At 43.1% G+C, this 71,758-nt stretch overlaps 2 protein-coding genes across 5 annotated transcripts; both read right to left on the reverse strand.

The window, feature by feature from the left end:
* Positions 1-40: 40 nt before the first annotated feature.
* On the reverse strand, positions 41-1,960 carry HOXB8 (homeobox B8). 2 transcript variants are annotated; one of them, XM_063138037.1, is made up of 2 exons: positions 1,484-1,960; positions 41-565 (listed from the first exon to the last, which is right to left on the reverse strand). In XM_063138037.1, exons 1-2 carry the CDS (start codon positions 1,902-1,904, stop codon positions 261-263), a joined length of 726 nt encoding a protein of 241 aa, XP_062994107.1. In that variant the 5' UTR covers positions 1,905-1,960; the 3' UTR covers positions 41-260. The 2 variants fall into 2 exon arrangements, with proteins under 2 accessions (XP_062994107.1, XP_062994106.1); XM_063138036.1 differs by having other exon boundaries at positions 41-568.
* Positions 1,961-11,406: 9,446 nt separating this feature from the next.
* Positions 11,407-57,464, reverse strand: HOXB9 (homeobox B9). Of its 3 annotated transcripts, XM_063138032.1 has the most exons (3): positions 15,278-15,848; positions 13,693-13,791; positions 11,407-11,912 (listed from the first exon to the last, which is right to left on the reverse strand). In XM_063138032.1, the coding sequence occupies exons 1-3, from the start codon at positions 15,786-15,788 to the stop codon at positions 11,677-11,679; spliced, it is 846 nt and encodes a 281-aa protein (XP_062994102.1). In that variant the 5' UTR covers positions 15,789-15,848; the 3' UTR covers positions 11,407-11,676. The 3 variants fall into 3 exon arrangements, with proteins under 3 accessions (XP_062994102.1, XP_062994105.1, XP_062994104.1); XM_063138035.1 differs by lacking the exons at positions 13,693-13,791; positions 15,278-15,848 and adding an exon at positions 56,936-57,464; XM_063138034.1 differs by lacking the exon at positions 13,693-13,791.
* Between the last annotated feature and the right edge of the window lie 14,294 nt (positions 57,465-71,758).

Raw genomic sequence — 71,758 nt, forward strand, 5'->3', positions numbered from 1 at the left:
AACAAGGCTAAAAAGACCCCAAGATCTCTCTCTCTGTTTTTTTTAAATATATATATAGTTCGTTGTAGGTATCAAAGGACAATCAGAAGAAGAAGACGCTCACAGCTATATTGTTTTACAGCAATAAAAGGGGAGCTCCCCCTCCCCTAAGCAGCGTTTCGGGGGGCCCCCAACCACTTCTCACTTTAACTGCCATTAATGGAAGGACGAGGGTGGGGTGGGGGGTGTCTTTGAGGCTTGCCTGTCCAGTCTCCCAGCGCCTACTTCTTCTCCCCGGTCTGTGCTTCTCCGCCCTCTTCCACCTCCTGCGCCCTTTCCATTTTCTGTTTCTCCAATTCTTCCTGTTCACATTTGCTGCTCGGGAATTTATCCTTGTTGTTTTCCTTTTTCCACTTCATCCTCCTGTTCTGAAACCAGATTTTCACTTGCCTTTCGGTCAGTCCCAGCGCGTGCGACACCTCGATTCTCCGCTTGCGGGTCAGGTAAGGATTAAAAAGGAATTCCTTCTCCAGTTCCAGGGTCTGGTAGCGGCTGTACGTCTGCCTGCCTCTCCTCCGTCCAGCGGCTGCTAGGGTGTTGCAGGAGGGAGGTGGGAGGGAGAGAGAAGGAGGTTGGGAAGACACATGAAACAGCTTCGGGAACTGAGAGAACCAGTGAGGAGGGACGCACACAGGCACACACACACGCGCACACATACACACACACACACGCACAAAGGCAGGGACGGAACTGCCCTTCTCTAATGTTACAAAGGGAAGGGTAATTAACCAGGGATGGGTGGAGGGCGAGAGGGACGAAGACGACCCCATCTGCGCTCAATCTCTCTCCCCCCCCCCCCCGCGTCCAACTTGCAATACTTCCCCTGCTTCCTTGAAAGGAAACACCCCCACCCCCCATTCCAACCTATCTCCCGGTCCTGTCATTTTTCTGGCGAAAATTATTCTTGGTTGGGTGTCCCCCCACCCCACCCCTCTCCCCGGCAAGAACGCCCTCCCCAGTCCTGAAAATTGCCACCGACGTCTCATGCCCCCCCCATCAGATCTCCAGAGGGTTAAAAAAAGAAAAGAAAAGACAAGGAGGAAGAGATAATAACTAGAGCGGGGAGGGGGCAGGAGGAGGAGGAGGAGGTTAAGGAGAGACACAAAAAAAGGGTCTTGAAGGTTGTAAAAGTACCATAAACTTTAAGGGAAGCTTCTCCCATTGAAAGGTGCGGGGGGGGGGGGGAAGTCCAGTCCTTCCCATTCAGGAGAAAAAGGCTTCCTTTCAGGGTAATTAAGCGATAAAGCAATTGAGAGGTGCAAAAGTTTACGCTCATAAAACAGTAAAAAAGTAACTGAGGGTTGTGGTGGTGGGGGGGGAGGGAGGGGGGAAAGATAGTGGAAGAGGTGGGAGAAAGGAGGGCGAACTTGTTTTATGGGTTCAGGAAATGCCTTTCGCGGCAGCGGCGGCTGGGCGGCCGGCCCTTTCTAAGCTCCCTCCTCACCTTGCGGTCTCATCCAGGGGAAGAGCTGCGTGGGAGACGGGCTCTGCTCCGAGTTGTCCGCGTCTTCCCCCAGCCCGGTGGAGGCGAGCTTGCAGTCGGGATATTGCACCAGGTCGGACTCCTGGGCGCTAAAGAGGCTTTGTCTTTGCAACGGGTCATAGCCGTAGAAGTTGCCCGGGTCGCCGTGGCACGCTACGGCGCAGGGATTCTGTTGGTAAGGGGTGCTGGAGAGAGAAGAGGCCCCGTGGTAGAACTCCTGGATCTGGGTGGGGTGCTGGAAGGTGCCCCCGGTGCTTGGCCCGTACACCACCGTCGGTCTCCCGCCGAGCTCCTGGGCGAACCCACAGTCGTAGAAGTTGGGGCGCAAGGAGTCCCCGGTTTTGTACTTAGAGAAGAGGGAGTTGACAAAATAGGAGCTCATTGTAATACAAAACAGGTTACTTTAAATAGAGCAAGGTATAAGTACAAGGACAGGGGGGTTATCAAAAGCCAGCGGAGAATAGCCACAAAATCAGATGAAGGCGACGAGATGCGAACCCAGGAGTCTTTGTGAATGCCCGGAGTATATACAGATATACATAGATTAAAAGAAAGGAAAAAAAAATCCCAAGGATTGAGTCAAAACTCTTTGCCACAGTACATGGTACCAGATTCCTGCTTTTTATTGTTGTTGATGTTGTGATTGTTGTTGTTGCTGTTGTTGTTGTTATTATTATTATTATTCCTTTCTCTCTAGCTCTCTGTCTTTCTCTCTCTCTCTCTCTCTTCTCCTTTTTCTTCTTTTTTCCCCCTCCTTCTTCTGTAACCCCCCTTTTAAAAAAAAAATCGGCACTTAAAAAGAGTTCTCGCTTTACATTTCCAAGGAGAGGTGCCAGTTCATAAACAGTTTTCCGTGATTTACTTCGGAGCAAATGAGTTTGTTCATATTTCGCAGTGTCTTTTCTGGATCATTTGCATCTATTATGGAACCCTCATCCTATTGGTTTCCACGTACTCCACACGGACTCTGAACAGCCTGCGAGCAGAAAGGAGAGTGAGTGTGAGACAGAGGAGAGAGAGAGAGAGAGAGAGAGAGAGAGAGAGAGAGAGTGGGGGAGAGCGAGCGAGCGAGCCAGCGCAAGAGAGCGAGGGAGAGAGGGAGGGAGGTGTAGGGTGGGGTAAATATAGAGATTAAATATGCTAAACTATCTACGTTAATGAGATATCTCTCGCCTCTCGACAAATCATCTACCTAAAGCCCACCCCAAAGATTGATATTTGGGGAGGGTTGAAAAATTAAAGAGAGGCTTTGCTCCCATCGTTAATTTCCATTTTTTATTATTATTTTTTTATATATTTTAACGAGGCAGTTTTAGCCTTTGGAAAATGTCAGGGTTGCTTTGGAAAACTGTAAAAAGAGGCCGGATTTAATTGCTACCCGTTTTTTTCTAAAAGCCTCCTATAAATGTAATTGGTATTTTAATACCAAGTTATCAAATCGTACGGCGTCCTGTAGCCTCAACATATTTTAAAACAAACGAGGTAGTCAGATTTAACATTTTAATGATCAATTTCCTTATTATTGATAAAGGTTTAACTATCAGCACGAAAAAGAAAGAAATGGCCCATTTGTAACGCCCCCCTCAAAAGAGGGGGGGCAGTAAACTGTTTAACAAACTATAAAGCGCAATAAAATAAAATAAAAAACATACACACACCACAACAACTAAATAAATAAATAAATAAATAAAAACACACCCGGAGATGTTCTTGCTGGTTATATCGCACTACATAAAAAGCTGTTAAAGGGTTTTTACGACTTTTTTTTTTCCTCTACTGCTATAAAAACCCAGGCTTCGATTGGCGCCTAAACTCCATTATCGCAAGATGTTGGGGTGTCAATACTGAATTAAAATGATTATAGTTTTTCATATATAACATTGACTTTTCGGCTCTGCCCCCCCTTCTCTTCCTCCTCCCCGCTCCTCTCCTTCCACATAGGAGAAGATGCGATGTCGTGTCTCTTTATCACCTCCGAAACGCCACATTTATGGCTATTATTAACTGAGCATTCAGAGGCACCCATTCTCAGCACCATCACCAACACCCCCAGCAAACTTCGAGCCACAAGGTGCTTTTAACGCTGGAAAGAGGTGGGGGTGTGTGAAAGGGGGGAGGCTGTGGGTGGAAAGGGGGGGTGCTTTTCTGCTTTACTGACGTTTGTTAAAGTTGGCTTTCAGCGTTTAACATGCTAACTCGACAATTTTCCTTGATATAAGCACACAGGGGGTAAATTCTAGGAGCCCTTTAACGCAGTCAGCAACTATTATGAAGATGTTTCCTCAAATCATGAGACTTTGGAGCTATCTCCTGATGCCTCCCCGCCCCCGCAAACCTCAGTCTAACCATCGTCACCCCGACAAATAGGAGGGCCCCCGTAAACTCTCCCCCCCCTCCAGAAACACATCGAGTGCCTTCCTGAAATACAATTAAACAGAAAATGCACTTTTTGGGGCCTCCGAACCTACTTTCACTTGCCCTGGGTCCACTCCATCCCCCCGCCCCCAATCGCCTCCCAAGCCACATTCTGGTTACACCTCAAAGACGAGTTCAAACATGCTCTCGGCTCTCCAAACCGAAAGGTTTCCAAAACATCACTTTCCCCCTCCTTGTAACCCAAAATTTCAAGATCTATGACTTCAAAGAGTAATTCCTACGTTGGTACCTACGTAAACTGGAAGGGAGAAAGAAGGAAAGAAGGAATGAAAGAAAGAAGAAAACCGTTCTAAGATTATCCAGGCTAATTTCTTTTAAAAGTAAGAGCTATTCTGTTTTATTTTGTAATGGATGAATTTTATCCCAGCCCTTAATCTCCAGCAATTAAAGGAATTTTAACTGCTTCAGATGCCTTAAATGAGAAAGGTTTTTTTCCTTTAAAAATAAGATTTTATTTTTATAATCTCTTTTACTGCCCCCTAAGTAGAATAAATGCGCGTGGTTCCTTCTTTTAATGTTTGATTATTACTACCCATAAATCCACCAAATTTCAGAACAAAAAAGGAGATGGGCTCCTCCCTGCCCTCCCCTATTTTAAACGATTTACTGCACAACCCAATACATGCTTACTCAGAAGTAAGTCCTACTCTGTCCAATAGGGCTTACTTCCTCCTAAGTGCATTTAGGATTGCAGGCTGCAGTCCCAAAGTTTCGAATACTTATCTAGGATGATTTCAGAAAGTGATTTCACCACCACCACTACAGTGTGGATATGTGTGTCTATATAAATTTGCAAATCAGTTCTGAATTACTTGGGATTAGCTAATAGACTTTGGGTGTTTTTTTGTTTTTTTAAATGAGCATTAAAATATAGGCACTTTTTAAGATACATAAATGTTGCATCCATATATATGTCTATTAACCTAGAAATACCTACCTACCAACATGTGTATATTGGTGTGTGTGTGTGTGTGTGTGTGTGTGTGTGTGTGTGTGTGTGTGTGAGAGAGAGAGAGAGAGAGAGAGAGAGAGAGAGGCGAAAGAGGAGAGCTAAGTTTGTCTTGGAAGTTAACATTTTTACCAAGTGCAGTACAGTTTAGTGCATGATGTCCTACAAAGCGCCGCCAATGGATCAAGGAATAGTCACTGGCACTAAATCTTCGACATACTGTACCAGAGACCTCTGATGAAAGGAAAATGTTTCTATTATAAAGGGGGCGAAAACCACGAGAGAAAGTGGGATCATAATTTACAAATACCCAGTGGAGGAAAGATTTATTAGGAAATCTTTCCCTAAAATACATCACTTGGTAAACTGTAACTTCGCATTACTTTATAGCTCCATGAGTATTTGGTTGCTGGGCTTTTTAATTTTTTTTTCCAAGGGGGTTTTCTATTAATTTGCACAAAGTACTTCTGGTTAAAGGATTGCAGTTTCTGTAACACTAAGAGTTGCTGAAATTTGCCTTTCTGGTGGAATTGGTGACCGGCAACTGAGATGGGGGTGGTCAGTTTCTTGTTCTCTTCCCCCCCCCTTTTTGGTTTTGTACTGCTGTAAAATAGGTTTTGTTCCTTTTAACAAAATTGTGTGTCGAATGTCATGCATCTGATATTCCTTCTCCCCGAAAGGTTGTAAGCTTTCGATAGAACTCCGTTATTAAAATGGGATCACGTTGCTAATGTGCCCTTTCCTCTCTCGTTGTGTTGTTCTTTTTGTTCAGCCGTTGATGTATTTTATATTAAATAATGCCCGTTGCTTATCATTTCAAGGTGGGGGGATTGAAAAAGGGTTTCCAAAAAAGCGAATTTCTGTCAGCAAACCTTCCTGTTGCGAGCTTCTTGGACCAAAGAAATCATTTCAGAGGGTAAATTCATCTTAGGTTTTTTTTTTATTCCTTTTTGGACATCACCCCACTCCTATTCTTAATTATATATTTTCAAACACACCACACACCAAAAATATGTGTCATTAGCCAGGTTCACAAAAAGCTGGGCAAGGGTATTAAGAAAAGCAGTGGTTCAACAACCCTACAAGCTCTTTAGCAGTACTTACGGTGATTCCTTTAAATTGTCTACATTGTATAATGTTCCAGAATGATCCCCATCAAACTATAATGGGACACACGTGGTATGGACAACATGTGCACTCGCCCAAAACCTGTGACCCACCCATCCTTTTTGGCAAAATGACTCCTAGATTTTGAAAACTGCAATATAAACATCATAACCTTTTGACAACACCAAACACACGGAGGAGCGAAATTACATCCCCAAGATTGTATTGCTGTGTTATTAAACGAGTGTTCGCTTGCTTGATGTATCACACAGACACACACAATTTCATCCAAGCACGAGATGTTCATTACACAAACACAGCAGGATTCCACCCCCTTTGCACAAGGTCTTCTACAGCCTCCTTTCATTGAAATGGGGCTTGCGCAAGAGAACTTCCTGCCCCATTTGTGAAGCATTTTTTAAAAAACACCCATTTTCCGATACTCATCGTCAAATGAACTAGAATGCATCTACCTTCTAAGAAGAAACCGGGGAGCTTGCCATAATTGAACCTATATTTTATGTCGGGGGATTTATTCACAATGGGTTTGAGCAACAATTCCGTTTATTGTTCCTAATGAAATCAAGGTGTTGTGGACTCAAGAGGGAAAGAAACCGAAGGAGATGCTTGTCGGGGAGTTCTAAGGTGGAGTAATAGCACCATCTAACGATCATTCTCAGTAAGACACCCTTAAAAACACACATGCGCGCGCGCGCACGCACACATCTATAGGGCCAATAAACAAAGATGGGTTAGGTGAGGAAGATTTGCTGTGCGCGCCCTCTCTTTCTTTCTCTTTGTGTGCGTTTTAAAGCATTGTTGCATACAATAAATCATTAATGAAATTATCAGATTGCGCAGATGATTGTGAGTGGGAAGGGAGTGCCCGTCTCCCTTCTCAGAAGTCTCTCGATTTGTTGCACCGCACTACTTGCCATCCGGTCGTTTCCGAGGCAGTAAAAGAGAGAGAATGGGGGGGTGGGGGGGACACGCTGGGATTTCGCTGTTGAAAAACCACCATTGTTTCAAAGCTCGAGACTAAACAATTGAAGTATTCTGCTCTGGCAGGGGGAAAGCTTAGGTTGTAAATAGATTTTAAAAGACTGGAGAAAAGCTTTGCAAACCCAGACGTCTGGTCAGAACTTTGGGGTGGGTGTCTATATCTGGTGGCTTATGAGTTTGTGTGTGTGTGTGTGTGTGTGTGTGTGTGGTGTTGTTGTTGCTGTGAGTTTATGGTCCAGGATGCTGGCAGCTTGGAAGTGATAAGAAGCACTAGACAAAGGGTGAAGCAATCCAGAACGGTGCATGTTCTCAGAATCCACTACAAGGGGAATAAATTAACAAAGGCTTTCCTCTTTCTTTCTTTCTTTCTTTCTTTTATTCATTCATTCTTTCGTTTTTCTTTCTTTCAAACTTTTTTTTAAGTGTTCCTTATCACTGGGTGAACTAGACAAAAATGCATGCCCTATCTCTTCCTCCTCCTTCTCCCAAGTCCCCTCTCGCCTCCTTTCTCAGGACATTCTAGTAATTTAGGGGCTTCTGAAAGTTTTCTACTCTTGTTTGCTTTACAGTTGCTTAGTTCCTTAACCTTCAGAAATTTATACCCTATAAAGTTTTATGGCGGTCATATTCTTTTATTGCAGCCTACTGAGTAGAGTTTTCTTCTCTCTTTTATGACAAGCTACTCTTCCACTTCTACTCCAGTAAGATCCAACCATCATTTCCCTCTCTTTCCAGGGTTTGCCAAATAAATAAACAAACATTTTATTTATTAATTAATTTATTGAATCATCATCATCATCATCATGAAAATACCCTGTGATGCTTTCTTTCCTTCCTTCTTTCTTTCTTTCTTTTTCTCAACCTGACTCAATTTTACATTTCAAAGATAATGTTGAAGAAAATCATACTTGCTTCCTTTTTTGCCTGCTGGTTGCATTTTGAGCATAGGTAATAGGAAAGTAGCAAAACAACAATATACTAATATCCTTTTCCAGTATCTAATGGTTCTGTTTGAAGCATGGAACACAAATAACTTTACGGACACAGATGTACAAGAAAGGTTGGTAGACATTTTAAGGAATTCTGCAAAATATGCCTATTGGGATCTCTATTATGTATTTTTCTTTTCTTCTTTTTTAATTTTTTTTTTAAGAGACAAGTTGGGGTATCTACTGGATCTTCATCCTCTTGGGCAATGAAAAAGAACCTTCACCATACCATCACTGGATTGGATGCAAAAGCCTCCCTTACTGTATTCTCTAACTCACATACACCCTCATTCATCCATCTATTCATTCTTCTTTTGGGCTTAAAAGTAATAATAATGACACTTTTCGCCACAAATTGAAAGACAGAGAATCACTTTATTTCTATTTTGCTGAATGGGTTTAGACATACAGCCGGTTTAACACAGAGAAGGAAACAAAAATACACTGAAAATGAATTCTTATTTGCTTTTCTATGTGACATTAAAAAAGAACCTCTGACTAAACAAAAACCATTTTTTTTTTTAAAAAAAAAATCCTGATCTTTATAACACACCTTAAAAAGCCACTAAAGAAAACAAACAAACAAACAAACAAACACAATGGCAAATATTTCAGAAGTTGTAGAAGAAGCAGTATAACACAATGAGATATAGGTAGGGGTTCCCCACAAAATCGATTTTTATTCGGAGGCATCAAACAACTGTGGAAAATACGTTTTGACCCTATAATACAGAAGAAACAATAAAGGGTTTTCAACATATTCTTTCCTCTTAAGACGGAATTTTCTCTAACGAAATATACTAGTTTCTGTTATTAATCCATGCTTTAGCAAAAATGCAGTTTTAAAAACATCTCTTGTCTTTACTAATAAGGTCTTGGAATGAGTCTGTGACTAAACCGAGTGAATATGCTAATACAAGTATGGAGACCAGTTCCTTTACAAAATGTAGATGGTAGCCTTGAAAGGCTTTCGGCAATATACTCCGTGTTTCCAGTTCGTTTTGAGATTCATTTGAGGAACCAGAGAATGGAGAAACACAGACACACCACAGAATTCTACCAAACCTCATCAGGCACAATAGACACCTTAATGATGATAATACTATTTTAAAACAAAACAACACCTCCGATTTTATTTTTACTAGTAGAAAAATAAAATGGGATGCTTCCTTGGAAATTCCATTATGAAATCGGAATTGTAAGACCATGTGAAGTTTGATTTACTTAAGCCACTGGGACACGCTAAAGTTAACATTTTAAGTTATAAGAAGCAATTCGCCTACCGTTTGCCTTGTAGGGGATTACTTCTGCAACCCCCCACCCCGCAGAAGAAAACCTATTTAGTATTCGAGCATTCCAAGGGTTTTGAGGAAAGTGATTTTTAAAAACTCGTTAAACCCTCCTTTTAAAAATGCAGAGTATTTTTTGACACTGAACTAAACCCTTAACAGATTTATTTGCTCCCCGTCTTCGGAAAATCCTTCAAACTATTTCGAAAGATTAAAATATGCCTATCAAATTTCTAAAGAACAACTGCTTGTCAGCAGGCAAAATGGTATAAAAACTCTATACAACACTCTATGAAATTAGATTTCTCTGCTGGGACTGTTTTGTCTAGAAAGATCCTGAAAGATAGACATTAATTTCCTCCCTCCCTTCCTCCCAGCCCACCCTCTCTCTCTCTCTCTCTCTCTCTCTCTCACTCTCTCTCTCGTTTCCCATCCCCTTTGTTATGTTATGAAAACTTTTCACCACATAATGGTGTTATTTCTAGATGCGGTAATTCTGAAATGGAAGAAGGCAAAACTGTGGGGAAATGGATTTATGTATGTATATTCCTTGCAAGTTCTGGAACTAAGAGGTATATAGACCCCATTTTATATTCCTAAGAGCCACAGAAAACAAGCGGAACATTCACGAAAGCACAACCACGAACACATTTTCTCTATAAAAGCAGAAAACAAAACAAAAAAACCCACACACGCCACATAATCACCTTGTACTAAAGTTACTTACCTATCTACTTCCCCCTCCCCAAGCCCCACCAAAGAGAGGGAAACTAATTTAAACCGTCAAAAAGGAAACAGAATCCCATGTAGGGTGAGTTTACGGGGGCAGGACTGTTAGAGATGAGAACCCCCTTCTTTCGAGTATGAAATGGGAATTCTTTTTGTAAACAATGAGGATGTATATCTATTACGTTAAAAAAGAGGAAAAAGAGCCCCAAAAGTCATCATGACCTTTTTATGCCACTCAAAATTCATTTTCATGTGAACATGAAAGATGGATATGTCTTCCAGGAGCAATGGGGTGCAAAAGAAAAACATCCCTAGAACATTCAAGTATTACAACTTCTCAGCAGAAACCTGATTGGAAAAGGGGGGGGGAAATCCAGAGACCCCATACCACACTTGGCACTTGAATGGTTTTCTGAATATTCATTTTACAATAAATTATAAATAGCAGGATATTCGGGACACACAGCTTTCTCTTCACTTTTAGAAAGATGGGGTGCTGTTCCCCCAAGCCCCTGCACCACAATTCCAATATTTCTGCTGTCTGACTTATCTATTGCCCCTTGAAAATTGGAACCAGCTTGACTGGACAGTATAAGCACATGCTCACCCACCCCAGAAGTTCTCCTGCGCAAGCCCATTGGGTTGTATCCAATGTTAGTCCTCTTAGACAACACCCATTCAAATGAATGGAACTTACGTTCGACTAACCCATTGATTGCAACCTATTGAAAAGAATGAGAGGCCGGGCAATTGATGGTGCCCTCTGTGTCTTTTGATGGTTTCTCTCACAACCTTCGTCTGTGAAAGTGACATTGCTGTACAGGCAACCTTTTGTTTACGAAGCCATTCCTTTGCGGCAGGTGAATCTGTGTTTACGAAGGGACCGGGGATGACACGCGCATGGGAACTTCTTCTGGCCCTCAAGAAAGTGAAGGAAGTCCCCGAAAAGTTTCCCCCTGATATTTCCACCAGGTTCTCCACTTAAAGAGAGTTATGCCATGCACTTCTCCTCCTTAAGAAGAGGGATGTGATATGGAGAAAGTATTGGAGCACAATCCACCTGAAACTGTCCAAGGTTGTCGCTCAGCTCCTGGATGCTTTCAAAGCGACTGGCTCAGATGAAGATTCAAGTGGGATGTGACCTTTGTTTGGGACAACAGGGTTTTTGTTTTTGTTTTATTGGTAGGGGCAGTTAAAGTTGCAATCCTATGCACACTTACCTGGGAGTAAGCTCCATTGAACTTAGTGGGACTTACTTCTGAGTCGATATGTATAGGATTGCGCTGTAAGTGGCTCAGTGGAGTCCATCCAAAGGAACCACTTGAGTTGATACTGTCCTGTCAGTTATCTTGCTATAAGTAACACGTAGGCCCGCCCAAATCAAAAACAAAAAGTACCCCAAATTCGTGTTACCTCGCCAATATCTTTAAAAAGTGAAAAAGCCCCAATGGAAACAAACAGGTGCAATCGTCATGTGCTCTCCTTGTGAGCAAAGCAAGCGATCTGTTTCTGGTTTGGCTCGATTTTGTTGCCATCTCAAGCACCACTGGAGAAGTCATTGCCCATAAATACAACATCAGTTTCGAGTCGGGGCCAAAACTGGGGGAGAGAACAGGCTGGGTTGGGTGGGTGGGAGGGAAGGACAGGGAATCATCATTCTTTGCCCTGCTCCTTGTTCATTTTCTTCATCTTCATCCTTCGATTCTGAAACCAGATTTTGACTTGTCTTTCGCTCAGGTTGAGGAGCCTGGCCACTTCGTGTCTACGGTCCCTGGTGAGGTACATATTGAATAGAAACTCCTTCTCCAGTTCCAAGGTCTGGTACTTGGTGTAGGGGCATCGTTTCTTCCTGGAGGAGCGAGCATGCAACCAGTTGGCTGCCGGGTTACCTGAAAGAGAAGCAGCGGAGACCCGTGAGACAGCGCCACCCAAACGCCCTGGCTTCTCAGAAGGACTTGTGGACAACTTTCGAACTGGTGGGACAGGATGAGCTCATAGGAAGCGGGCACCCACCACGCTTGGCGGAGTGGAGTGGAAAGCCACACGAACAAGCAGTTGTACAAAGCTTCCCTACTCCCATATTAATGTTTATGTGCAAGTATGCAAACATGGATGGCGTAGAAACGGATGCGAGGACCAAAGGGTACCGTAGGCACTTTCCTACGCTGGGAGATGGCTGGGGATACTGGTAAATTATACAGCTATTGGAAAGAAGGGTCTATTTTCATACTAATGCCATGGGAAGCTAGGTCTTTCACAGGCATGTTAAGAGGAGGGGTGGGTGTATTATTGCCTTAGGAGCCGAGTGTCCTACATACGAACTAATTCATACAAAAAGTATGAATAATTTAGCACTCCCTCCTCTGCTGCTTCTGCATCTTTTTCTTTTAAAAAATAAATAAAAATAAATCGTGACACACTATTTTCTACGCTACCAAGGAGGAAAGACATCGGCTATTACTTGTTGCCCAGAAAAGGCGTTTACATCACGGTCCTCCGAACACCAGGGGGGTAAAATATCATGAGGCACCATTCACAGGGAAATTCTCCTGCGCAAGCCACCGAGGAGCCACCGAGCGGACTGTGTGTTGCGACTCTAGATATTATTTCACCCCAGATGGCGATTTGAGAAACAGCGACTAATGCTGAGCCCCTCTGCAGAGGGCAGAGCAAAAAGCAAGACTGTGGTTGGAGTCCACTTCTGCGCAGCGCTAGTCATAGTCATAGGTCTACTCGTTAGTAAAGAAGGATCACTGTGATCGCGTCTTTGACGTCGAAAGATTACAGGCTATTTGCGCAGCGGGAATAACAGCTGGGCTAGTCCGGCGGGCCTGTATTGATTCTTTCTCTTTCACAAAAAGTGAAATGTTGTTAAAAGGGAAAGAAAGAAAACGCGGAAGTGTTCGAGTGGAAAGCCAAAGTTCTGTTTGACTTCCTGGCCGCCTGCTGAAATTAAAAGCAGCTCCTCAAGTTTGGGTTCCTATTAAGTGGAACAGGAGATATACCAATGACATTTCCTTCGGAGTAAAATGAAAAGCATTCTGTTTTTGTTTTCGTGTGTGTGTGTGTGTGTGTGTGTGTGTGTGTGTGTGTGTGTGTTTAGGAGAGGTTTCTTACAAATCCTACCAGCCGCTTCCTCAACAGAAGTGACTGGCTCTCATAGGCAGAATTAAATATTAAAGAAGAGGCATGCTGTTAATAATTAATACTGCTACCTATCTTTTAATGGCATTTGGATGAAATCTCCACCAATGACCCTCTTTTTTGAGTGTGCTTGTGTGTGTGTGTGTGTTCGTGCCTGTATGTGATTTCTTGGCACTTCAAGGAAACGTGACGTCTGCCGCAGGAAAACAAGTTTATCTTTCATTTCGCACTATTCCCCAAACAGGAAACTAAAATGAGAAATATTGGACTGGCATACTACTCTTTAAAAGAACACAAAACACGCACACACACGCGCGCGCACACACACACAGAGATAGATACAAATATAGCAATTCTTGCAGGGTGTGGATTCTGGGGAGCAAATGCCTTCCTTACGGCAAACCAGCTTAGGAACGGGAAGGAATGCACAGACCGCAGCTACTGGGTCTGGGACGGACACACGCACCCCGCCGCACCCCTCTTTTTCTCCATTTTAGCGTTCTCTCCATACATGAGCAAACATACCTTCTAAGCTAGAATGCACAGGACGCCCATTGGCACCCTGGTCCTCTGGAATCGAGCGGTTTTCTTGGGCAAGATTTTTATCTATCTTCAATCCCGGGGCTGGGAAGAAAGATGGGGGAGGGAGGAGGGTAGAGGGGGGGGCACATAAGCTTTTTTTTTTTTTTTTTTTTTAAAAAAAAACCTTCCAGTTCTTCTCAGTGGTTCTCCTCAGTCGCTGATCAAGATTTTCTGCCAATACCCCAACACAAAACGCATTATTTTCGCCCTCTCCCTTTATGCGAGGCTGTTGGTGAAAGACTACGGAGACAAACAGAATGGCACAAACGCCCAGCACTAAACACTGATTCTCGACCTTGTTTCGGATTCGGGTCTCGAATTAAAAGATACATATAATTAAAAAGAGAGGGTGGGAAGACAGATAAATTGAGAAGGGATGGGGTTAGAAATCAACATGGTTAGATCTTTTTCTCACACTTCTGAGGGAGCCATGCCCCCCCCCCTTGGTGAAATTACTTACATTGCGATTTTAAAACCCTCAAGTAACACTTTTCACACCACCAAAATACTGAACTAGGCTCTTCGGTTGTTTGAAACATCCCACACTGGGCATATGCAATTGAGAAAGGAATTAAACCACATCGCCTTTACCTTGCAGAATAAAGAGGAAGAGGCAAAGATGATTCTTATTATATTTTATTGCGCCTCCATTTCCCCCCCCCATCCTTTTCACTTATATTTTTCCTCTTAGGTGGGGTAGGGGAGATAATAGCCGCCACCAGGTTGCAAAAAGAAGCACACGATTAAGTTTAAGAGTTTGCCAGTCTGTTCCCCATAGCAAATAAAAAAACCCAATTAAGCTCGTTTCCCCTTTTTTTTACTGTTTGTTGCGGGGGGGGGATACGCGGCGGCTTTGGCTCTGAAATATTCATACGCACGTCGGGTGCATTTCATAAACAAACAACAATCAACAATCAGGAAGAGAGAGAGAGAGAGAGAGAGAGAGAGAGAGAGAGAGAGAGAGAGAGAGTGACAGAAGAAAATGCAAGGCAGGGAACCGGGGGTCTTTCAAGGTAAACAAGGGCACAGAACAACAAAGCCCCCTCCTCACTTCTCCACGTGAACTTCTTCCCGTCCCTTTTAAAAAACAAATATCTTCTCCAGGTCCCGTCCCTTCCACCCACCCACCCACCCAGACACAGACAGACCGGCAGACAGACACACAGACACCCCCAGTCTTTTATCGTCGCCTTTCCACACCGCTAATTTTTATATAAAGAAGAAAAGACCAACAGAGTAAGTTGGGCTTCTTCAAGCCACTGGGTGAGGAAGGTCAAAACTCCTCCCTCCCCGTCTTTAACATGACATTTCACCAAAGTTCTTAAAAATCGAAATAAACACAGCAAACTATGCCACCCCCACCCCCACCCCAATCCTAGATTAGCACCACCGGAGTTTTTTGGGGAAAGGGGGAGATTTCTCTTTTAAGACCTGTTTTTTTTTTAAGCTCTCCTCGCCCATTGTGCCGTTTTATGACACCCCCTCTTAGGTTTTTATGCTGTTTACTTCCTCACTTTTTATAACTTACTTTGATCTGGCCTGCTTTTGTCCTCGCTTCCTTCACAAACTTTATTGTCCTCGAAGCTGGGCCTTTGATTGGAAGCGATCCCTTCCCTTCCAGCAGAAGTTTCTAAATGGTACTCCTGTGTCCCCTGTTTACGGATCTCCCCGGGGTGTCCCAGCAGCGGCTCTGTTTTAACTGGTCCCTGCCCAGCTATGTTTTCTGTTCTGGGCACTGGGTCCAGCCAGCTCCGTAGATACCTGCTATCGGAGGTAGGGATGTTTTGATGCTGGATGTAGGGATGGTAGACCGAAGGAAGGGTTGCGGCTGTGTGTGGCGTCAGAGGCGTCCAGGAAGCGCTGAAAACGGAGGATTTGGGCTGGAAACTACAAGAGGGGAACTCGAGGTGCTCACTGTGGCTAGTTGGCCTGGAGTTTGAATACTGCCCGGAAGAGAATTTGGCGGCAGGAGAGTCTTCGCTGTCATGACTTATAATGGAGTCGACATAATAATTGCTAAGAGTTCCAGAAATGGACATTCTTGGACATCATACGAGCCCCGCGGTTCAATGAAGGGGAAAGCAAGCAAGCAGGCAATAAAAAAAGGGGAGCGAGAGAAGAGTAGATCTCTACTTAAGCTGGCTCTACAGATATTAGGGTTGGGGTGTTGGGGGGGCCAGCTGTAAAAAAAAAACCACACACACACACACACACACATACACACACACCGGGCGACACTCTCGCTTAACCCCCTTCCCTCCTCCAGCGTCAACTTCCTAGCCAAGAAAAAGTACAGTCGGGACTGCCGGGTTGGGAGCTTCCAGCAAAATGATTGGTCAAACTTTTTTCGTGAGGCTGATAAAGCGTCAGGGCAGGCGTAAATCAATCGTGGCGGAGGGGGTTGCGCTGGGCTGTCAAACCGCCCTCTCGCTGCATTCCATATCAAGGATGGATTGTGTTATGTTGATGCAATGTTGCAAAACGTCGGAGTTCAGAAAGCGCGGAACGTACAGTGCGAGGGGGGGCAGGGAGGGGAGGGTACGTGGGTGTGTGTGTGTGTGTGTGTATCCTGCGGTGTGAGTGTGGGGGGTATAGATCCCTCTCCCCCCATTTTTTTTTTTTTTTTGGCTTCAGAAACATGAAAGAGAAATGCTGAGTTTTGCCCTCTCTTTGCCTTCAATAATCCTCTTCTGGGGAATTCTCTCCCTCCCTCTGCACACATTCCCCCCCCCCTCCACTCTCTCATCCCACCATCAAATCTATAAACTGCCATTCTAGACTAGCTCACTCTCCTTCGATAGCCAAGGCTACTTATCGGAGGGGAAATACAATTTTTAAAAAAACTAAGCTTCCTTTCTTCTAAAGTTTTCTAAAAGAAAGGGAGAGAGTGATTGATACCTTGCAAGGTCGCAATGGAAAGCTTTTAGGTGTATGCTTTTAAAAAAATATTATCATTATGATCATAATCATCATCATTGCGGCGGATGGGTAGGTTTGGGCTGTAAGCAAACTTTTAGTGTCGGACGATTTCCTCATCTTGTTGTCCCCCCTCCCTTCTTAAACATTAACTGTCAAGGGTTTGTATATAGTAACATCTGTGCGTATTTTTCATTAAGCGCTGCCGCGCGTGTATGTACGGGCATGGATCTGCATGTAGGTTATGTACGCCTGAGTGAAATCTATCGCCTATAGTGAAAAGCCATAGGAACTACATGATAAGCATGAAGTACTGAATACCACAGTAATTATATGATAAACATATAATTAAAAGACACGCTCTCTACATCTTTCCTCCTCCTCCTCTCTTCCCACCACTCGCTGAATATATATATATATATATATATATATATATATATATATATATATATATATATATATGGCATGTATACATATGTCATATGCGCAGACATGTACATGCAGTGAGATGATAGGTTTCCAAGTGCAATATGTTTCTTTTGTCTACATGAGTGTGTGTTATCTGATCTCTAAGTAGGTAGGTAGGTAGGTAGGTAGGTAGGTACGTAGGTATTCTGTTGGCTCCGGACTGCAGGAGCCCGGTTTGTTTTGAAAGCCATGGAGAGGCGGGCGTTGCGTTGCGTTGCGGGGGGACGAGGCTGCATTGCTGAAATCAACATTCTCGCTCGCTCGCCCCCTCCCCTCCCCGCCATATACACGCACTTTAATTTTACTACCCTTGTAAAATGTCCAATCCGGTCCTGATCCTCTTTGTTTCCTTACAGAAGGCGTTAGACTTGAGACGGTTAAATAGTTGAATAAAACTTACATTAGCTTTCTTTGATTTTTATAGCCTTGAATTTACTGCCTGTGGAAAAGGAGGGTGTTGTGTGCTTTTTTTTTTTAAAGGAAAGAAGCAGGGAGGGGGTGTCTTGAACGTTTCACAGCACGTCCTACGCCATCCCCTCTTCCTCGGCAACCTTTTTGATGCTCCAGATCCAATCCAGTTAAGCCCAAACCCTTTTGGGTTTCAATGAATGATCCCTCCATACATCTTACAGTGCACTTGCTCCAGAGGAGCCCTATTCACCTCAATGGCTGTGAAGTATAGACTGAAAATCCGGATCCTAAACAGTTTATGTCCACTCCCCCAGCACCACCACAGTGGAATTTAAGTATATTTAGGGCTGCAGGCGGTGTCAAGAGGATTAAACTGATTTATACCAATGTGCTGCGGCTTAACTGCTTTGCAGATCGCATTCTCTCTCTTTGCAGATCGCATTCAAGTAGTTCACACAACGGTCTGTCGTAAATTCGTATTTTGCAACGTGGTGGATTCCGTTTTCTTTCCTGTGGAGCAGGAAGTGTTCGAGGGATGTTCGACCCTCAACTCTTCCAGCGCTTCTAAAATAAGAGTGAGGGACCCTAAGTGCCCTCAGCAAGCCTTCTCCCATGTACTTGCTTCTGAACGCTGCACTGAAATTTCCAATCTTGGTGGAGGGAAAATGCATTCTGGAACCGGACTTCTCACTGAGTAAACTATTCAGCTTTATAGAACGATGTTCATGCCATGAAGAAAATAAGCCCAACGACAGCAATGGCAGCAGAAGCAAAAGAAAATTGTCCTTTCCTTCACATATTGACCTCTCAAGGGTGAGAAAGGTAGTGCATGTGTATAAGTGTGTGGCACACAAATATATTATGTAGCTAGGGAACAAGGCAGAGATGAGAAGTATGACGGAGTATATTGATAAATTAAAAAGGGACAGGAATACAGATATTAGATAGATAGATAGATAGATAGATAGATAGATAGATAGAGATATGGAAGGGCAGAAGGAAGTTGACTGGTTCTTCCTTTTCTGGGCACAGGTTTAAAACACCACCACTAGTAGTAATAGTAGTTGTAAGAATAATAATACAAAGCAGAGGGAGTGATTGCAATCCAGAGAGTAATTAGCTAGAAGTAAGTTGCTTTGAAATCAGTGAAACCTGCTTCTGAGTAATTATGTTAGGAATATTTCGAAAGAAAAGGTAGGTCCTCTGTGTGTGTGTGCGTGTGTGTAGGAAATAAGATAACATGGAAAATAGGTCAGTTGAATTAGTGAATGGGGTATACATTCATATGGATAAAGAGATGCTTAGACAGACATTAATTCTTTTTCTCTTGGCAATATTACCTGAAGTCAATAACTAAAACCTTTCTCCATTTCACTCACTTCTAGATTGGCTTTTTTTTTTTTTAGAAGCATCACTAGAGAACACAAGAAAGAAAGAAAATTTAACACATTTTACTGCCAGGTCCTAGATGTATATTATTCTTCAGTAAGAATGAGTTCAATGGGATTTAACTCCAAGTAAGTCTGCATAAAATTGAAGCCTTAAGCACCTCCCGTCAAACTTAGATACTTTTTATCCCATTGGTTTCAATTGGAGAGTTATTCTAGTGCTTATCTCTTACACTGACATCAATAGGACTTGCAACACAATCCTGTATATGTCTACTCAAAAGTAAGTTCAATGGAGCTCATTCTCAGGAAACTGTGTATGGGATAGCAGTCTCAAAAGTGTTTACATTTTGCTGGACTGTGCTCCTCATTTAGTAATAATATTAATAATAATATGCAAAGTGAATCATGCTGGTACTTGGCGTAAAATGTTGGAGTCTGCTGGAGAATTATTATATGCTTTAAGGATATCCAAATTCTACTTGCTTTTAACCACATGTTTGGAATTCCAAGCTTTTCCTGTCTACACCATCACTGTCCAGCGTTATTGATCTGACTTGACTTCATTTACTTCTAGAGTAATCTTTGCAAAAAAACAGAAATCCTTTAAATAATATTCAGGTGAAAATGTGCCCAGTATGCCAAATATTTCTTCTAAACCATGTCCCACTGATATCAGCGTACAGTATATATAATGTGTGATTTCCCCAGATTCTTTTTCTTTCTTTCTTTCTTTTTTCTCATAAAAATTCAGCAAGAGTTAGGGAGCGTGTTTTCAGGATGAAAAAGCCCCCCAGTATAATTAAAACTGAAAAAAATGCATGAAAACAAATCATGCAGTTTTATGGTATTCCTAAAATCATTGATGTTTTAAAAATCAGTCTGATTTGGACGCACCCTCCAGATCATTAGGCATCAAAATATAAGAGAGATGATTTAAAGACATCGTGGATGGGGGAAGACAAGCTTGTTGATTGGCGGGGATTTAGATATGTGATGGATAAACAGACATTTGTGGTGGTGGCTGGGGAGGGGGTTAAAAAAATTAAGTAGCTATGAAATTTACTGAACATTAATTGAAAGGAAACACCTGTTCAGTGTTGTGCAAGATAAATTGTCCATGTTTTACCTGTAATGAATATATTCTTAAAAAATCCTCAGGCACCTCCCATAAATAATTATGAGGCATGTCACCAGCCAAGTATATAATTTTCTGGAGTATATAAATTCATACCAAAATGACTTCAGGAGAGTTACCCTGAAGTAGAACCCAGGGCTTTGAGGGATTCCCCAGTGAAGTAAACCACACAAGAAGACATGTTAAAGTCATTTGCCTTCTCATGCACTGGAGTTCTATCCAGGGATGAATTAATTTTAATTTCTTCTCCTCTTAAAAAAAAAAAAAAAGCATTACCATGTAGGTCATCCCTTCACATCATTTTGCTCGTTGCTCAATACCAGGTCGCTTCCAGTGTTCTATCTTTGAGGTAGGTAATTACTTTTCTACATAGGAGTGTATTTCCTTAAAGGAACCAGGCAACTTTTTTTAAAAAAAAGAAGTTTTTTTTTAAATATCTATCTATCAGAAAGTGACCAATGCTTGGAGAACAGTTTTCCTTTTTGGAGAACTAGTCTGCCAAAAAGTGAAAGTCCCCCCCCCCCAATTTACTAACCACTACAGAGGGGTTTCATGAGAGTACAGATATTTTACTAAATAGCCCTCCAAACTTCCCAGATAAACTGGAGAACTCAGAATCAATGGGGCAGCCATTTGAAGTCAATGGAACCTGAATGCCTTGATTTGGTTTGTAGTGTAGAGTAGACATATTCTAGTCAGTTAACTGGAGTATGTTAGAGAAACCCTGTTAGCATAGGTAGTAGAGTTCAAAGTTAAAAAGAGATACTCTATTTTATTAATTTTATAACAGTGCAATCCTATGCTTGCCTGCTCAGGAGTAAGATGTTGTGAGGCTTTATTCGCATGTAAGTGTCCATAGGATTGTTGCCTACATAGCTTTAAAGACCTGAGTTGTATCTACAAAATAAATGGGATGTCTATAGCTAACAAAGTAGATGGCTTTTTTCCATTGTTATTTTTTTCTGCTTAAAGTAGAGTACCCAAAAGTGGGAAGTAGTGAGCTGTTCAAAAATATCTTCATTGTTTTTGACTGGTAGGGAAAAATGTTCAAAACGCATTTCTTACGGAAATTTACAGCTGCCAAGTCAAGCGTTCAGATTCTATTTGATGTTTTGCATGCTGAAAACAACTCATTTCAAAATACCAAGTACGTTTATTTAACGTACTGTTGTAAGTCTTTTGAAAAGTATTTCCCTCTCCCCCATTCCATAAAAATAAAATAAAAATAAAAATATTTTTGTTGAATCATAATCTCTGGGGTAGAAACTCTGTGTGGCCCATTTTTCACTGGGGAAACTGTTTCACTTGACAGGTTTGAATCCATATATAGTGTACGTACAGGCAAACAGCCTATATATTTTCTTTTCTTTTTTTAAAGATCTCAATCATAGGAGGCGCAAGAAGTAGGGCTAGGAGGGTAACACACAGATACCCACATATAAATAGCACACCATCCCTTTACCCACATATTTGTTTATTACTTTCTGAAATCTAACATGTGGGTCAAAGCTGGGAACCTGTCTGAGTACACGCTGGTTCCCTGAGAATTCTTTCCTGGTGCTACCACTGGCTTAAAGCCTCTTGCTCTAGAACAGACCCGGTGTCCAGTTCTGGAATGCTTTTATTTTAGGGAGGTAGCTGGAGATCCGAACATTGCACTTCTGGGCTTTTGCAGCGGGCTCCACAACCGAATTAAGTTGCTTTAAGCATCTTTTAATACAGCAGACAGTACAGAAATTCTGGGCTGAAATAAGGGGATTAACCGGAACGACTTTAACCGGAAGCAAACACTTCAATCCAAATACATCTGATTGGAACTGAAGTCCCTTGAATAACAGTAGAGTTGACTTTCAAGTGAATGCAAACTTAAGACCCTCTAAAAACCCCATTGAGTAGTCCGCTAGGCTAGCCAAGGGCTACTTTGGATCGACTGGGTGGCGAATTGTGAAGCCCACGGAAGTCAAGTGAACCGCCAATGTTTTGAACAGAGGCAACAGTTTCGTTGTAGGCATGGGTGTCCTTGAAGCTCTGCTGAAATTAACGGGACTTCTTTCCTAGGAAACGAGTATAGGATCTCAGCCTAACAGTGACCTCCTAAAGACGCTAATTTGGGATTATGTTCCATTCAGCTCACTTCGCTCACTCCAAAGTAGAGGTACTTAAATTAAGGGCGTGAGTCCACCTAATTTGTGTAGAACCGGGTTGTTGCTCATGCTGTTTAAAAAGGATTCATGGTAATAAATGTTACTAAGTTAGGAGTCTTACTCAGTTCCTTCTCTCAGGATCCTACCAACTCCTAGGGTTTGCTGTTGTTCATTTAAAAACAACACACATACACACGACTCTCCTCCCTTAAAAATCAGGAAACAGAACCCCAAGAGAAACATACAGAGGGTGGGGGGATCCTCAGACTTTAGAAATGAACCCTTTGCGCTGGCCAGTGTTATGAAAGGAACTTCAGTTCTGAAGATGGTGAGGGAGGGGGGATAAGGGAGGGAAGCCTTGCAGTTGAAAGCTCCATTTTATTTAAAATAAAATATATTTTTGTAACCTTTTTTAAAATGATGAAATCCACCTTTCTCCATTTCCTGTGCTAACTCAAGGTTTTCAGTGCTACCGTTTAGTGTGTGTGTGTGTGTATGTTTGTGTTGATTTTTTTTGTTAAGTTTTTTTTTTTTAGTAAATGGAGGGAAGGAGGGAGGAAGCCAGAGAGGGAGAGAGAAAATTCCTTCTCTGAAAGGAAGCAAAACAATTTACACATGTGGGCAAGCTCCAGGAGCTGAAACTAGACCTAAGTTTCAAAACACAATTCCAAGCAAGGTTTATAATCTTAGCAGCTAATAAAGCAGTTAGAGATCTCTTGTAAAGTTACATAAAACACAAAGGTAACTGCGCTGGTCCATGAGAACAACATCAACAATCTCCTATTAAGTCTAAACTGGGTCTAAACTGGCCACAGCAACAGGACTAATTTTTGGCTTTTCTGTTCTTCCACCATTCCCCTGTGTGTGTGTGTGTGCTTGCACACCATGTTTTGTGGCATTTTCGTTGGCCCTAAGAAAGGCATTTGCCCAACTTGTAAAGTTAGAGGCCTTTGTGAGTTTCAAGACCCTAGTAAGGAAAACCCAGGCAATGGAAAAGGGGAACACACCCATTTAAGCTGCAAACTCTATCCCCACTTACCTGGGAGTAAGCTCCACTGACCTTAATAGAACTTACTTCTGAATAAACAAGCATTTAGGACTGCACTGTCAATTTTGGTTGTATGAGAACCAATACTACATTCACCCTATAGATTTAGATTCTCATAGAGTATCTCCAAAATGAGACAAGGACAAAATAACCACATCCAAAGCAGAACCAATCCTTGAAATAGCCACACCACCGAACAACTTCACTCCAAAACTTCTGGTAATACAGTTGCTGTACAGTATATAGCTATGCTGGATGGAATCTGCCATTGGCTCTGAAGGTTGGGAGGCTAATCTCACTTATTTAAGAGTCAATTCAGTGGAAGCCAGTGGGACCAACTATCAAGAAAATCGGGGGAACATTGGAGGTGAATGAGAGTGTTCCTTCAATCAAGCAAAATTGCCATCATTGTAGACTGAATGGACTTTTTGGAGAATAATGGATGTAATTTAAGATATTGATTGCCACCTCACTCTAATGTTGTGTCTAAGTTTACTACTAAGTTCTAATAAGTAACGAATAGCTAATGTACACACATACAGCTAAGCAAATTTACTCCCAAGTAAGTATCGTTATCTCCAGTGGAACATTCAAGTGGGCAATGCATAATCTACTCACACCCCGTTTAGAGCACAATCCATCTAGAACTTCCATGCAAGCCCCTTATCTGTCCGTAAGGATGACATCACTTATAGTGTAAATAGTGGTTAGACTTTTCTCCTAGTGAATGAGCTTTAGATAAGGGTGCCAATATCTCTAAAGCAACATCGCTACTACTTCTACTACTATTCGGTCTCATCAGTTCAGCTGGATTGTAGCTTGAGGAGCGAATTCACTCAAAGTTAATGGAAGCTTCCTTAGGGTCACAGTTCTATGGCTGTGATCCTATACCCACGTATGGGAGGGAAGCCCCACCGATCTCAATGCAACTCATTTCAGAGCAGACAGAACGTGAAGGTAAAATTGGGGCAGGGTATTTGGCCTTGTAGTCTGAAGGAGCGGAAGTGTATGTGCGGGTGGGATGGGGGGTAGGTGAGTGGGTGATGGATCAGAAAAAATGTCTCTTCAGTTGTATATGAACGAGAATTTCCAAACATTGTCTAAAGTTTTATTATGCGAGGAGCCGGATTAACAGGCCATGATCTCTCTCTCTCTCTCTCTCTCTCTCTCTCTCTCTCTCTCTCTCTCTCTCTCTCACACACACACACACACACACACACACGAGTATTACAGTTGGATTTCTGAATGAAGCATCACTTCCATATAAACTGTGAGCAGGAAGCTTTGCTTTTAAAAGGGGGGCGGAGAGGAGGCAGAGGAACAGGCAGAGAGAGTGCTTTTTTCACATTTGTACCACATCTGTAGGAATAAGTGACATCCTCCATGGGGAGGAATGAAGGATCAGGCCCGATCAGAAGAAAAATAAGGAGGTGCTGGCAGGGGTGGGGTGGAGTAAAGAATAGTGAATTTCAGAGGCTGGGAGTGTCAAAAGTTACTGTTCATCGTCTTTCATATGTGGTATGTGTGTGAGTGGCGTGGTGTGAGCAGGGGGGGGGAAGAGAGAGACATAACCCCCCCCCCCCCCGGCCTCAGCAAGAGTGTGCGTGTTTTCCATTTTGCAAAGGCTGCATTTATGCATGTATGTTGCGCTTGGCAAAGACGTGGACACAGCTTCAGGTAAGACGGATCTTACTTTCTTACTTCGGGATGGTCAGTGAAACAAACAAGTTCGTATAAGCAGGAAGCAGCAGACTGAAAAAACTTAAAAAGTTAACTTGGAACAGAGGACAGTCCTATTTCACCAGCAGCAACAGCATCCCCTTTGCAATCATGTAGGTTTTGGTTTCGGGGGAAACCCTACTTTCCTTCATTTGAAATTACATATTAGCTCCACTTTTAGTATCCAGGAAACCCCCAAAGCCCATGCAATGGTTTTTCCACTTTATAAACGTGATAAAAAAAACTAGTTTTAACTGAAGTGCTCATTACCCAACTCCATTTAAGGCTGAAGACACTTGAAAGGAATTCTACTAAAACCAGTGGTTAGGACTATGGTGTACATATGGTTAAAATCTGGGAGTTAATCCTATTTGCCTCCATCAAACTATTCCGGATTAACTGGGTGGCGGGTCGTGCTGTGCGTCAATCGTGGGTGTGTTTATTTCTTAGAATTAATCTGCACAAACGGGAAATGCTGCGGGTTCGCTGTTGTTATTCAAATGGCAGCGCTGCGACCCACAATCTCTTTCCTCAAAGTCCTGCTCTGGCTAATTGGACTGTTCCGGGGTGAATTGTGAATTGTGGCCAATATGCATTCATAGATTTACAACCCCAATATTAAGTATGTAAGTTTTGGAAATAAATCCCACTGATTTCAGTGCTCTTCGCTTCCGGGTAAGCCTAACAGCCCAGTGATCCTAAGAAGTTTTCCCCACAAGTGATTTTCCCCATAACTTATTTCCAAAACTGGAATCAGAGTCTTGATTTGTAAATCTGAGAAGGTTTGTTTTGAAGCAACTTCCATTACGGAACTAAACAACAGTTCCAGGATCCAGCCACAAGACGCAAGACAGACAGTACATAATCTTCCCGACAAAAGTGGAAGGCCAACATTGTGTGGTTTTCTTTTTGCCGCATTTCCCCTTCCCAGCCACAGCCGCTGCTCTTTTCCTCTAATTCTGGAAAGGCTGCCAAATTTCACTGCATATATGCATTCATTTTGGGCACGCTTCACTGCCTTTTTGCTGAGCATAAATATATCCGTTACATGGCCTTAGAAGAGCCGAAGAAAAATCGCGGCCAGGTTAGGGGCCATAAAGCAGTAGGTTCCTCCTTTGCAAGTAAGCTCCGCATGTGTGTGTGTGTGTGTGTGTGTGTGTGTGTGTGTGAGTGTGTGTGTGAGAGAGAGAGAGAGAGAGAGAGAATTCTCCATCAGCCTTTAGACGTTTTGAGAAACCACCACCATGTTCTATTTTGAAATGAAGCGTTCTTACAAATAAGAGGCTAACAGTTCGATCCTATGCAAGTTTACTCAGAAGTAAATCCCTCTGAAAACAAGGGAGCATACTCCTAGAGAACTGTGTATAGTATCGCAGCCTTCCTGAATACTATGGGCTTAACATTCAAATATATGTGTTTAGTATCATACATGGATCAGAGGGAAGATCCTCCTGGTCCAGATCACAGAAGTGCCATTTAGAGAGAGCAGAGGGGATTAGCCTTCTCCCCGGCCCCACGCTAATAATGTGATTATTAAAGTAATCTCAACAAGTGCTCTTAAAATACACAGAGTTCGGTTGTTGTTGGTTTTTTGTCTTGTCCTTATTTTTCTGCAATTTAATCCTGAACATATCAGAAAGTAGGTCTTTGAACTTTGCTATGCTTCTTGCCCCGGCCGCTGAAGTAGCATCCCCACTCCATAAAAACTGAAATGGTGCCCCTACCAGCTCTCTGACTCCAATAGCGGTCACCCAAAAATGCCCCTGTGAGGCTCAGAAGCAGAGTGAGATGGTGAATCATATCAACATCAGTGGATGGGTGGTGGTCTTCTTCCCTCCTCTGGACAACTAGGCCATCGCTGCATGATCTCAGCAACATTGTTAGCAAAAAGGCCCCAATCTAATAAGCTTCAGGTGAAGACCTTCTGAAATGACACGCCTGGGTATTGATGACTAGGGTGGGTAAGTTAGATAGAAGTTTTATGGCTTTCCACAGGACATTTTTCCTACCGTGCGCAAATTCAGCAAGATGTTTTCTTGTGCAAACCATGCTGAACTGGTCAGAAACTGTGCAGGAACAGGGCTCAGGGGATGGGCGCTGTTCTTCAGCAAGAGCGGACAGACATAAGCTTGTGGGATCTACCTTGTTGTTGTTGTTGTTTACTTAGAACCCTCAAGATGCAACCAAGCCAGGTGCAAACTAGTGGTGTGGGAAGGGGGAGCAGACATATATTCGGAATTAAGAAACGGGGGTGCCTCTGAGCATATGCAGGGACCAGGAAGTTGTTTTTCGTATCAGAAATGAGCTCACAGTCCTTTACAAAAAACGAAAACAAAACCGTTCCTCCTCCCTGTCCCCCATGTGCTTTCTTTCTTTATTTCGCCTAATTTAGAGGAACCCCTCCCCAAAGCCTTTCTGCTTCTGATATTGTTAATCGATTGGGAATCTCAGACAACTTTGGCGGATTTGCTGCAAGATCATCCAGTAGACATCGATTTATCTTCTGCCCCCTCCCTACAAGATATGATTTCAGGGTGTTTTCTTATATGGTATTAAAAAGTGCCTTTGAGTTCTTTATACCACCAGCACCAGGTGTGAATGTTGCTAAAGCAGAAGACAAATCGAATGTACATGATCCAGCCAATGCATTGTTCACCACTTTTAGCATAAACCAATAGAGTTACAAGGAGTTGGGCCACCATTCCAGAGTATGTTAGTGCCATATGTAGAAAAGCCCTTCAAGCTGTTCTATAAGCTGTTTATGTAGCTGCTTGTACCTTTTGGGCACTGTGCAAAGTGCTACGCATCTTCACCCTGAAATTATTTTATCCTGTTCTACTACCGCCAGTAATTCCAATGGAACTTACTCCTAAATACGTGTTAGGAGGAGTATTAGTTTGTCCCTCCCCAGCTCTGTCAATATATCCATGATGTATTCACCTGAAAAGTCTAGAAAGGAACAATTTGGTCTCATTAGTGCCTAAGTCTGTTTAAAGTGAAGTACTTTCACATAGCTGCATTGTGGACTCTTATTACAACCTTCAGCCTCCGCCCTTACTACATCCATTCAACTGCTGCCTAGATTAAAGGCCATCATAGGGTTGGATGCAGACTAACTTCTGCTTTTAGTACTAGACTACCTTAAATCAAGAGGACAAATAAGTCATGAGTAACTTAAGTGCCATTGATTTTTAATGAGTCTACTCTAAACATGACTAAGCCTGGATCCAACCAAGAAACAGGTTTCTTGGGGTTGTATCCAATGTTACCTCACATGGACCCACTGATAATGAATGAGACTTCAGTTAGACTGACTTTGGATTAAATGCTGTGTTTACTTCAATGGGCCTTGCTTCCACATAAATGCACTCAAAGGTTTTAACTCAATTTCCTAAACACCTCTCCCCTGAATCTCTACGTATTATGCAAAATTCACCTGGAACTTATCTTGCACAAGCCCCACTGAAGTAATTTGGAGTAGTGGAAGAACACATTCATTTCAACGAGGCTGGAAAAGGAGAACTTTCTTTCTGTGGAAGTTCATCCAACTGGTCTGGAGAAGGATATAATTCCACTTAATAGGCTTAAATCACAAATGGAATCACAAATTTGTTTTTGGAACAAAAACTCTGAACTACAAGTCTAGTCCTCATACCCTAGTTGCAGTAGGGAGAATTGCAACGTAAGGGGAGAAGGAAAATCAGTCTGCTTATGCTCAGAGGCCTATTTTTGTGTGTTTGTGTGTGTGTGGTTAGGGGTGGGGGTGTGGACCAGTAAATGATAATGTAGCTGAAGGTGTAGTAGATATAATTAGGGGCTGAGATCGCCCGAGTTCTGGCTCAATTTAAGTCCCAGTTTAGGATGGGCTGTAATCAATAGCAAAAATAAGTGATACTTTGGAGTAGGGAGCATATTGCAAGTAATAGTTAAAGGGCTGGACTTCAGACATCAGATGTAAGAAAAACAAATATGTACAATAGAGAGGAATATACCATTCTGACAGATTAAAAAAAATGTATAAGAATTAGAGTGATTCGAAATCATGTTAGGGGTGGGTGGGGAAATATAAGTTTAAGTTTAAGCAACCACTACATCACTTTCCCCACTTCCGAAAAATCAAATCTCTGTCTCCCCCTCCCCCGTAACATAACTTAGAATCAACCAAGATGTCCTAATGCAAGTTTGGACTATAAAATCCCGAATTTATAGTATTCTGATTGGATCGTTACCAACATTCCCAGCTATGCATTTGATAAAGGGATTTTAAGAAATAGAGCTTTAAAAGCATTGTGGTTTATATTTAATATGATTACTTTAACGTTCATCAGCAAGACTTAACATTTCTTTCTTTCTTTCAAGTATTCATCAAAGTCGAATTTCAAAAGCAATGTGCAAAACCTGAACATTTAACTCATATTTTCCCTGGGCGTTCGTTCTGGTTTATGTACACAGTAACATGAAAAGCAAAACCCACTGGGGAAGTTCTCCCACACAAGGGATGAATACTGTGTAAGAGTAATGCTCTGGTGCAGCTCTGGTTCCTTTAGATACGGCCTTACCGGGGAGGTTCCAAGTGGATTGTGCCCTTATTTCATTAAAAGTACACGCCCTGTCCCGAAAGGCAAAAGAGTCTAAATATTTCTGTCCTGCTAGAATTCACTTCTCTGTTGTAAAATGTCTGGCAAAGTCCAAATAAACTGTGTGCCATGCATAAAATAGTTCAGAGGTGAAGTAGTGGTGCTGAAGTGGCTCAAAGTTGTGTATAGGTGGGGGAGAGGAGGAGGAAGAGGAGGAATTTGGGTCTGAAATCTGATACCTACTTGGAATATACACTTACTTGGAGTATACTTATTTTGAATCGAGTTCCACTGAAACCATGGGGGAAAGGGAATTATTAACGGTGGACCAGCAAGAAGTCTAAGAAGAAATCAGAAGCATCTTAGAAGAGGCTAACTGGGTTTATTTCGAGTAAAGGGAGCTTTTCCAGATCAGCCCCTCCTAGCTGAATAAAAGGTAAATAGTAAAGTATTCAGACAAACAGGGAACAATCCGGCGGGAAACTCCCCTTTGTCAAGTCTCAATCCTGAGAGTTGACAAGAGTACTGTACTACTGCCGCTCATACCAATGAGGCTTGCGCATGAAATCTTCCCGCTGGATTGTGCCCACGGCCTGGGATGCCTCGTGTGGGATGCATTGAGCTAACAAAAGACTCCCATAAAGTTAAGGGGAATGACTGGAACTCTTGAAAGGAGCACTTCCGGCGTCTGATGAAATGGACTATTGCCTGCCAAAGATCATGGCACAATAAACGACCGAGCCCTTTAGCACACTTCCTGTCTTTATGGTGGGAATCTCTCTGAACCTATCACCTACAGAGATTACATATCTTCGCCAGCGGGGTATTGTAACCCAGCGTCTATCAGCTACTGAGAGACGGATCTGGAAGAGCGAGGAAAGTTGGAAATGTTCTCCGGGGAGTATGTGTAGGAAGGTGGGGGATTGCTTTGTTTTAAGCATCATTCCAGATGTGCCGATGTTTCTTGTTAATACGTCTAGGGATGCATATGCATATACTAGAGTCATACTTCGGATTATAGAAGTCAAAAGGGAACTTCTCATAACCAAAATCTTAAGGAATGTTTTTCTGCTATGTGCACATGCTAAATCCGTTTTAAAACCAAACGCCCCAGTTTAAAACAGTGAGTAAAATCCAACGTAAATCCTACTTAGAATAGGCCCATTGAAATAGATGTGACTTAAATTAAGTTAGTCCCTAACCTAAATCCCATTCATTTCAATGGGTCTATTCGAAGTAGGACCTAGGTTGGAGTTAACCCAGGATCACGTCTGCAAAATGAAACAGCTAAAACCCATAAAATTAAGGCACAATCTAGCTGGAAGTTTTCCTGCGCTAACAGCATTGAAATGAATGGGAGAGCTGCCATTCATTACAAGAATTCGGAAAGCACAATTTCCTATTAATTTCGGTGAGGCTAGAGAACTTCCGGCTAGGTTTTCCTCGCACTCTGTAGTGTAGGGTTGGGAAACCCTTGGGCTAAGTGGTCCCTTGGGCTAAGTGGTCCCGCTGGGGTCCCAACCCGGCCCTCCGGGGTTGCCCAAATGGCCACGCCCCTTCCCCTGGTCCCACCCGTTTCTTAGACAACCCATCATTGGGTGGTTTCCTGGCTTTTGCACGGTTTTTATTCCATTCTTAAAAGGTCGAAATTCAGGAAGTCCTTTAAGATAGAATATGATGACCTTTTTTGTATTTGGGGGTAATTTTTTAGGCCTCACCCCTTTTGCCTTTGGCTCCGCCCACCACTGTAATGCGGAGTTTCTCATCTTTGCTGTACTATCTCATTCATTTCAGTGCCTTGATTCACACAAGCAAGCGTTCCTTGGAGCACAGGGCTTCTATTCCCGTTGAGTTGGGAGCAACGGAGACTGGCAGCTCCTATTTCAGTTGCCCATTTGGGGGTTAAGGTTCAGAACTTTGGACAGTTCCTTTAGAGTTCTGACTGAATCCCAGAGCAGAATGACAGCCCCACTGAACTAGGAGCCACCAGCCTCCACTGGTTAGGCATTAATAAAGTGCACCTTCTTTTAGCCTCTTGCCATCCCCACTCCGGCAGATCCACTGGCAAGGGAGAGACATTTTAATTAACACAGTCCCTGGTTGTGCAAAGACTTCTGTAAAACGTTTGTGACTTCATCTGGTGTAAATATATAGTGCGAAGGAGGGGGCGGGGCTTCGCAGCCGCCCCATTACTTCAAGATTTGCTGTGTGGCTTTCTGCTGAGCTATAAATTCAGTGCATGCTTTCTCTTCCCAGGAGCCCTAAACGAAATCAGATTTGTACAGCACTTTGCTGGCTTATAATGGCTGTCGATATAATCAGAAATCATCAGACTTCTCTACTCCTCCCTCAAAGCAAAGCAAACCAAACCAAACAAAAACCTAGAAAAAAACTAGAAAGCTAGAAAAGAAAGAAACAAAATGCAAAGCAAAATAAATAGTCGAGGCGAATAAACTGGAGTAAATCAGGTAGTTTTATGTTCTTGTGTGTTAAAAATGAATTCCCAACAACGTGAAACTACCTAATCCACAAAACAGTTCTAAATTCATTCCTGCGTGTCAAAAGGCTATTCTGGTTCAAGAAAAGCGCCCAAAGCGGCCATTTTGTTTGGCCCGCACACATGGCAGCTTGCATCTTTTTTCTCTCCCCGCCCTGCTTTTAATTCCGTAAGAGAAAACTGTTGCTAGGAAACACACGCCACAAAAGGACCCTTTCAAAGGCCAAATCAAAACAAAAACACAACACCCTACCATTTCCCGAAATCACTATTCAAATTATTTCCTATGCAGGGTGTCTAAAACGGATCTGTCCTGCAGGATTTTACAAAGAGCAGGGCAAACGCACCAGGGGGAGGCACTAAAAGTGCCGTTGACTTTGAGAAACAGCCCGCCCCATTTGCGGATCCTAAAGCTGAAAGCAAAGGCATCAAAAACAAATCGAAACAGGCAGCAAAGTAGTTTTTAACACATTTTTAAGAAATCGTTTAGTGGACTTGGCAGTTTCAGAAACACACACACACACACACACACACACACACACACACACACACACACTGGGTCGTTTCTACAGACCCCTTTTAACCTGACTGTGCAAAGAGCCCAGGAGTGCCATAGATATTCCAGCTTTGTAAAACGAACCTTTTTATTGGTAAGGCACATTTTTAAAGTTTTTCAAAACCAACGACCCACGCTCGATTTAGTCACAACTTGCAGAAACCCAAAATGGGTTGGTGTTGAAAGGGGCGGCGAACACGAGACACGTTAACCTTCCTGGACATGCTGATCTGACCTAAACTACTATTTCAGTTTACCTTGGGGTAAATTCCACTGAAGTCAATAGGGCTTACCTCTGAGTAGACAGGCACAGGATTGCACTGTAAACAAATCAAGCTTAGTTCATACCACAGCAAATTGCACAAAATGGATACGATCCAGCGGGAAGTTCTCCTGCACAAGCCCCATTGAAATCAATGGGTTCAGCGTGAGAAACGCGTGGCTTGTGACCTTGGCTGTTGGTTTTTAAGAGCACATTCTCATTCATGTCTACTCAGAAGTAAGTCCCATTGAGGTAAATGGGGCTTAGTCCTACGGAAGTGGGAATAGGATTGCAAGGTTCCTCACCCTTTGCTTCAGAAGGCTTCAACGGTGATCGGCCGTTTGCTCTTCCTAGGAACGGAGGCGAATGTTAATAACGAACCCAATGTTATTAATATTAAAACGCTGATTGTACAATGTACTTAAAGGCCGATTAAGCAAAATCCATAGTTATATCCAAATTTAGTCATACTTTGAATAGACCCATTGAAATCAAAGGGACTTAATTTAGTCATGATTCATTCAAATCCTATTGATTTCAATAGGTTTTTCCTAAGTGTAACTAAACCTCGCTCCAACCTATGCAGCTCTCCCCAATAAGGCTTGTGCAGGAGAATGTCCCAGACCGGAGAATTGTATCTACGGAGTTCATTCACAAATTGGTCACTCTTTCATGTCTTTAAAAGGCAGGCGGGAGGAGGGGAAGATGCGGAGAAAAGCAGCAGCCAAGCACCCAGGTGTGCCAAAGCAACGTTGTTCTCTACTGCGGAATAAAAACTTCTGCTCCTTAATCATAAATGTGAGGCGGGGTGGGGGAGGCTGTGGTTACTCGATGGTGAAAGAAAAACACACTACACTTGCTCAGAGGCAGTTTCATTTTATTCTTAATTCACTTGGTTCAAGGCTTGCATTGAAAACAGTCAATGCAGATGAACTCTAAGCCTGTGCTTTGCTTGAGTAAAGATTCCTGAAGCATATTTCTCAGCAGAAAAATTAGCACGCACACACACAAACACTTTTAAGGCGATTAGTTTTCATCCTTTGCCATTCCAAAATATGGAGATTATCTTGTGATAGTGCATTAATTTCCTGCCTTGAATTTCTATTATTTGTAGAACTAACAACCCTCACCCTCCATGTGCTACTTATGTAACAGATGAAGCAGGTTACCTACGCCTCAATAAATATATTAGACTACAGACTGCCTGATATCTTCTCAGGCAAGTCCCACTGAATCCCCGCCCCCAGTCAGTGGAAGCTGGTGGCTCTGATTTCGGTGGGGCTGTGAATCCATCCTGGGTTTCAGTTAGAGCCAGCTAGAACGCTAAATAAGCTATTCAAGGTACTGAACTCATTTTGAGGTTAGGATTCAACACTTTGGATAGCTCTTTTAGACTTCTGGCTGGTTCTGTGTTTATAATACTCTGATATCTTTCCATTCAGCCATGAAGAGAACTGTGTAACTGAAAAGCCTGTATGACCCCACATCACAGATGTGCAACTTGTGGTGTTCCAGATAATTTGGCCTACAACTCCAATCCTGTCTCATCGTTGCCTATGTTGGCTATAGATGATGGGAATTGACAGCCAAAAGATCTGGAGAGTCACAAGTTGCCCTCTCCTGCTCTACCTTAAGCAAAGTTTGTCTAACGGATAGATGTTATTTCACCTAATTTCTGCCTTCTGAGATTAGCACAACGGGGCTGGTGGACTTCTGTTAAAGTGATCAAAGTTGACCATACTGTTATAAGAGTTGCAGCCAGGGTCATATTTATGCCTGTAGACAGTGGAGGCTGATGGCTCTGATGGGGAGACATGATAGCACTCTTCAAATACTTAAAAGGTTGTCACACAGAGGAGGGCCAGGATCTCTTCTCGATCCTCCCAGAGTGCAGGACATGAAATAATGGGCTCAAGTTAAAGGAAGCCAGATTCCAGCTGGACATCAGGAAAAACTTCCTGACTGTTAGAGCAGTACAACAATGGAATCAGTTACCTGGGTAGGTTGTGGGCTCTCCCACACTACAGGCCTTCAAGAGGCAGCTGGACAACCATCTGTCAGGGATGCTTTCGGGTGGATTCCTGCATTGAGCAGGGGGTTGGACTCAATGGCCTTGTAGGCTCCTTCCAACTCTGCTATTCTATGATTCTATGATGGCAGTAGGGTGGTGAATCTGCTCTCAGATTCAGTCAAAACTCTAAAGGAGCTTTCCATGGTGCTGAATCTAGTTTTGGGGATAGGGTTCAGCACCTTGGATAGCTTTTTTTAGGATTCTGACTGGTTCTGAATGAAACCCAGAGCGGATTTACCCCTCCATGACATTGGAGCCACCAGCCTCCACTGCCTATAGACTAGCCTTCCCCAACTTGGTACCCACCAGATGTGTCAGACTACTACTCCCATAAATCCAACCAGCATGGTCATGCTGACAGGGGGATGATGGGAGTTGTAGTCTCACACATCTTGAATGCAACATGTTAGGAAAGGCTGCTGTAGAATGTAGATTTTGTCAACACACTCCTTGCCTTTCTGCTACACATTTAAGGCATAATCCTATGCATGTTTAGACAGAAAAAAAGTCCTACACCTCCCAGCATTCCTTAGCCAGCATAGGATGCTGGAGTTGAAGGATTTTTTCCTGTCTAAACATGCATAGGATTGCACCCTTAACCTTTTAAAGTGGCACTTTCAATGGCACAGTAAGATAAGGAAGGCGTCTTCCTAAGCTTATTATTTTATTTAGTTAGTTACTGTATATACCAGCTGCCAATAATTTAGGTCACTGGTTAGCTCACAAAAATAAAATGATATCATAAAATATTTTTAAAAATATCATAAAAACAATTGCAGCACAAATGTTTCCAGCAGAGCTCAATTTCAAAGCATAACTAACCCCCCACTAAAAAACACAATATACAACCAGTGGGATAAAAATAATAATCAGATTTTTAAATTATACACCTTAAAAAGCCTGAAAGAATAAAAAGTCCTCAAGTGGCACAGAAAAGACCATAATAAAGGTGCCAAGGGACCCTCTCTGGGGAGACTATTCCATACCCAGGGTGTCACCACCAAGAAGGCCCTCTTCCTAGTGGCCTCTCACCTAATAGGCAACCCAAGTAGCGTACTTCATAGCCAGCAAATTGAATGGCTTTAAAAGGGGATTAGACAAATTCCTGGAGGAGAAGGGGATCAATGGTTACTTGTCCTGATGGCTGTATGCCACCTCCAGTATCAGAGGCAGTATGCCTATGTGCACCAGTTGCTGGGGAACATGGGCAGGAGGGTGCTGTTGCACTCATGTTCTGCTTGTGGGTTTCCCGTGGGCAGCTGCTTGGCTACTATGTGAAGAGGGTGCTGGACTTGATGGACCTTTGGTCTGATCCAGCATGACTCTTCTTATATTCTTATGTACTCTCCTGGAGGTAAATTCCCTTGAAACCAGTGGGATTTACAGCCCCATTACATCTTTAGGATAAAGTTGCCAAACAGCTGAAGGGCTCGTTTTGCAGATACTGCTAGAGAGAATCTCGATGAGGCATTTTGATGCATGATTTTGTGACCTTTGAATTAACAACTAATATATGCGACTTTCTCCACTGCATTCTGGCTTTCTCAAAATGATAATATTAGAGCTGCCTTCTCCAACCTGATGCTCTCCAGATGTGTTGGATTACAACTGGAGGATGCTAGGAGTCAACGTCCAACACATCTGGAGGGTGCCCGGTTGAGGAAGGCTTTACTAGAGCACATTTAACAAAGCTTTGAGCAATGCGTACAAGATGGGATGAGGACGGTAACAAGCTTGACACCCCCCCAAAAAAAAACACCTCTGTGAAACACCCAAGCTTGCTAATTCATCAAGGCATGCAACAGCTAGCTTCAAATGTTAGCATTTCCATAAAAGTTGTGATAAAGGTTCTGAGATGAAATCTATGCAAACCATCCATTTATCATTGTAATGAATTGAGGTAATAATGAATTGCATCACAATATTTGTGTAATGCAGCAGCCTGTCCCCTCCCCCACAAACAAACAAACAAACAAGGCAGTTATGTGGAGAACTGTAATATGGTTCTCATTTTAAAATATTTTCTCCCATTGCCTGACAGGCAGATCCCTGGAGCCAAAATACTAAACACAGGAAATGATGCAGTTTGCCTTATGAAGAATTTCAAGTCAGTTGTCCATTAAATTACATTTTAAAATTTTAAGATAAACATCACACTGACTGGGGCGGGTGGCAGAGGTATAGAAAAGACATTAAACTTAAGGCCTAGGCAAATAGAAAATGGGCTTTTGTTGTCTGCCCCAGGATAGGCAGCCCAGTGCTAAATTTTGGAAGCAAGTCCAGTTGACCTCTCTATATATCTTAGTGAAGGAATGTGTCAACCCATGAAGTAATAAAAAGCAATGGTGTATAAAATAATAATAATAATAATAATAATAATAATAATAATGTGTCAGAGAAGCAAGGGCAGCCTGATCATGAAGTCAGCTGAAGACCCTGTGCAGAGACTGAATTTTGAATGCAATTTAGGGGAAGCAAAAATGGAACAAAGGTGGAATTATCAGGATTCTGAATCTAATAACAAGCCTACTCCCCTTCCACAATGAGAGAATTGTGTACTACGCACACCTATGTGCGTGCCTGCAATCATTATATGCTTACATGCACACTATTAAATACAGCTGGAATTATGCCAGCCTACATGGAGGTTCCTGGCTACCACTGCTGTTAGAAACCCCATTACAATTTAGTTAACCCCATCAGTCAGAAGACCACGAAGAATCTTGATACACACATGCACATGGGGAAGTAGCACATGCTTTGTATGCAGAATGTCACAGCTTCAATCTCTAGAATCTCGAGTCCCCTTTTTCTTGCTAGAAATGTGGGGTACAAATGAAATTAATCAATCAATAAATCTCCAGGTGGGGTTGGGGAAGGCCCCCACCCCAAATGCTAAAGAACGTGACACTTTTAAGGATTTTTTAAAAACCCTCTTCCTTTTTCATTAGAATTTGCCCCATTTTAGCCCATAACCCAACCTCTTCTTTGTCACATGTTTACTTCTCCTTGAGCCCTTTGAACTGTGGAATACTTAATAGATGGTGGGAGCAGGGGACTCCCCATCATCCATGCCTTGCTATGGTACGGCATTGAGTACAGGCTATTGTTAAGAACCAAGATTCCATGCACTGAGTGTGGGGTTTAGAAACACGTCCCATTTTTACGGTCGCCAAGTAATCATAATATATTGGATTATGAATATCTCAAATTTCATATTCCTACCTATCCTAGAAGTATCTTAAGAGTTTTGATACTCCCCTTCCATTAATGGGTGAGCAGTAAGAGCTTTAAATTTAAAATATGCAGGTATTTTTGGCCACAAGCCTTTGGCCTTTAGCCCCACGCACCACTGGAATGGAGTCCCTGAGAGCTTCTCTGAAATTAAATTCAGCTTTTGGACTGAAAAAAAATTCTGCACCCCTGCAGTAGATCCTGATCCACCTTCTGCTCACACCCACCATAGAACACAAATGCAGCACATAACCATACACCTCTGAACTCCAGAACTCTGGAAATGAGAGGTAATCTAGCTTTTGCATCTGCAGTAACCCAGAAGCCCTCACACAACAGCAGTCACGCTCAATTACAGAAGAGATATGGTTGTGCACCCACTCACTGAAGGGGGTAGCAAAACTGTTAAAATACTTCTACAACAGGCAGAAAAATGAAATGTGGGCTATAGGACCTGTAGGTCCTATGAAAGGTTTACAAAGTATTGGAGACAGAATAATCTGTATATTAACCAATTGTGTGTTTTCACCTGGTTTTCTAGACAGGGTCAAGAAGAACAGTGGCCATCATACCCAAGGCTGCCTACATAGTTCTCCCCCTTTATCCTCACAATAGCCCTGTGAGGTAGGTTAGGCTGAGAAGTAGTGAGTGACCCATGGCCATCCAGTGAACTTCATGTCTGACTTGGGATATAAACATGGATCCCCTTAGTTTAGTCTTACATTTTACCTATTACACCACACTGACTGGTAGGTTAGGAAAGCACTCCTGCAAGTATTACTTCCAGGGCAGGCTCCCAGTTCTCCCCATCACTGGTAATCAACACCAAGGTGTGTTAAGAAAGTGCTGCTGTCATTCTAAGTTCTCACTGCTCAAAAACTACTCTTGCAAAGAAACTATTGTGCAAAATAATAATAATAAAAACACACCTCCAAAAACAACAAAACTAGTTCTGCTCCAATAGTCCTTCCCAACCAGCAGAATTCAATGTCTGAATGCATGCTACTGTGCTAGGCTGCAGGTACAGGGCAAAAGAAAAATTGCAATGATCTATTATTTATTTATTCAATAAACAAAAAACCTATGGTTTATAAAACAACGTGAAGGATGTACACTTTTCCACCAAGCACCAAAAAGCGGGGAAATTGGGAGTTAAGGTGCACCAGCCTTAACGCCACATCCTCCCTAAGGAGGCAGAAAGTACCAGTGAAATTCTCATTCTCCCAAAGCAGATAAAACATGAGGACAGGATGGAGAATAGGATATGCAGAGGTGACTGTGGAGTTGTGGAAAACTGATGACGAACAACTTAGAGCCACCTACTTCTTTTTTTGTTTAGAGCAGCCCTTCCCCAACCTGGTGAGATGCATCCAAAAGGTTAGCTTCTTTCCACCTGGCTATCCCAAAGCACATATCCCATATGACATGGATGTACTTTGGAAAAGGCAGATGGAAAGAAGCTAACCTTTTGGATGGATTTCTCAATGTGAGCTAATAGTGTAAGGCTGCAGCATACAAGGCAAATGCAGTTTTCGGAAGCAGTATTTTAAAATGCATTAAAATCTCTGATGTGGCTATTACATGTGACTTCCAAGTCATATGTAATAGGCACGTCTGAGATTTAAAAGCTCCACCACCACTTAACGCCCCCTCCCACACCACTTACCTGCTCCGTTGCTGTCGGGCCTGGGCTTGAACTGAGCTCCCTGGTCAACCAGGAAGCAAGGCCGCAGGTGCGTCCTTCCTTCTGGTTTGACCAGGGAACTTGATTCAAGGCCGCACCCGGCTGACACGGAGGAGGTAAGAACCACCCACCCCGGCCTGTCCCCTTACCTGGCTCCGCTGCCACTGCACAGAGTGCGGTGGCAGCAGATCTAGTCAAGCCCACCCCCTGCCCACTTCACTTACCTGCTCTGTCGGCGTTGTGCCCAGGCTTGAACTGAGCGCCCTGGCCCAACCAGAAGCAGGGCCACACCTGCGGCCTTCCTTCCTGGTGGATCTGGGGGCTCAATTTAAACCCAGGACCAGTGCTGACAGATTCAAGCCTGGGGCCACCGGAGAAGGTGACTGAAGTGGGGCAGGGGTGCCAAGGCACAGGCAACCCCTGCCCCACTTCAGTTACCTTCCCTGGCGGGACCAGGCTACCTTTGCCCGCTGACGCAGGAGAAGGTAGACCAACACCCCGTCCACTTGAGCCACTTCAGTCACCTTCTCCAGCGGGCCCGGGCTACCAGGCCCGCTGCCGTCAGAGCAGGTAGACCATCCCCCTGAGCCCCACTTCAGTTACCTTGAACGTAACTGAAGTCTCAGGAGGGTGATTGAAGTGGCTCTTGCGGAACGGGGGGTTGTTCTGCCTTCTCCTGCGCCAGCGGGCTTGGTAGCCCAGTCCCACTAGAGAACGTAAATTAAGTGGGGCGGGGGTTGCCCAGGCACAGGCAACCCCGCCCCACTTCAGTTACCTTCCCTGGCGGGACCGGGCTACCTTAGCTTGCTGACGCCAGAGAAGGTAGAACAACCCCCCCGTCCCTCCTGAGACACTTGTTACCTTCTCCGGCGGGCCCAGGCTACCAAGCCCACTGGCGCCAGAGAAGGTAGACCAACTCCTGTCCCTGGGCAACCCCCTGGGCAACCCCCTCCCCACTTCAGTTATGGGGTTGGTCTACCTTCTCCAGCGTCAGCGGGCGAAGGTAGCCGGGCCCGCCAGAAAAGTAGACCAACCTCCCCACGTCCCCCTGAGTCACTTCAGTCGCCTCTCTCTGGCGGGACCGGGCTACCTGCCCCGCTGCTGCCAGAGCAGGTAGACCACCCCCTGAACTCCATTCCACTTACCTTGAACATAAGTCTCAGGAGGGATGGGGGTTGGTCTACCATTTTCGGCGTCAGCAGGCCTCGTAGCCCGGACCCTACAGAGAGGGTGACTGAAGTGGCTCTTGCGGAACAGCAGGTTGGTCTACCTTCTTGGGCGTCACTGGGCGAAGGTAGCACAGTCCCACCACAGAAGGCGGGACCGGGCTACCAAGCCTGCTGGCGCTGGAGAAGGTAGACCAACCCTCCGTTCCGCAAGAGCCACTTCAGTCACCTTCTCTGGTGGGCCCGAGCTACCAGGCCCGCTGCCGCTGGAGCAGGTAGACTACCCCCTCAGCGGGTTTGGTAGCCTGGGCCTGCCAGAGAACGTAACTGAAGTGGGGTGGGGGTTGCATAGGTACCCCCTGCCCCACTTCAGTTACCTTCTCTGGTGGGACCGGGCTACGAAGCCCGCTGATGCCGGAGAAGGTAGACCAATCCCCCTTTCCGCAAAAGCCACGAGTCTCCTTCTGCAGCTGGTCCACAGCTGCAGGAGACTCGTCGCTTTTGTGGAAAGGGGGATTGGTCTACCTTCTCCGGCATCAGCGGGCTTCGTAGCCCGGTCCCACCAGAGAAGGTAACTGACTTAAAACAAGGTAACTGACTTAAAACAAAACACCAAACCCTCCAAATTAATTATTGCATATATGAGGGAGGGAGGGTACAGTGCACAATTTGACATTATTTTAATTATTTTAAAAATAGTACCATTTTGTGTCCCTCACCATGTGCCCTTTCCAAACCATCATTGGGTAACATAAGAATATAGGAAGAGCCTTTCTGGATCCGACCAAAGGTCTATCTAATGCTGTCTATCCTGTTTCCCTCACTGGCCAACTGGATGCACATGGGAAGTACAGAAGCAAGACATGAGGTCAATAGTCCTCACTTGCTGTTGTTAACCAGCAACTGGTATTCAGAGGTACCTGGCCTCTGATCTTGAAGGAATACTACATAGCCATCAGGGCTGGTAGCCATTGATGGACTTATCCTCTAAGAATTTGTCTAATCCCCTTTTTAAAGCCATCCAAGTTGGTGGCCATCACTATATTTTGTGGTAGCGAATTCCATAGCTTAACTATGTGCTGTGTGAAGAAGCACTTCCTTTTATCTGACCTGTATCTCTTACCATTCAGTTTCATTGTATGATGACCCCAGGATTTTGTATTTTGAGATAAATAATTTCCCCCTATCCATTTGCTCTACACCATGCATAATTATATAAGCATCTGTGCCCCTCCCCCATACTCATCTTCCCCCCCATCCCTAAATGGCTCATATCCCCATAGGGGAGTTGCTCCAGACCCCTAATTTTGTGTGCACTTTTCTGCACTTTCTATAGCTCTACAATATCCTTTTCGGAACGTGGAGACCAGAATTTAATGAAGTGTTCAAAGTGTGATCTCACCAAAGATTTGTATAAAAGCATACAATACCGGCAGTTCTGTTTTAAGTTCCTTTCCTAATGATCCCTAGCCTGGAATTTGCCTTTTCCACAGCTGCTGCACACTGGGTTGATGGTTCATGGAGCTATCCATCATGACTTCAAGATCTCTTTCCTGTTCTGTCACCACCAGCTCTGAACCCATCAGTGTATATTTGAAATAAAGCTTCCCCTCCCCACCCCCCATCCAACCACATTTGCCATTTTATTACATACTCACCCATTTTGGGGAGATCCTTATGGACCTCTTTGCAACCCCATTTTGTTTTTATCATTTTGAATAATTTGGTGTTGTCAACAAACATGTTCACCTAATTGCTCCCTGTTAACTCTGGGTCATTTATGAATTACTCAAAAAGCACATGTCCCAATGTGGATCCTTGGGGAAACATGCTTCTTACATCCCTCCATTATGAGAACTGACAATTTATTCCTACACTCTGCTTCCTGATTGTTAGTTACTGATGGACCCATCCTTTTATTCTATGACTGATAAGTTTACTCAGGAGCTTTTGGTGAAAGATTTTGTCAAAAGATTTTTTTACATCCAAGCATATTATGTCTACCAGAACACCACTATCCATGTGCATATTGGCACCTCCAAACTTAAAAAAGTTAGTGAGACAGGGCTTATTTTGGCAAAAGCCACACTGATGTTCTTCAGTAAGGCTCAATCTTCTAGATGCCTGACAATTTTATCTTTAATAATCTACCAGTTTTCCTGGAACAGACATTAAACTAACTGGAAAGTAATTTCCTGAATCCTCCTCAGAGTCCCCTCCTTTTTAAAATGATATTCAATGGATCATTTTCCAGTCCTGTAATACAAGTTACATATTTTTGTTAGAAGATCAACAATTTCACATTTGAGCTCTTTAAGTACTCTTGAGTCAATACCATGCAGGCCCGGTGATTTGTTAACTTTCATTTTGTCAATAAAGCCTCAAATGTTTATCTCTTGACACTACTATTTGCCTCAGTTCTGCAGACTCTCTTCTTGAGAACTGCTGTACAACTTCCACAGAGAAGATAGACTCAAATAATCCCTCCAGCTTTTCTGCTATCTCTTTATCCTCCCTTAACACACCTTTAACTTTCTTGTCATCCAATAGTCCAAACACCTCCTTTGCTGATTTCGTGCTTCTGATGTATTCAAACATTTTTAATGAGGTATAGTTACCAATATGCTTTATAAGATTAATGTACCAGAGACAAAAACAACCAAGGGTCCTATGACAAGGAGGCTGTACCTGCAGTTATATAACTTCAGTGGCATTCAGTTAAATATGAGATATTATTCACCTACTATTGATAGTATAACACACTCCCACAAACCATAATGGTTAAAGCTACTGCTAATTAATATTGCAGTGCTTCCTCACAGGTTCTCCACAAAAGGAATTTACAACACCAATGTCACATTCAGTACTGTCTTGTTTCTAAAATGCTCTTGTACACAAGGCTTGCTTCCTGGAGTTACAAGAGCTGAAATTAATTTGACCTCTTTCCTAAATCCACCTAAAAGTTCTTCTAGAAGAATTCTGGTGTTGTGTAGTCACTGAGAATTGGATCCACAGTTAAGTTGAGAATTGGCCCCATTGAAATCAATGGGAGGAATTAGTCATGGCTAACTTAAGTCCAATTTATCTGGGTCTACTCTAAACATGACCAAGTCTGAATCCAACCTTGAATGTTTAATATTCAACACCAGTATTTCACATTCATCAGTACATGATACTTTGATTTCAGTTTTTCATCATTCACAATATTTGTTGATATTGCTATCTTTTAATGCTTTCTATGACTGTATTTTGCAGCTATTCCATGTATTTAATGTTTAATAGTGATTGTTTCTATAAAGAGGGGTGTGCAGATATTCTTGGATCTGGCCTTGTTACTAGATGCTTAGGTGATTCTTGTGACCTGGTGCACTTTTGCCCAACCTACATGCATAAGTTGCATCTTGTCTGACTGATGTAACATGCTCTAGGCGGGGCTGCCCTTGAAAATGCTCAGAAACTTTATCAGTATAAGAATGCAGCTGCTAACATTTTGACGGAGACAAAGTGCTGGGATCATATGAGCTCTTCATTGTGTCCGCTGGACTGGCTGCCAACTAGTTTCCAAGTGCGGTTCAAGGTTTTGTTTATTACCTTAAAGCCCTAAATAGTTTGGAACGAGGCTACTAATTATTGAGATTAATAAACAATTCTTATTATTGTCTAATTATTAATTATTGTAAGCTACTTTGAGAGCTTTTTACTGAAGAGCTGGACAAAAATGCTTTAACAATAACTACTACTGCTATTACTAATAATTCTTAAAGGACAGTTTCCTCCCATGTGAATTGACTGATCAGCTATTAAGATCAGCTATTGCACCCCTCTTGCATGTGCCATTGCCTTCAGAGGCATGGTTGATGGCAAGGCATGTCAGGGCTTTCTCTGTGGTGGCACCTGTATGTGGAAGTCCCTGCCCCCAGGAGGTTGGGCTGTCTTCCTCTGTCTGAGTTCTACTGGCAACTGAAGACATATAACTTTAAACAAGCTTTTGATTCGGTTGTTGCTTAGTTTACTTTATTGATGGTTAGTTTCGGCCCATCATGTTTTTGCCCTAATTATGCTTTTAGTTTGAGAATTTGTGTTTTAATGATGTTGTTACTTTTATGTCTGCTTTTTTATTTTGTAAGCCATTTTGCACAACACCATTTTGAAGAGCTAAAGTGGCATCTAATTTTTTTTCATATAAATAAATAATAAATAAAATATTAAAAATAAGAACATCATTTAAAATAGATGCAAAACTATTATATTAGCAGGAGGACATTGTACTGAAATAGAACCATTTTCTTTGCTGGTCCAAACACTGAAGAACAGTATAAGGCAGCTTTCCCCAACTGGGTGATCTCCAGAAGTTTTGGACAAAATAATAATCATCTGTGGCCCCGTTCAGAAGACACCTTAAACCACGGCTTTAACCATGGTGGTTAATCCAGAAAGCCAGGCTGTGTTCAGAAGACACCTTAAACCATGGCTTTAACCATGTTGAATAAGGCTTTCTGGCTTAACCACTGTGGTTAAAGCCGTGGTTTAAGGTGTCTTCTGAATGGGGCCCACATCTTACTGAGGATGATAGGAGTTGCAGTCCAACATCTGGAGGGCACCAGATTGGGGAAGGCTGGTATAAGGGGCTTGCACAGGAGAACTTCCCTGTGGCTTATGCCTACTATGAGCTAAGTCAAAGGAATACAAATACCTTTAGGGAGCAATCCTATGCATGTTTAGATGGGGAAAAAAGTCCTACAACTCCCAGCATTCCCCAACCAGCATGGCTGGCTGGGGAATGCAGGGAGTGATAGAACTTCCCTCACCCCATCTAAATATGCACAGGATGGTGCCTTTAGGCTTAAAAGGAACCAGAGTTTAATTTTGGGATATTTGAAACTGTATAAGGGAGAAATGGACTGCACGTTTGATGCTGTGCATTCACCTTACCATCCAATAATACCTGCACACATATCTATAATTAAGTGGGACATTCAAACCTGGGGCTTTTCCTTCCTAAAACATAAGCAGTGCCCTTTGAGCAGATGGGGATGATACTGATACTGTGTCACATAGGCACAAAAGAGCAAATATTACCTTACAGGTAAGATCCAAAATTACAGGAAACACGGCTGTGTTTCCTGTAGTTAAGGACGGTCAGTAAAAAGCATTCCACCATGTTAAAAGGAGTTACTGGGGGGTGGGTCTACCTAGCATTCTAAAATGAAAAATATTTCACCAATCTTTCTGAAACGGAGACCTGCCAGAAAGAAATGCTGGTTTTTCATGCCCTGCGCATTTCAAGAAGATTGGTGAAGTATTCAGGGCAGGGTGGTTTATTTAGTTCAAACGACAAAAGGGGAGAAAGCCTCTCTGTTTCAAACGGACTCATCTACTTCCGGGTTGGCGACCCTTTTTTTGCGCACAAAAAGCTCTGAATTGGGACCCTTATCATGCAATCCAATAGTAGGATTGTGTTCCCCTGTTCTTCTAGTTGGTGGAATGGCCTTTCTTTTTAAAAAATTCATTTCCGTCTATTTTTAATTATTATTTTTTGCATCCAGTGTTAGTCTATGGGAAGCTGTTAAGCTAACACATGCGTATAAGCTTCCCAGGAGGTAGCCCAGGCCAGCCGCTGCCAGAGAAGGTAAGTGAAGTGGGGAGAGGGTTGCCTGGGCCCGCTGCGACGGGGAGCCTACCTTCTCTGGCAGCGGCGGACCTGGTAGCCCGGGCTCGCTGCTGCCGCAGAAGGTAAGTGAAGTGGGGGGGTTGGTCTCAAGTGGCTTTTGCGGAACGGGGGGTTGGTCTACCTTCTCCAGCGTCAGCGGGCTTCATATCCCAGTCCCGCAAGAGAAGGTAACTGAAGTGGGGCAGGGGTTGCCTGTACCTGGGCAACCCCCACCCCACTTCAGTTACATTGTCAGTGGGCCTGGGCTACCGAGCCCACTGGTGACGGAGAAGGCATACCAACCCCCGTCCTGCAAGACCCACTTCAGTCACCTTCTCTGGTGGGCCTGGGCTACCAGGCCCGCTGCTGCTGGAGCAGGTAGACCACCCCCTGAGCCCCACTCCAGGCAACCCCCGCCCCATTTCAGTTATCTTTTCTGGTGGGACCAGGCTACCTTCGCCAGCTACCTCCAGAGAAGGTAGACCAACCCCCCGTCTTGCAAGAGCCACTTGTCACCTTCTCTGGCAGTCTCAGGCTACCGAGCCTGCTGCCTCTGGAGAAGGTAGACCAACCCCCCGTCCCTCCTGAGACCAGTTATGCTCAAGGTAACTGGAGTGGGGCTCAGGAGATGGTCTACCTGTTCCGGCGGCAGCGGGCCTGGTAGCCTGGTCCCGTCAGAGAGAGGCAACTGAAGTGGCTCAAGCGGAAGGAGGGGTTGGTCTACCTTCTCCAGCATCAGCAGGCAAAGGTAGCCCAGGCCCGCCAGAAAAGGTGATAAGCAGCTCAGGAGGACAGGGGGTTGGTCTACCTTCTCCAGTGTCCGCGGGCTTGGTAGCCCAGTCCCACCAGAGAAGGTAACTTAAGTGGGATGGGGTTGCCTGCGCCTGGGCAACCCCCACCCCACTTCAGTTATGTTCTCCGGCGGGCCAGGCTACCACGCACGCTGCCTCAGGAGAAGGTAGACCAACCCCCGTACTTCCTGAGACTTCAGTTACGTTAAAGGTAACTGGAGTGGGGGGGTCAGGGGGATGGTCTATCTGCTCCAGCAGCAGTGGGCCTGGTAGTTTGGGCCCACCGGAGGTGACTGAAGTGGCTCAGGGGGACGGGGTGGTGGTCTACCTTCTCCGGCATCAGCAGGCTTGGTAGCCTGGGCCCACCAGAGGTGTCGGAAATGCCTTTGTGGAATAGGGGGTTGGTCTACCTGCTTCGGAGCCAGATAGACCAACCCTTGTCCTACGAGAGCCACTTGTCTCCTTTGGTGGGCCCGGGCTACTAGGCCCGCAGCCGCCGGAGAAGGTAGACCACCCCCCGTCCCTCCTGTTACTTCAGTTATGTTCAAGGAAACTGGAGTGGGGCTCAGGGGGTGGTCTACCTGCTCTGGGGGCAGCGGGCCTGGTAGCCCGGGCCCGCCAGAGAAGGCGACTGAAGCAGCTCAGCCGAATGAGGGGTTGGTCTACCTTCTCCTACGTCAGCAGCCAAAGGTAGCCCGGTCCCTCCAGAGAAGGTAACTGAAGTGGGGCAGGGGTTGCCTATGCCTGGGCAACCCCTGCCCCACTTCAGTCACCTTCTCCGGTGGGCCCAGGCTTGAATCTGTCGGCGCTGGTCCTGGGTTTAAATTGAGCCCCCAGATCCACCAGGAAGGAAGGCTGCAGGTGCGGCCCTGCTTCTGGTTGGGCCAGGGCGCTCAGTTCAAGCCTGGGCACAGCGCCGACAGAGCAGGTAAGTGAAGTGGACAGGGGGTGGGCTTGACTAGATCTGCTGCCACCACACTCTGTGCAGTGGCAGCGGAGCCAGGTAAGGGGACAGGCCGGGGTGGGTGGTTCTTACCTCCTCCGTGTCAGCCGGGTGCGGCCTTGAATCAAGTTCCCTGGTCAAACCAGAAGGAAGGACGCACCTGCGGCCTTGCTTCCTGGTTAACCATGGAGCTCAGTTCAAGCCCAGGCCCGACAGCAACGGAGCAGGTAAGTGGTGTGGGAGGGGGCGTTAAGTGGTGGTGGGGCTTTTAAATCTCAGACGTGCCTATTACATATGACTTGGAAGTCACATGTAATAGCCACATCAGAGATTTTAATGCATTTTAAAATACTGCTTCCGAAAACTGCATTTGCCTTGTATGCTGCAGCCTTACACTGTTAGCTCACATTGAGAAATCCATCCATAAGGTTAGCTTCTTTCCATCTGCCTTTTCCAAAATACATCCAAGTCATATGGGTTATGTGCTTTGGGATATGTGTGTGGCCTTGCTTCTGGGTGCACCAGGGCGCTCAGTTCAAGCCCGGGCCCAGCAACGACACAGCAGGTAAGTGGGGTGGGGTGGGGTAGGGTGGGGGCTTGCCTGGAGCTGCCGCACTACGTTCCCCATCCTGCTGTCCCAGAATTCCTGACCATGGGACATACTGACTTGCAATGATGGATCATCGTAGTCCAACACCTTTGGAGGGCACCAGGTTGGGGAAGGGCTGCTCTAAACAAAAAAAGAAGTAGGTGGCTCTAAGTTGTTCGTCATCAGTTTTCCACAACCCCACAGTCACCTCTGCATATCCTATTCTCCATCCTGTCCTCATGGTTTATCTGCTTTGGCAGAATGAGAATTTCACTGGTACTTTCTGCCTCCTTAGGGAGGATGTGGCGTTAAGGCTGGTGAGCCTTAACTCCCAATTTCCCCGCTTTTTGGTGCTTGGTGGAAAAGTGTACATCCTTAATGTTGTTTTATAAACCGTAGGTTTTTTGTTTATTGAATATGGTATTAAGCTTCCCATAAATCCCGTGCTGTCAATGATATTTACCCATGAGTAAATAGCATTAGGGTACCAGATATAACCCACAGTAGCCTTCTTCCATCTGATGCGCTCCTGATCTATGTTGGACTACAACTCCCATTATCCCCAGTCACTGATTGGGGAGGATGGGAGTTGCAGTTTTGCAGGTCTAGAGGATGCCAGGTTAGAGAAGGCTGAGCTACAGAACGCTAGAAAACTGCAAATCTCATGACTATCCCTTTCCTGTGCTTTTTTTTTTTTTAAAAAAGTACACATTTTCAGCACTTTACGGGCTTTTGTTTTTTTCCCGTTAATAGTATTAAAATAGCTCTTTTAAAGTCAATACCATGCATCAGGAAAATAATCGCTGGGGTGATTCTGATGCATTCTCCTTTAAAACTATTCCTCCCCCGCCTTTCCTTAGAGAGTGGGAAATAATGTGCAAAAAAATAGGTGGTACTTATGGCTTTAGAAGTAAAATAAAATGACTATATGTGTTCCGTTTGGCAAAAGATGTCAGCAGGGCAATTATAGAGAGAGTTAATGCTTTTTTTTTTTTTAGAAAATATGCATTCCTCTATAGGGCATTAAAAAAACCGAGGTGGGCGTATTGGTTAACCTCTCCCTTTAGAAGAAAATAAAGACTATATTTTGGTGGGAGGGCGAGATGAAAATGGCAGCACCCGTGGCAACAAGATTCGTAAAAATGAATGAATGCTTCCTTAGTATTATCACCACCTCCAGCTCAATTTCCTTTTCCCTGGTTATATTTTAGGCCTCGAAATGGAAGCCCGTTAAACAAACGGGTATGTCTCTGGGAAGTCAATAGATGGGTTTATAATGGCGGCCTACTTATCATTAGATGTCATATTGACATACGCGTCATAATGATAACGGAGATGTTAATTTGCAAGGCTGACCTGCAGCCCTCAGATTTCTTCTGCTTGTTCGCAACAGCGGACTCCTAGTTAACACTTGAGATGACCTCTAAGCGGCGCTGTGTGGTCAAATACACACATCTGTATTTGTAAAGGACTAAGAAGCACACATACAGGGGCCCGATCCATTATTTTGCGATGTCCTTTCACTGGAATCTCTTTCGTGAACTGGATAAAAATGTTGACATTGCAATCTTGTAGGTGCCTATTCAGAAGTAAGCCCCACTGGGTTCAATGGGACTTACTCGCAGCTAAATTACAGGAGTGCAGCCTTAAAATGCAATCCCTACAAGTAAACTCAGTAGGATTTATTTCCAGGTAAGAGTGTATAGCATTAGAGACTTCAAGTATTTTAATGGATTGAGATGGGATTGGGGAGGGGAATGTGCTTTAATTAAATTAAATTAAATTAAGTTAAATTTAGGTTATATAACAGTCTTGCAACAGAAATACAAATACTGTTTTAAAATCAAGGAAGGGATGAATGGCTGGGATGCGGCATGAGTAATTTATATCGGGACTGACTGTTTTTACTTTCATAGATACAACTTTTTTCTGCTTTTCTTTAGAAATCTTTTGTGGGTGCCCTAAGGGAGCTGGATCTGTCATTTTAATGTACAAAATTACTATTAATAGCCCTGGAATCGTGTAGTAAAAGTTAGATATGAGGGAGGAAGAAAGAAAGCAAGAAAAAAAGAAAGAGGAAGGAAGTATTTTGTGGGGAGAAACACAAGTAACTATTTTCTCCCCAATTATTTATTGGAATCAATGTCAAGGGAAACTCGGAATACCTACCCTTAGGTTTTTGTTTTTGTTTTTAGCTCCTAGGGAAAAAACAAAAAGGAAAAATATTTACGTTGCAATCCTATGTAATCCTACTCGGAGGTAATTTCCACTTTGTTCGGTGGGACTTAGTCCCAGGTAAGTGTCTTTAGGAAGATAACAGCCGGGACTGTTATCTTCAAACAGTTCCGGCTGCAGCCTTGTTATCTTAGTAGTTGTAGTATAGATTTTTCTATTCACAGTACAAGAATGGCTTTTCTGCATCACACCAAAAGTCAACCTAACCTAGGGCTGTGTCCCTAACAGCGGCCAGTCACATGACTTCACGACAGCAAACACGCCAAGAAATTCTGCAGTTTTGTTACGTGTATGGACATGTATGCAGGTATTCCCTTTCCAGTTACTACTCCCAGGTGTATGATTTTAACAACCACCCTGCCAAGACCGACTAGGGCTGAAATCCTTTGTAGAGTTACTTGGAAGATTGTATGGTTGGAGAGTTGCTTCTGAGTAAAGATGCACAGGATTGGGCTCTGAAATTGCGATTTTATGCACATTTACACGGAAGTAAACACCACTGAACAGAGAGGGACTTATTTCTGAGTGAGCATGCACAAAATCGGGCCTAAACACACCGTACTAAGAAGGATTTCCTTGTCAATCAATTTCGAAGTAAATGCATGCTGGTTAAAATCGGACTGCCCAAGTTCCAAAAAGAAAAAGTGGGGGGCAGGGTGAGAGAAGAAGGTAGATATGTGATCTAAAATTAGGCAACTGATAAAAAGTGAATCGAGTTGCATAGGAACATGTGCTCCATATGGATTAATTATTATAATTATCTCTGTTTAGTAAAGCTCAAACATTGTTTCGGACGGTGTACAAAGCTAAAGGGCACACTCCAGTCAAAATTAAGGTCTTTGAAGTCTCCTTGCTAAGGGAGAGTTTTAACCAAGTGTTTAACTCTTCCCTTGAATTCTATGGTTGTTAAAACAATTTCAGTTTTCGCTGCCCTAAATTTGCAGTCTCATGGGCATGTGTTGGGGGCATGTGTAAATGCAACTGACCTCAGTAAGGCTTATTCCTGAGTAAATTTGCATAGGACTGGGATTCACCAAATAATAACAATCTCCTTCAGCTGATGGATCAGGACCCACTTGCTGGGTCTCAGCCTGCCTTAAGATGGCTCACAACTGCCAGCTACTATCTTCCAAATGTATGGTAAAATAATAATAATAATAATAATAATAATAATAATAATAATAATAATAATAAGAAGAAGAAGAAGAAGAAGAAGAAGAAGAAGAAGAAGAAGAAGAAGAAGAAGAAGAAGAAGAAGAAGAAGAATGTCTCCAAATACATGTTTAGGCTAAAGGTGGTCCCCAATTCAAAAAAGAAAGGAAAAAAGAAAGAAAAGAAGACTAATTTAAAGATCATTTAAAGTTCACGTGTATTTAATCTGCTTTTTTAAAAAATAATAATGATAGATTTAAAAGTAGATTATATACACATATATTGATGTTTAAGGCTGTTACTCCTGCATATATGATTCATTTAGAGTCTAAAAGGATCATAAAAACAGGAGTAACAGCCTTCAAAGTTTATGTGTGTAGATATTTTAGACCAACAGTTGCATTACGTCTGTTGTTTAGCACTGGGTATTACGCTTTTGCGTCAGCAAAATGCTCAAAACAGAACGTTATCCATCAATTCAAGAAACATTTCATTCAACACGTGTCAAGGTTTTGAAAAGACCTACATTTTAAAGTGGAGGAAATTATACTTCAACCAAAGTTCATGGTGGTTTGTGGGGTTCCCCTCCCCCTTTTAAACGACCCTGTTAAATTGGTTTCCGCATATGCTTCGGAGCTAGTGATTCGAGCAATTAAGCCTTTCTTTAATTAGCAGGAGTGGAGTTGTTTGTTTTTTTCTTCAGCAAAATGGTTAAGGGCAAAACCTTATCTTTTAAAAAGAAACGTAAATTCACAGCAGGTAGAGAATAAGCAAGATCGCTTCCTTGAGTGTTTTTTTTAATCCAATGCCATAAATTGCCAAAATGTTTTCGAGGGGTTGGTTGGACTAAACCAATGAGTCCTCCATCTGTACGGTTTGTTTTAAACTTTCTTAAATTAGATTCATGCTTTCTTTTTTCTTTTTCTTTTTTAAAGGATGGTTGAGTCACATATAGCTTCGAGGAGCCATAACAGAAGAACTTATTTCCAGTCTGTTTGGGTCGCAAGAGGACTTAGTTTCGAGGGTTTTTGTTTTTAGCCAACGGAGCAGAACCGTATTTCGTTCCAAGGTTATTTCCGGTTTGTTAATGTTCGGAATAATACCGGTGAGTAAAAGATCTTAGGCTGAAGAGACAAATGCCCACAAGGAAGGGATCGTTATAAGCACAAATTTAATTCCTTTAGCTTGGAGGTTTGGGTACAGATTATGACTGCTCTGAGCTGACACAAACCTGGTTTAGCAAACCTGTAATGAATAACTGACCTACACTTTTCTCCCAAGGGCAGTGGGGAGGGAGATATTCTTGGGTTCAGTCAAGATCAAAAAAATTTGAATCATTAATTACAGTCACTAAAGTTGCCCAGGCTGGAGGTTTTGTAAAAAAGCATTTCACTTTAGCCACTTTTAAAAACAACAACAACAACAACCAGACCATCCCATTGTTAACAATGCAGGAGCACGATTTGACCAAAGTTAAGCAATTTAAATCCTATTGATTTTAAAAGGATTGTTAAATTCAGAGCTTAACTCGCTCCCACTGCAATTAATTGAGCTCAGAAGTGTTGTACCTTGGTTGGAGTTTCCAGATACTTAAATGTCTCTTTGTCAACAATGTGACTTTGTCCTTCCCACCCCAATAGCTTATAACCTATTTGTTTTTTCCTAATCTCTATAACCTCTCTCTGTCTCTTTTTGCTTTTTGTGTCGTCGTTAATGTTCATGGTGTGTGGGGTTACGTCGGGGCTAGGGGGTTAGGTAGATCCTGCCAAAGAACTAAACAAATGAACAGGAACTGAAATCCATATCAGGACAAATGGACCATAACCATGATGAAATCGCTTTTTGAGAACAACCCTCCGTGCATAGGTATCTCGTCCCCTATATTCTTTCGCATTCCCCCGCATCCCCCTGGCTTTATGAAGCTAAGTAAACAAGGAAAGTGGAGAAACCTTCAAGCCCAAACCTAGTCGTGTTTATTCATTTGGAAGTCAACTCCACTAAGTTCAACGGTACTCATTTCCAAGTTAAGCGTGAACAAGATTGCAGCCCAACTTTTTTGTCATGGAAGCTGGTGGCTGTGATTTTAACGAGGCTGTGATCTCATTCTGGATTGAGAACCAGTCAGAACCAGCTAAAGCTCTAAAGGAGCTATCCAAGGTGACGAACCCGATCCCCTATCTTGAATTGCTCCTTTAGAGTTTTGGCTGGTTCTGACTGAAATCCAGAAGTGATTCACCAAAATCAGATCTGCCAGCCTCCACTGTGTGCAGAAGACCTTTCCTAGATTCTGCCTCATCTATTTATTGTGATACCTAGAGAGAAAGTCCATTGGCCTCTTCACCTCCCTTCATTCACATTTCACCCGTCTCAATCTCTCTCTCTCTCTCTCTCTCTCTCTCTCTCTCTCTCTCTCTCTCTCTCTCTCTCTCACACACACTCTCTCTCTCTCTCTCTCTCTCTCTCTCTCTCTCTCTCTCTCTCTCTCTCTCCCTCTCCCTCTCCCTTTCCTGCCTGTTTCTCCATCTCTCGGACCATACTTATCGACACACATTCACACACAATCCTAAATTCCTTTGATTCCTGCAGAAATCCTTCATGCCCTGTTATAGAAATAAACAGAGACCGCAAAGGGCTTGACAGGATCGTGCTCAATGAGTTTAAAACCGGGGTGTCAATGCTGCCAGACAACTATACCGAAACATAAAAACAAAGCAGCCCAACACGATTTCGTTGCAGAGACCTTATGGATTCCAGGCTAAGAATCCTCTTTCTTGTCAACGAACAGAGCAGAAAATAAACGGAATCCAATGACTAGGAAATAAATGAACACATCAGTACCGTTGAACTGCTAATATTATCTGGGTACCATTAGTGGGTTGAATCTATTTGCATATGTATATAGGCATAAAGGAATGAAGGTGTAAAAAAGAAAAAGGGGAAAGTTCTCATTAGCACTCATTCAACCAGCTTTTCTTCCTTACGCACCCCTTCCAGGAAAAGAAATAGTACGTCCCAAATGCAGTTCGAAGTTAAGCGTTCTTATTGGTTCTACTTCTGTAGGAAAATTCCATTTAATGGCGCCCCGGGAACGGGCAAAATGGTTTCCTCTCAAGCGAACGCACCAATTAGGAATTCTCTTTGATTTTGAACCGTTTCATCTCGACATCCCCGTACACTTGAGCCTTGGGCGGTTGCTGGTCAACTCAACTGGAAGGTCGTCCTTCACTTGAGCTTGGGGTAGGATCAATGCCTTTCCCCTTGGTCGCTTAGTTTTATGTTTGAACTCATTCCAGCAATAGACAGCAAAGCAGGATTTTATGTGTAACTTACTTTATCTTGTAGGTCACCCAGAGAACTATTGTTAATGGGGAGACTGATAAATGGAGTAAAAACTAAATGAAACTTCTAAAATTCCCTTTAAAATCAGAAATAATATTCGAGTTTTCCTTTCTTCATTTTTTTCTTAAGTAGTAAAGTATTTATAGTAAAAGATGAGTTAAATCTAAATAGTAGTTCTATTTAGAGTAGTCCTACTTACCATAACTAACTTAAGTCTCATTCATTTTAATGGACTTACTCATCAGAGTAGATCAAACATGTGTTGATTTATTTTTTTAATTGCATTTTAAAATAATAATATTTGAATGTGAATTCTTTGCTAGGTACAATGTGAGATTTTTTCCTTTTTTAAGAACTTGAGTTGAAAGAAAATAATTATAAAGGGAATTGGGAAGGGTGTCTCTGGAGGCAACTGACTTGCAAGGAGCACAGGTGTGTCCTACAGACAAGAAGTGCAAGAGGACCATTGCTCCTATGCATTTCCACTGAGCTTGCGCAGGAGAACTTCCCGCTGGGTTAGGCCTTTTTCGATTGGGCCTCCACATTTTCCCTAGGGGCATCCAAGATGTTCAGCACATCCTAGATGACATGGGGAATTTTAGGGTTTAAAATTCGGCTACTTCTTTGCTCCTGAATTTGCAGCCCAATTCTTTTGTTATTTGAATGAGAACCATGCTGGTGCGTCTCTTCTCCTCCCCAATTCTTTCTCGCTTCCACAACTTATTTTTAATTGCCTAAATTACTCCCCACCCCACTTTAAATCCTACTTAGATTTGGTACTCAGCTGACCTATCTGCGAATTATTGTAACCTCTTTCCCAGAGAGAGACCACCTTGAGGGCCAAACGACCAGCCACCTTTCTCCCTCCAACCACTTGTTACAATCCTATGAGAAAGACCAGCTTCTCTTTAGCTTTCCAACGAAAAAATATTCCTCGCAGCTCATTTCATCACTCCACGGGCTATCTATCTATCTATCTATCTACCATCTATCTATCTATCTATCTATTTCATGTGGCAAAGGTTCTGTATATGAACTCTGCGTATAACTCGAGGCATATGAGTATTTTTAAAAAGAAAAGCTTTAAAATTTAAAAAAACAAAACATTTTGCCGGGTTTATTTCTTCCCACCCCTCAACTCACTCCCCCCAGTTTTCGTGTTTCTGAGCCCTCCTTCCCTGCCCCCTCCTTTGCTGGAATTTACCCACCTGGTGGAGTTTTTTCACTTTTACATAGGTCTAATGATGGTGCTTTTTGCAAGAATTTTTTCTCTTTTGCTTCTTCTTCCTCCTCCTCCTCCTCTTCTCTTTTCCCCTCCACCGGTCCATAGTTAGATTTCAGTAGGATAGACATCTCATAATCTCTTTTCTCTGCGAAGTCCGAAGAAGGAGCCGAAGGGTTACAGCGGTGTAAATTCCCGTTAGGAGCGGCGGAAGTTAATTCTTGGCAAGGTGACGGCGGCGGAAAGATGGTCAAAGCCGGTTGCGGAAGGGAGCTGGGGGCGAAGGCTGCCGCGGTCTGCGGCGCTCTGGTCTGGAGCACCGAGAAAACCGGCTCCTTCATCTCCAGGCCGGGGAGAGGAGGAACTTCTGGCTGGACGGTCGTTGGAGGATGTTTCTCAGCCCCGAACTCCAAGCAGGAGACTTCGTGGTCTTTGCGCCTCGAAGCGTACAAGCAAGAAGGCCCCATCTTTGGATCGAGAAACTCATGATGAGGAGGACTTCGCCAACCTGGTGGATGGAAGGGAGGTGGAAGGAACCGCAGTCCGGACTGGTGGCTGTTCATCACTCTTTCCCCCCCATAGAACCGCCACCCCACCCACACCCCGTTGCACTGCAAAGCTTTGCCCAAGGGGGGGGGGGGAGAGGGGATGGGATTTTAAACCCCAGCTGCTGTGTCGGTATGGGCAGTGTGGGGTTTACAGAAAAGATCAGCCTCCCAGGCGACAGCGTTGCGAAAAATGAATATACAGACCCACTCTGTGTGTGTGTATGTGTGCGCGCGAGAGAGGGAGAATGTTTAAGGGAAAAGGTCTCAAGCAATGGACTTATCTGTTAGAAAATGCGTCCGCCGAGCCACTTCCGGCGAGCTGGCCAATCCCAGATGGACATGGCTTCTACGGACATCCCCTGGTGTCAATTTTAATGGCAAACTTTACTGGTTTGCGGAGGGACTCATCTTTTTTTTTTCTTTTGGTGAAAGAAAGACATCTTCGCTGCAGACATCTGTAGCTACAATTCATTCACTTCACACCCTCCCCGCCCCGTCTTCTCCCACCCATTCCCACGAATTATAATCTGTGCGCAACAAAAGGAGCTGAGAATTGTACAGTACTTGGAACTTTGGAAAGCGATCATAACGCTAACAATTTGTTCACATCTGTAGTTTTACGTTTCCTGCCTGTGCGGAGCTGAGTTGCCCTTGAGTGTCATCGCTGAGAAAAGGCCAGCTAGCTACAAGGTTTGGGGGAGAAGGAGAATCTAGCTGGAATGTAGGGTCCTCTGTCTTAATTCTGCCTGAATCATAAAAACTTTGCTGACCCCCAAGCCTAAGTTTTCAGTTAAAAGCTGGCCTCCTCTGCTAAAACACAATGGGTTGGATCCCATTGTAGTCAGAGTAGACCCAATGAAATCAACAGTTGAATTTCAGTAATTCTGCTTTACCTATAGTTAGGTCTGGATCCAACCCAATCCCTTAGTAATAAGCTAGCTCTATTTCAAATGAATTGACATTCAAGAAACTGAGTTCTCTGAGTTGAAAATTTGTAAGAGGCAGGGGAGACAAATTTTCACACCCTTCCTTCATATGAATCATATATTCCGATATTAAGAAATCTAAGAAAAACAGGATGCAGCCACAAGCTGCTTGTTTTGTTTGTTCAAACGAGATGTAAAGTTGCTCCCATAAATATGTAACCACCTGCATGTGTTTCTGTATGTTGGCATGGAGGAGGAGGAGGAGGAGGAGGAGGAGGAGGAGGAGGAGGAGGAGGAGGACAGTTATGTCACCAAAACCCTCTGCAACCATAAAAAACAGAGCCCTGATGGGAAGACCACATTCTTCGACCTGGACCTAATACCATCAGAGTATTCCTTCAGTCGATTTCTGCCTAATATTCAAATTAACCCAGCCTTTGCTAGGGATTGCAGTAGTATATCTGAGAGAATTCAAGTTGCCCTCTAGAGACAAAACAATGAATATATATATATATATATATATATATATATATATATATATATATATATATCTCCAGGCTTTTGTCTCTAGAGGGTTTTTATAACCGCATTCGTAGCGGCAAGCCCCAGCTACTTGGGATTTAATTAAGGCATGTCTGCTCCAGCCCTCTGCTTCTGCTGAGCAAAGGAGTCGGCTTCCCCGCCCCGCTCTGTATATTCATAGAGTCACGACAGAAGTCAGTCATGGCAAGGGGCATTCTAAACACAGACACAGATTGTGCTTATATGGGCGGTATCCGTTCATTCGTTAGTCCGTGATTTTTAAACCTATCGATTAATTTATCAATTAAATATATCAACCCAACTTCCAAAATATACGAAGGACACAATTCTACTGAGGAAAAATCGTCTCAGGGAAAAGCCATGACAATGAATGGGAGCAGCGTGATTGCGTCCTAGCCCCCCTCCAACCCACATTTCATTTTATGCTGAAATCCAAAATATACTTACTAGGGGAAAAGCCCCATTGAGCAGAGTGGAGAATATTTCCTAGTAAATATACTTTACTAGGGCACTGAATAGGGGCTTACAAAAGAGACTCCCCAGGTGGGTTGCATGCCCAGAGACATCCACACTCCTACAGACGGATTTCGGAGTGAACTTTTGGACTAGCACCTGATATGGTTTATGGGAGATTTTGGAGGCCCTTTATAAAGTCTTCCTTACTGAACACGCCCAATATATGCACACAACTGTAGACATAATAAACCCTTTGGAAAGTTTTTGCCTAGGTCAGACAACACTTAAGTAGCCACCTCTGGTTTTCATTGTATCGACTGCGATTTGCTTGGGGAAAGGAGTGTTTCACCTTGTAGTTGTTACTACTCGATTAGGAGACGGGGAGTTCCCTGCACAACTTTTTAACCTCACTCCGAAACCGTAATAATAAAGTTTCGTGGAAGCACCGAAGTCCCATTGAGGTCAACGAGAATGTCTCCTTTAAACGGGACGCCATGCCGCGGGAAAGTATTGTGAGGAGGGCCACTGAATTGAATGGAAGCCGAGCAATTCATAGTACTGAATTGCCCCGTAAAATTTCCCCCGGAAGCCGCCAATATTATTCCAACAAACCGCCTAAACTAAAAAGGGTAAAATTGCAACACACACACACACACACGCACCACAAACGAGCAAAACAGGAAGCAGCGGTTAATAGGAAGTAACAAATTCAGGCGGAGGTTGAGGGAGATGCAGCACTTTCCTTTCTAGCGGCTGGTCCTACCATTCTGATGGATGAGGGAGTCGGAGATTTTGGGCAGAAAATGGTCTATTCTGTCATTTATGATTCTTGGTTTTCTGCGTTTGGATTCTTCACTTCGGGTACCAAAATATCTTGGGCCCGCCCTATATTCTCTGACCTTCTCAGCATTTCTGACGCTTTCTCTCTGATTCCAGTGGGTACGACTTACCGCTGTGAGCACCCTACAAGCCCTATCGAAAGAAAGGAGCAGGGCAGTCTCACAAACCTTCTCGCGGGATTGTGCCCATTGGTTTTCGTTGGAAAGAACGTGGCCACTGGGGAGTTTCTCCAGCCATCGACTACTAAGGCGACTAAATCCTAAATACACTTACGAATAAGACACATTGATCATCTCAGTAGGATTTGCTCCAGTTTATATATGCATAGGATCGCAGTTCAAAACCATTAAAGGGTGACCAGGGCACTTTCTCGAGAGTAGTCCAGTTGGAATTAAAGTGACAGCTATGGAGTGAGTATGACTAACCTCCTGAATAGCGACAAGAAGATCCTGCTAAAGGTCAAAGTCACTATGGAAAGTGAGAGGACTAATCAAAATGAGTGGATCAATCTACTAATTCGGAAGAGGGTATTTTTCTCCACTCTTCCCTCCCCCCCCCCCCGCTATTTCTGGGTGTAAAGGGGCTATTTGAAACCTTCCTCCTCCTGAATAGAAGAAAGGTTTCTAAATTATGCGCTCCCATCTATGTATTGCACTCAAGTGAGGTGCAATTCACTGCCCATTGAAGTCAATGGTCAATCAATGAAAGTTAAGTTAGCAATGAGTGACTTAAGACTACCCTTAGAAGAGCTAAATATATGGTCCTAAATATATCTGAGTGCCTTTAAAAGAAAACTAACTTGGCGTTCTCATCCATTTTTCCTAGCAGTGTAGTTTGTAGCTCAGAAGTCACAAACTACAACACAGTCTAGTTTCAAGCGGGTATAATCAAGGCACCACAATGTGTGTGGGTGTGAGCACTGCGCTTAACGTGACAACCACAGACAGCCTTAGGCTGCTGCTGTTGTTTTCCCCCCATTCCTTAATTGTAGAATTTGGATCTTATCCACTGGTTGCAAACCTGTCCCGGAAACTTCAGCTTGGGACTGTTTTCTGCTCAGTACAGACTCGAAATGGAACAGGAACTTTTGGAAGGAAAGGAAATTGGTAACAGAAAAAGGAAAGACTAAAGGGTGAAAAAGTCCCCGAAGTCACCAGTGCGACCGTTAGAAGGGAAAGGGAGGAGTACATACACACATCATCTGTTTTAAAGGGCATAAATACACTTTATGCCCTGTGGATTTAATATGACCGTGGTTGGGTCCATTCCCAATCCCACCCCATCCAGTTCTGGGTGGGAAAGGGGGCAAATAGCTTCATCTGCTCTATGGAGAAAATAGGAAGAAAGGGAGACAAGTCTTACCAGGGCTCAGCACCGGAGGGTATTTTTAACGTCAGCTTTGGAGTTTGGGCAGTAAAGAGAGTGTCTCTGAGCATGTGCAGCGGGCTTCACCTCCACCAGGGCCTGAAGTTGTAGAGGCTCTTCTACTGCAGCGAGATTGAACTATTTATATTTCAAGATCCTTAATGGATAGACAATCTGCTACATAGGATCAATTACATGTAGACTACAAACCTTCTAGACTGGGTCACTGCACTGATTTTAATTTTAAAGTTTGCATGTGTATATTGTTAAACTTTTGTCATTACTGTATGATATATTCAGGTACACACAGTCACACTTAGCAGACATAGATAGCCATCCCATTAATACCAAATCTATTTAGTCTCTGATGTTAACGAACTGAGTTAAATATTAGATCCAAGTCACCCCAAATTGGTTCTTCCTCCTTTTCTTTTTTCTTTTCTTTTCTTAGGAGAAAACCAAAGCAAAATAATATTGTGTTGGAGGAGGAATACACGTGCATTCGACCCATAAAGACCCAGCCTTATGTTTTACAGCCAGAATCTCTGGTATTTCCCAATATCACGTGCAAATGTTCTGTTTCTTCCCCACTAAACGACCCGCACATGAATGTAAAGAATGCAAAACATCACTTCGATATGATTTTAAAATATTACTGAAGCTCTTTGGAAACAGAAGTCTGAATTTGAATTATGAATTTCAGCGTTCACTGCGGGCAATCGTAGAACCGAAGGAGAAACCACTCCCCCCCCCCCAAATTTTTGGGTGCTCAACTTTACTCTTCTAGTGCATGGAACTTACTCGTTGGGGTTGAGGTGAGGTTGGGAGGGTTCTTTTTTCAACATCTGGATGTCCGGAGGGTGCTGGAGTGGGATAGCGTGAAAGACGTGGTTCCAAAAGTCAATGGTTATCTCTAAAAAGCTGTGTGGTTGACTTGTTGGTCCATCCCATTCCACAAATAAAGAGGAATGTAACACACACACACACACACACACACACACACACCCCCTAAAAACAAAAACAAAACACCTGCATAGCACTTCCATAGAAAACGTTCCATTAAAATGTTGTACTAAAAAAAAAAAAGTTTGAATGAGTTGGTTTGTTGCACGAAAGTGGGAGGAAGAAAAGAAAAGAGGAGAAGCAATCGCCGGAAACTCGTTCAGAAAAGGAAGGGAGTTCGGAGGAAATAAAAAACACCCACACAAAACCACCCCATAAGATGAAGGCGACTTTAAAGTGGAGAGATCTGAAGTTCTCCTCTCTCCTTGGTCTCTCCAGACTTTCGCCTCAAATAGTTTTATGGTCCTTTTCTGTGCAGTGTCAAAGTCTCCCACATCTCTGTTGAAAATGGCCCTTCCCCGCCTCCCTTCTCCCCCCCCCCCCGCCCCCAGCCGCTCCATTGTACTACAGGAACAGCTAAACTTGGCCATCTCGCCTTCCCCCTCCTTCATCTTTCGCTGTCTCTCTTGTATAAACAAAAAGGTTGTAGGCTGGAGTCGTTTATCCAAAACAACTGAAAAATAAATGAAAATGAAAAAATGCAAGTCTATGTCTGGTTAATCAGCCTGAGCACAAGCCTATGCGTGTTTACTCGAAAGTAATTCAGATGTTGTCCAATGAGGCTTCCTCCCTAGTAACCTTACTCAGCAACCATAATCAGCAGAGGAGATGAATTTCAGATCTTGGGGGTCTCTACACCAGCTTCCCTCCATCCTGGTGCCCTCCAGATATGTTGGACTACAACTCCCATCACCCATTGATGATGGAAGTTGTAGTACATACATCTGGGGCACCAGGATGGGGAAGGCTGCTCTAGACTAACATCTGCAGAGCCTTTGTGGGGTCCCTGGGATTTCCTACAAGGCAAAGGTGTCCACACACACATCCTCTTGCTAGCAGCCATTGTGAAGCATAGGCCTTTTAAATACTCCTCCCTCCCCAAAGTTTGTCATATATTATTTTTACTCCTGTGTAATTCTTTTATATAATACTATATAACATCTTTACTAATTCCTCTTTTGGGTAAGGGAGGGTGGCTGTACTCAACTTCATGGAAGACATTCAGCCTTGATCAGGGAAATGTTGTTCTTGGAATTAAAGAAGTTTGACCTTGAAGGTCAAATGTCATTGCCTTGAATATGCAATGGGTGGTAGGGGAGAGTGGGCTGTTTTGCTGGAATGCAATGGAAATTAGGAAATTAAGATAACACAGGACACAAAAGAGACAGCTCCTTGCTTGTTTCTAGAAGATTCAACACTGCTAACTCCCTGTCTTGAAGAATTATGGTGCATGGCTGTCCCACAACATTTCAGTGTCTACAGAGAAAATTCCCAATGGAGTCTCTTCCCATGTCATGGGGGTAGAATCCTCCCTCCCAGAAATTCTTTGGCATAAGGCTGCAATTCTGTACTCATGAGGGAATAAAGGGTGAGATGTCCAACTGGTAGCCTGCAAGCTGCCCTAAGTATATTTTAATATAGAAGGGTGGGATATAAATTATAAGAAAGAGATAAAACAAATAATGCTGCATTTGATCCACCTATCTTGTCCATCAGGCCCCCAACATGTTCTGGCAAATTTTAATCAAGGTGAAAATCCTGCCAAGAGAGGCAGATGAGAAAATGAGAGAATCCATGCCTTACAGCAGCCTCCCTCAAACTGTTGCCCTCCAGATGTTTTAGATTCCCAGAATTCTTGATCACTGCCTATGCTGGCTGGAGCTGATGGGAATTGAACTCCAAAACATCTGGAGGGCCATGTTATGACCTTGTTCTTTGGGAGTTGGTATGCACCCTGGCTGATTATGGCTACTTTGAGACTTTATTATAGAGTATGCCCCTTTATGAAGGCCTTGGGTTGTCTGGCCATTAGCCAACACCAGTTCTTTCCCCTTTGGGTGTGTGTGCAGGGACTGCAGCTCAGGGAAGGGCCATAGCTCAGTGGTAGGGCACCTGCACTGCATGCAGAAGGTCCCAGGTTCAATCCCCCTGTGTCTCCAGGTAGGGCTGGAAAAAATCCTGCCTGAAACCCTGGAGAGCTGCCAGTCAATGTTGACAATATTGAGATAAATGAAGCAATGGTCAGACTCAGTATGAGGCAGTTTCCTATGTTCCTTCGAGCACTGCAACGTGAAGTAGAGATGTCGGGGGACAACAGGAGATAGGAGGATATTTCAGAAGGTTTCATGTTCTTACCTTCAATTCCATTCTTCATGTGTCAGGTTAAAAAGAAAATAAAACCCAGTCCACATCAGATAGGGTATCTTTTTGATGATTCACAGAAAGGGTGAAAAAACGTATAATTGCACAGTTAACTTACCACACTACTGCAAGGAAGTCCCAAGAATATATATATATATATATATATATATATATATATATATATATATATATATATACACACACACACACACACGCATTTCTTTGGGATCCTCTTTGTGATTGCTAGTTGTACCAACCAAGCCAGAAATGGGGAGAGACTTGATTTGGGCAAGACTTTGATTTCTATTTGAATGGCTGAAAAGCTTTCTTTCTTTCTTTCTTTCTTTCTTTCTTTCTTTCTTTCTTTCTTTCTTTCTTTCTTTCTTTCTTTCTTTCTTTCTTTCTTTCTTTCTTTCCGGTCTTGGGACAGTCCTGCAGAAACAATTTGACTTTAGTTGCACGTTCCACAAAAAGCGAACACTAGAGGGAGCCCTAAGATCAATTTAATTTCCCTGCCAGGCTTCCTTCCTTCTGGTTCAGAAGGAAATCTAGAAAGAAGAACTTACATAGGATGTATTAAAGGGGGGGGGGATTAAAGGGAATTAAAGGGAAGCCTCCCCCCTAAACAAGAAAATCATCGCCCACCCCAAACGCTCTCTCACTTTCTCTTGCTCTCTCTTGCAAACACACAACATTGCACTCAAATTCTGCACAGGCTGTAGGTTTGTGTTGGTTTGCTTAGAAATAACAGGAAAAGTAGTATGCGAATCAATCCTAAATGAGTAACAATCAAGGACAAAACACCTTGAAAGGACACAGAGAACATTTCTATTCACATTGAAATGGTGGGATTTAAGAGAGAGCTGGGGGTCTTTTCATGAGATAGAAATGGTCTTTGAAGAACCAGGAATTAATCAGAGAGCCCTATTATACAAGGCAGCCTTCCCCAGCCTGGTGCCCGCCAGATGTGCTCAATTTCAACTCCCATAATGATAGGATTTATGGTCTAACACATCTGGAGGGCACCAGGTCAGGGAAGACTGTTTCAAGGCATTACCAAGCTGATGATGAACAGGAATGATCTTAAGAAAGACAGAAGAGCAGGAAGGGTGTAATACTGCATCGGTATGGATTGGCAATTGGCTGCTATAAGGGGACAAACATTTATTTGTGCTATTTGTTTTATATTTATTTTATACCTACCTTTCTACCAGGAAATGGCACTCAAGGCACCTACACTCACTCACTCACACACACACTTCTGATCATTTGTGTTCCTCTCTCTCCTTGCCTTCCTGCTCCTTCATGTGTCTTGAAAATGCTCACGGAAAAAGAAATAGTGACATTAGTGAACAAAACAAGAGGAGAAACATTCTTCTAGAGGTAGGCAACCTGGTGCCCTCCAGACTTGTTTGGACTACATATCCCATAAGCCCCAACCAGCATGGCCAATGGTCAGGGATTCTGGGAGTTATAGTCCAAAACATCTGGATGGCATCATGTCGCCTATCCCTATAAAGAACATTGGCATGTCCTTGATGGACCAAGTCTGCATTCCTGTCTGTACTGCCCAGCATGAAAATGGGATCCATACTGCTAGCAAACTCCAGATGTGTGTGGGGATAAAGACACTGGGTTTTGGTGCTTCAATGTTACCCTGAAAATCTATATCAGATCAGATACTGGGGGATTGGTCTGGTATGCAAAGAATTAAAATGAAAGAATTCTTACATTGAGAGGCCGATCTGGGTGCCTTATGGGCAGAATAGAGGGATCTAAGTGACTTATAGCAGAATCCTATACATTGCACCCCAGTGGTGGATTCCCCCCCCCCCAAAGAGAGGTTTGACTGGTCTCTTCATTGGTGACTTTTAGGCAGGCAGCTAAGCTGTTTCATTTCACCAGGCATCTAATGGGTTTTAATTCTATGTTAACTTTTCTGTCTGTGGTTTTTATTTTGTTTTGTTTTTTATAGTGGTTTTATTGTTGTTGATTTTTTATTGTATGACTACTGTATTTTTAAGGTTATGAACCACCTTGGGGGGGGCTGAATGGTAGTATATAAGTGTGTGTGTGTGCGCGCGCGCATGTGTGTGTGTGTATTAGAAGTAAGTCACATCTGGTTCAATGGAGCTTTCTCCCACATAACAGGGGTACAGGATTGCAGACTTACTTACTTACTTACACTAGACTCCTTGGAAACCTCCAGGCTCTAAAGATGCAGTGATGATAGCAGGGAAGGTTTCATTCATGACTTGAAGACTGTAGAAGGTTCCTATGCCCCAGGTGCTACCATACAGTGAATAGAATCTCTCATAGCTGGAAAGCTATGAGAGATTGAGTTCCCCTGACTTCTGGGTTCCCTGAACACACCATAGATGTGTAGCAATGTCCAGAGTCAGAGACCCTGTTTTCATCTTTAGACTGTGAGTGGAGCCTTCTTTATCATCCTGGTTCCCCTCAAGACATAATTTAAAGTCCAACCAGTGATGGACGGTAATGTAGCCTGATAGATGCAGCAAGGCCTCAGTATAATAGGTATAGTATAGTGACACAACCAGCATGGTGTAATAGAGTGCTGGACTAGAACTGGGGAGTTTTGGGTTCAAATCATCATTCAGCCATTAAACTTACTGGTTCATGTTGGGCCAGTAATTCTCTCTCAGCCTAACCTATCTCACAAGATTGTTGTGAGGGATAAAATGGTGGAGGGGGGGAGAGAAAAAGCCTTGGGGGGATCGACACTACTGCCTTTAAAGCACCTTGAAAACTTTTGAAAACTGAATATGCAATGTGTCCTGGAATCCAACAGTTGTCAAAACTGTTATAAAGTGCTTTAAAGTACTTTAAAGGAGTAGTGTAGAGCCTGCCCTTGTAAGCCATCATGAGCTCCTTGGAGGAAGGGTGGGAAATGAATGGAATCAATCAATAATTATTTTTCAAAATGCAAGGTTGTTGTTGAAGCATGCAGAACAGAGGGTCTTATATAAGAACATTAAAAGAGCTATGCTGGATCAGACCAAGGGTCTATATGATTCTGTATTCTGTTCACCCAGTGGCCAACCAGATGCCTTATGGGAAATCCACAAGCAGGACATGAGTGCAACACCACACTCCCACCCATGTTCCCCAGCAACTGGTGCATATAGGCTTACTGCCTTTGAAACTGGAGGAAGCATATAGCCAGCAAGACTAATTGCTATTGATATTCTCCATGAATTTGTCCAATCCTCTTTTAAAGCTATCCAAAGTGGTGGCCATCACTACATCTTTTGGAAGCAAATTCCATAGTTTAACTATGTGCTGTGTGAAGAAATGTTTCTTTATCAACAATCAGTGTCATGAGATTACCCCAACTTCTTGTATTATGAGAGAGGGATAAAAATGTCTCCCCTATCAACTTTCTCCACACCATGAATAATTTTATACATCTCTGTCATATCTTCCTTCACTCGCTTTTTTTTCTAAAATAAATAATCCTGGCTGTTCTAACCTCTCCTCATAGTGTAGTCACTCCAGACCCAATCCAGAGTCCAGATTAATCCTCCAAGTATCCAGAGGATTTCCAAGAAATTAATTTGAACACTCCAGTCAATTTCTGAAGATGCTTTTGAAGAGTCCTTCCATCCATTTGTGGGAAAACCAATAGATTAGATGTTGTCAGCAAGTCACAGAAAGTGATCCTTTCTCTAGGAAGGGGGGAGAGAGAGAGAGAGAGAGAGAGAGAGAGAGAGGGGGGGGGGGGGGGAGAGAGAGAGAGAGCAAGAAAACTGCATGAATGAAAGGAAGAACCACACCCTGGCTTCAGTCTGCCTTCCCTAGCAGGAAGATGGGAGAACTGTGGGACATACCAGACTTCCCCAAGTCTACCCTGGTACATCCATTCTTCCTCCCATTTCAGGGAAGGGAGTGGAGATGGTGGGATGCTAATATGTTGGAGGAGGCAAGGATTAGTCCTTCACCTCTCATTGTTAACCTCTCATATCCAAAGTGCTCTTCTAGTAAAAACCAGTTGCCTGGCGACATCTTGGCAAACAACCACAAAGAGCTTTAGCAGACAATAGTCTCATTTTCATACTAAAATTTGGAAGAATGCGTTGTAAGGGTATTGATTGACCAAAGGAAGGCTTAAAAAATTAAGTTCAATCATAGGGTCACTATATGGAAAGGAGGATAGGGCTCCTGTATCTTTAACAGTTTTATAGAAAAGGGAATTTCAGCAGGTGTCCTTTGTATGCATGCAGCACCTGGTGAAATTCTCTCTTCATCATAACAGTTAAAGCTGCAGAAGCCCTGCCCTCTTGACCAGTTACAAAACAGGGAAGGGCTCTTGCAGCTTTACCTGTTGTGATGAAGAGGGAATTTCACCAGGTGCTGCATGCATACAAATGACATCTGCTGAAATTCCCTGTTCTATAAAACTGTTGTTATTATTATTATTATTATTATTATTATTATTATTATTATTATTATTTATTTATATAGCACCATCAATGTACATGGTGCTGTACAGAGTAAAACAGTAAATAGCAAGACCCTGCCGCATAGGCTTACAATCTAATAGTTAAAAATACAGGAGCCCTGTCCTCCCTTCCACATGGTCACCCTATATCAGGGTTGTCAACGAGGGACAGAGACGCTCGAGATAGACAGGTGCTCTTGCCCAGAGTCAGAAGCTGGCGGAATCTTTCTTTGCTGATGAGGACAGCAACCTTTGTCCTTAATAACGAATTTGTCTCAGGTTACTGTATACAAAAATATCGGTCAGATCTTTTGCCAAACAGTTGTAATTTAAGAACAATAGGAGAAACTTGTCCTGCTTTTGAAGAATCAAGCAACATGGTTTAGTACATGCTTTGTTTTTCATAGCTGCCCCCAAATATCCTTTCCACCATGCTCCATAGTTTTTACTCTTGGCCGCCTTGAGGCTCAGTATTGGGCAAAATGCAGGATACAAAAAATAATAATATAATAATAATAATAATAATAATAATAATAATAATAATAATAATAATGTGCACTGAGAAAGTTTAATACATATAGGTGACAGGAAAACATCTTATACAACATTTATTTGAGGGGGTAACTTGCTTTTATAATAGGCATATAAGGCGGAAAGGTTAATGAAGGAATTTAAAAGTTTCATGATGCTTGCCTATTTAACAGCAGCAGACAAGTAAGACCTGCAACAAAACGTTGCAGTATATCCTCCCTCCTAAAAGGAGTGCTCTAGTTCAGAGTTCCAGCTATCCATTTCCCCCAAGAAGGATATTCCATTCTTCACCATTTCTGATTCTCTTTGCCAACCCTCACTCTACATTTCGTGACTACTGACTATCCTCAGTCCACATCAGGCTGTTTTTGGAGGGAGGTGGGGTTGCCCTCTTAGTCTTTTAAAAAGATTATTTTATGTACTTCTGTAAATACTGGGATTTCCCAAACATGCTAATATTTCCCTCTTGTTTCTCAGGGGCCTCTTTTGTGCTTTGAGTTTGCTTTTAGAAGGTGTGATAGGCTTTGGGAATTTTAGGGACACTGTAATATCACATCTGCCCAGCAAAAGATAATTGCTAAAAAGAGAGATACCAGGACTTACGGCTGTTTGAAATCTATAACATCTGGCCTGGATGTTCTGCTCCCTGAGCCCAGATGTCGATGGGCTGAATTTAATTAGATTTGTATTCTACGCTTCCTCTAAGGAGCTCAGAATAGCATATGTGGAGATCTCAGATAATGATGTATGGATTTTGTAAACCCATTCCATCCATGTTTCAACGATTGTCAAGTGTCTTTTTGTTCTGTTGTCTGCTCATTGATGGACTTGGATATATATTTTTAAGGATTTCATTCCATTTGCACTAATGCATTAGCAAAAGTGCACATTAGTACAAGTGTGAATTTGCAGAGGTAAAAATTTGCACAAGTGCAAGTTTGTGCAAATCCTCCCCCCCCCCCCGAAGGTAAACAACAACTACAACAACTAATCAGCAAGCATGCTTAATCCACATGATTTGGAAAAAGCTGGTACACTGCAGAATCTATTGCGGACTTCTCTGCAATCCCTAATTCTCCGGCTGTTTACTATCCAAGTACTATCTTCAGGTCATGCTCTAGGTGAAAATAAAATCTGGTAATTTTTCAAAGGCAGGATGTAGTTCACTTGCTGATACTTCAAAATGATATGAACATAAAATGTACTGGGTCTTGATTAAGGACCTATTAAAGTATTGAGGCATCTTTTGGTTTTCTCTTCCAGTTTTTGGGCCCACCCTGTTTTGTGATGTGGATGTAAACCCACAAAGCCCTGGACAGCTTGGCTTCTTATAATATGTCCTACCAAGATTGTTACAAGGGCAAGCTCTTGATAGTGTCCTTTATATGTCAACTCCCAAAACTAAGGGTATTATCCACTTCCTCCAGACATTCAGTAAAGTACAAACTTATCTTCCCGTACCAATGAAAATCTTCCCAATTTTCGCACTGTTTAAAGATCAATAGGAGACCTTTTTGGCAAATCAAAAAGAAAGAGAAAGCAACAACAAATAAATAATTTTAAAAGGAGACTCTTTTGGCAATATATTAATTTTTTGTATTTTGCATCATTACGCTGATATTGTTTTACCTGCACTAAGAATTCAGGAATATGGAGCGTTAAAAATCTAAGTAAATAGTAAACTAAACTTTTCTTCACATAGTAATATTGTGATCTTTGACTGTTGTAGATTGCCTTGGGAGTCCTTATTAGGGGCAAATGGTATCAACGTTAGGGTAACCATACGGAAAGGAGGATAGGGCTCCTGTATCTTTAACAGTTGCATAGAAAAGGGAATTTCAGCAAGTGTCCTTTGTGTGCATGCAGCACCTGGGGAAATTCCCTCTTCATCACAACAGTTAAAGCTGCGGAGCCCTGCACTCTTTTGTATCTGG

Source organism: Elgaria multicarinata, chromosome 11, assembly GCF_023053635.1.
Source record: "Elgaria multicarinata webbii isolate HBS135686 ecotype San Diego chromosome 11, rElgMul1.1.pri, whole genome shotgun sequence".
NCBI classification, from domain to species: Eukaryota; Metazoa; Chordata; class Lepidosauria; order Squamata; family Anguidae; genus Elgaria; species Elgaria multicarinata.

What these genes read in the sequence shown, in the direction of transcription:
- HOXB9 (XM_063138032.1), bottom strand. Translation starts at nt 15,788, where the DNA reads ATGTCCATTTCTGGAACTCTTAGCAATTATTATGTCGACTCCATTATA. An exon ending in CAAAAGCAGGCCAGATCAAA is followed by an intron (nt 13,792 to 15,277) that starts GTAAGTTATAAA and finishes CTTTCTTCCCAG; the next exon opens with CCCCGGGATTGAAGATAGAT. An exon ending in TGTGCATTCTAGCTTAGAAG is followed by an intron (nt 11,913 to 13,692) that starts GTATGTTTGCTC and finishes CTTCTCTTTCAG; the next exon opens with GTAACCCGGCAGCCAACTGG.
- HOXB8 (XM_063138036.1), bottom strand. Translation starts at nt 1,904, where the DNA reads ATGAGCTCCTATTTTGTCAACTCCCTCTTCTCTAAGTACAAAACCGGG. An exon ending in CCCCTGGATGAGACCGCAAG is followed by an intron (nt 569 to 1,483) that starts GTGAGGAGGGAG and finishes GCAACACCCTAG; the next exon opens with CAGCCGCTGGACGGAGGAGA.